The sequence below is a fragment of the Zingiber officinale genome, chromosome 5B (assembly GCF_018446385.1).
Source record: "Zingiber officinale cultivar Zhangliang chromosome 5B, Zo_v1.1, whole genome shotgun sequence".
Classification (NCBI taxonomy): domain Eukaryota; kingdom Viridiplantae; phylum Streptophyta; class Magnoliopsida; order Zingiberales; family Zingiberaceae; genus Zingiber; species Zingiber officinale.
In genome coordinates, this window is record NC_055995.1 from 110,339,535 (window position 1) to 110,411,623 (window position 72,089).

Below are 72,089 nucleotides of genomic sequence, written 5' to 3' on the forward strand. Positions count from 1 at the left end.
AATTACTTGCTTCTGATGGTACTATTCATCAAACTTCTTGTACAAATACTCCTGAACAGAATGTTGTGACTAACGAAAACATAGGCATCTTGTTGAACACCCGTTCATTTGTATTATTTGCTAGTGTTCCTAGTACCTTTTGGGAGGAAGCAATCCTTATCACTTCTCACATGATTAATAGAATTCTAACATCACACAATTTAGGCTTATCACCTTTTGAAAAAAGGTATAGACATACTCCTCTCTATTCATCTTTGCGTGTTTTTGGTTGTACTTGCTTTGTCCTTCGTTCACATGTTGAGCATAATAAATTAGCCTCTCAGTATTCTCTTTGTATCTTTTTGGGTTATGGTGTTACTCAAAAAGGATATCATTGCTTTGATCCCGTTAGTCAAAAATTGTATATCTCTCGTCATATTGTGTTTCTTGAGCATTTCTCATTCTTTTCTATTCTAACTTGTTCGCAAAATATGACAAAGTCAGATCTACTTTGTATTGATCCTTTCAATACCGACACTGAGGAAGTTTTACCCACAGCTCCTACTAGTAGTTCAACTGAATCTAGTACTTTAATTCCTGAGATATTCGCTCCACATGCTCCTCCTTCTACCACTACCCAATCATCTCTTGAGGTTGCGGATGATCCTTCTCTCCACTTGTGTTCATAAGTCTACTAAATTATCAGATTTTGCTTACTCTTATTATTCTCATTCTTTTGCTTCATTTGTTGCATCTATTCATTGTCTTTCTGAGCTTGTATCCTATAAAAAAGCTATTTGTAATCCACTTTGGCAGAGTGCTATGGCTAAGAAACTAACTACTTTACATCAGACTCATACATGAGATTTAGTTCCGCTCCACCAAGAAAACACACTATTGGTTCTCGTTGGATATATAAGATCAAAACTAAATCTGATGGATCTATCAAGCAATACAAAGCTCGTCTTGTTGCTAAAGGTTATTCTCATGAGTATGCCATGGATTATAAGGAAACATTTGCTCCTGTTGTAAAAAATGATGATCGTTCGTACTCTAATTGTTGTTACTTCTATTCGTTGATGAAAAACATCTCAGATGGATGTCAATAATGCATTTTTAAATGGTGATCTTCATGAAGAAGTTTATATGACACCTCCTCCTGGTATTTCACACCAACCTGGTGAAGTTTGCAGGCTTTGTAAAGCGTTTTATGGTCTCAAATAAGCACCTCGTGCTTTGTTTGAGAATGATTACTTCGCTTGGTTTTCATCCTAGTAATCATGATTCAACATTGTTTGTTAGATGTATGAGTGTATATCGTATTCTTTTATCATTATATGTTGACGAAATAATTATTACTGGTGATGATTCTGATAGAATTACTTCCTTGAAGTTTGAGTTGGCTCGTCGTTTTGCTATGAAAGACTTGGGTATACTACGCTACTTTCTGGGCATTGAGGTTGCTTATTCCCCGAAATGTTATCTTTTTTCCCAGTCAAAGTATATATCTGATATGTTTAAGCATGCTTGTCTTATTGATAATAGAGTCGTTGATACTCCTATTGAGACTAATACTCGATATTCTCCATCTGATGGGTCATCTTTGTCGGATCCTAGTTTGTACAGAACTATTGTTGGAAGCTTGGTTTATCTCACTATAATTCATCCAGATATTATGTATGTTGTTCATATGGTTAGTCAGTTTGTCCTGCACCAACTACAGTTCATTGGGCAATTTATTGGGCTGCTGTTCTTCATATTCTCAAGTATCTTTAGGACACTCAATTTCATAGCATTTTATTTTCTTCTACTTCATCTCTTGAACTACGTGCATACTCTGATGTAGATTGGGTTAGTGTTCCTACAAATCATAAATCTACCACTGCTTCTATGTTTTTCTTGGTGATTCTCTCATTTCTTGGAAGAGTAAAAAGTAAGATGTTATTCTAGATTTTCCACAAAAGTTAAGTATCGTGCTATGGCCTCAACTACTTATGAGATTGTTTGGTTGCGTTGGTTATTTGTAGATATGAGTATCTCTCTTCATCAACCTATTCCGTTATATTGTGATAATCAGAGTACTATTCAAATTACACGCAATTCAATTTTTCATGAGCAGATGAAACATATTGAAATTGATCGTCACATTACTTGTCGCCATCTTCAGATTGACACCATCTCATTGTCTTTTGTTCCTTCAAAACTACAGATTGTTGATATGTTTACCAAGTTGCATTCTGCTTCACGCTTTCATTTCTTATCTGACAAACTCTCAATGCTTTTAGCTATAGAATCATGAGTTTGATGGAGGATGTTAAATTATATATATTTAATTATTAATTTTAAATTCAATAATATGACTAATTTTTTTTCTTAATTTTTACATGATATGTTCTCGTAAGGGAATGACACTTGGATTTTTGAAATTCATTAAGAAATTATAGATCTTCGACAAGGATATCAATCTTATTACACCAAGATGAAGGCACTTAGGAATGAACTTGCTTCATGACCAATTCACTTGCACTCATAGAGATCTAAAAGGACTTGTTGAATGAGAAGAAAAAGAACAAGTTACGCAAATTGCTCATGGGATTGAATAATTCCTTTTTATGATTTGTGGGTCTATACTCATGATGAATCCCCCATTTGACACTCAAAAAGTTCATGCCCTCATCTCACAATATAAAAGCCAAATTGTGGTACCTGTGAATTGGGATACCAACGGACTTCATTTTTCAATTCGACCAAGTCAAAAATGTTGAACAAGTCAACCAATAACTCAAACAGATTAACTAGTGGAAAGTCTTTCAAATGCACTCACTATGATATAAATGGCCATAGTGTTGATCATTGCTTTTTTATTTATGGATTTCATCTTGAACATAGATATCATGGAAAAGTTGTCAAACCAAAGGGAAATAAGATTACAAATTCTTCAATTATTTCCAATCAAAATAAAAGAGATCAAACAATTTAGCAACACTATAATATTGATTCCACTTATGCAAATAACATATGAATCTTAGATAGTAGTAATAATTATTACATACCTAAGAATTCACATTTTGAAAACACATCTGTCTCTAAACATACCACTATTTTAAAAATGATAAACTAGGTAACTAAACACACCACTATGCAACTTTCAAATGGAGGCCATGAACTTACACAATAATATAATTATTGATGGTGTGCTCCATGTTTCACTTTGAAATTGAATTTGCTTTCCATTAGTAGACTTACACAAGTCTTAGTTTGTAATATGACATTCTACCATGATTTTTGTGTAGTGTAGGATTTAACTAAGTAGAAGACGATTGAATTGGTACCAAGAATCTGAAACCATATGTGTCCAATGTTATTCATCACATATCCAACCCTTGGCATAAATGTCTCAAACATCTTTCCATTCACCCACTTCAATTACTATCTGAAATTACTTTAGAAATTTCTTTTGATTATAACACTGTTTATGATGTTTATCATTTTGCAAAATAGACTCCTTTACCTTTTCCACTAGCAACATTTATATTCATAAACCTTTTGATTTATTATATTGTAATATCTAAGACCTCATAAAATTTATTCTTACTCTAGAGCTTGTTATTTTTTAACCATTTTTTAAGATTATTTTCATTATACTTGGATTCACCAAATGCGACATAAATCTCTATCATTAGAAATTTCTTTGCTTGAGGATGGTTGCACAATTAAAACTTAAGGTCTTATAATGGACATGAGTTTCTTTCTTTGCAAAGATTTTTCCAAGATAATAGCCCCATCTTATATTTGACCTTAAAGTGCCCTTTTTGATTGCACTTATATCAAATCATTTCTGACCTGGCCTTCGTGGTTTGGTTCGGACTTGACTTCTTGCCTTTTGTTTTGATCACCTTCTTAATTTTGCATTTGGTAAACCCTTTCTTTTTCTTGAACATCTTCCGAACTAGATTAACTACTTCAAAGGCAATCTCTTTGTCGTCTTCTAAATCTAATGCGTCTTCATATTCCAGTATGAATCGGAACATTGGTTTTGACTCCTTGTTCTTGATTTTACCTACAAGCAAAGCGATATCTTTCTTGACCAGACTGGTATTAGTTTGTTCATGTAAGTCAAATTTAAAAAATAATTCATCTAATTTAATTTGTGTAAGGTCTCTTGAAATCTTGTAAGCATCTACTATAGAAGCCCATAATGTGTTTCTTGGAAGTACTTTCAGTGTATACCTACTTACATCGTGGTTCTCCACCTATTGCCCGATTGATGCAACCCATTGAGAAGGTCCTGGATCCGGGTGTGTAGCTAACTCAATGATTCTTCTTCCAACATTTTAATGTTATACAATCTATTCAAATACAAATCACATTTACATACCTTATTGTCGGAGGTCCCTTCTTGGAGTTTGATTAGTTTGTCTCACAAGTCTTTTATGTTGATGAAGGGATTGACTCAATTGAGCTCTTCCTTAGACATGCCGTATTGAAGAGTCTGTGTTACTTTAGCGTTGGCTTCGATCTTCCATTTGATTTTGTTGGACCACTTCTCGCACCCCAGTGGTTCACCGGTTTGGATCACAATACACATTTCCACCTAAGTTTTCAATGGTACCATAGTTTATAGGATCAATTTGTGGTCAAAATTAGATCGGTTATAATCAGATTGTTGAATCATAGGATCCTATCAAAACCCTTAAAAAATTTTAAAATTTTTGATAGGATCATCAAATTATTAACTTGATATTAAATTAAAATTCTTGTTAGAATAAATTAAATTAAATTAAATTAATAATTTAAGACCGGTGTGAGTCCATAGAGGGAGTGAATATCGATCTGTCTTTTTCTTACTTGTTTTATCGTGTTCATTCTATTAAAGTTAGTTGCAATGGAATATATTAAAAATAATAACAAGAATGAAAGACTCGCGAGAGTTATTTGATTCTCAACCTCTCATGGTCAATACGTCCAAGGCCTAAGTACGGTAGACACCCGTCTACTAGTGGTCTCCTTTCTGGATCTTTTTCAGAGAGAAAAACTCATCTTACAATTTTAGGTACAAGCACAAAGAAGATATAAAAGATAATACAACCTTAAATTAAATAAACTAATACTTTGCCGAAGCGATCTAGAAGTCCTAAGTGCAGTATGCCCTACCTGGAGCTTCCCCGGTCGTAGAGCTTCGCAACGTGGTTCCGAGCATAGAGGCGAGAAGTAATCATAGGAGAATTATTGTCTAGAACGTCGTGCTTGGGGTTCTTTTTATAAGCCAAGACAAAACTTGTACAGATAAAAAATGAGAAAATGTATCAAGACTTAGTCTTAGATTAGTAGTATGGGAGAAAAATATAAATGAAAAAAATAAGAAAGAAAAATAAAAAAATTGCTAGATTAATGATTGCGACAATTTAGAGCACCCCTGCTCTAATACTAATTATACGATTAGAGAATCACTAAAGGAGGTGAATAGTGCATTATTTTTTTTGTCATTTAAAACCATTTTTGTCTTTTTCAAAGTAAGCAGCAAAAATAAGAAAACTCGAGCACAAAAGACACTTTTATTTTTACTTGGTTCACAACTTCCGACTGCTACTCTAAGACACACGATCGTGGATCGCTGTCGATGGACAATTCACTAGTAATATCTTCTCTAAAGAGAAAGAGACTTGTCTTTACAAAAGATGAGAAACGGTAAGACCGTTCCTAGAAAATGCAAGAGCTAAAATGATAAAATAAAACATAATTATACCGACAAAGTAAGGATTCGGAGTTGAGCACAATTGTCGGAGCAATAGTATAACATAGCGTTAGTATTTTGGAGCGAGGTGAGAGCCTGAGGACTTGAGGAATATATCATATCCACATATCAATCTACCAATCATTGATATGCTTAGATCATATATATTTTATGCATTATTTGACGCACATTCACTTGTATTTCTTGAGCATGATTTATGTTATTGCACCCTATTTTATTATTTTATCAACATAGTTATTATTTTTATTCGAAGAACTGCTTTTTGTACATTTTCATTGTTAGGACGCATTTTAGAGCAAAAATAGAGTAAAAATACATATTGGAGCAGTTTTAGAGGAAAATCAGCAAAACATGGTCATGCCTCATAAGGCACGACCATGTCTCCTAGGAGTTCTCAAAGCCCAGTTCCAACAGCTCCCATAGGCATGTCATGCCCCAGAGGCACAATCGTGCCTCGCTCTAGACAGAAAAATGTCAGGGTCATGCCATAAGGCATGGTCATGCTTCCTCTCCATATCATTCCATAGTCCGGCCATGCCTCTTTTTCCAGAAAATTCCATGGCACAGTCGTGCCACCTTTGGTTGTATCTCACACAGCCGGGCCATGCCTTGAGGCACAACCATGTCATTTTTTAGTTGTGGCTCCCATGGTCGGGTCATGCTGTGAGGCACGACCGTGTGGTGAATAGGCAGGGGTCATGCCTAGGGATGTAAACGAATCGAATCGAGTTGAATATGAAGAAAAATCTAAGACTCGAATTCGGCTTGAATTAGTTATAGTCGATTCGAGCTCGATTCGAAACTTGAAAATTTTAAAACTTTTTGTTCGAATTCGTCTTGAACCAGAGCTTGGGTTCGAGTTAGACATGAAAGATTTGAACATGTTCGTGAGCTATTCGAAATATTGCTAAAAATAAGTACTTGAAAGACTCAAAATTTATTAATAAAACCTATAAGACATATAGAGAGCTTTCATTGTAAACAAAAATTCCTAAAGGTATCAGATTAAGGAGTCTTGATTGAAAGATCTATATTAATTTTCAAAATTAGTTTTACAAATTATTAAATAATCTTTGAATAATATTCACAAACTGTTTGAAAATTTTGAAAAAAATACATTGAAATATTTTTACAAAATTCCATTAAATATTTTGAAAGATAAATTCCAAAAGGGATATTTCCAAAAATTATCTTATTTCAAACATTATTTTTGAAAACAGATACTTTAACTTACCTTAGTCTAGATGTTTTCAAAATTGTTGATGTTTTACTTTCTACTTATTTTTAAATTTTTATATATGTCAAAGGGGGAGGATAATAGATTGAGTTAAAGAACTCCTAAACACTAATTATCCTAAATCATGCTTCATGTTTATATCTGTATATGTTTTCTTTAACTTTAACTTTAACCTAAGTTGTCATTACATTAAAAAGGGAGAAATTGTTGGTGCAACTAGCACTAATAATCAAACTCAGGTTTTGATGAATAACAAAAGATTAAAGTTAGATGTTGTGTATTTTAATTTATTTACCAAGTGTACAGGACTGACAAACTAAATGGATCTAGTGGACCAGACATCAGACTGAAGTCCAGTCGGGTCAGGGAGGACCAGACAACTAAGAGGAAGTCCAGTTAGGTCAGAGAGGATCATACAGTTGGCAGGAAGTCCAGTCAGATCAGGGAGGACCAGACGATTGGCTGAAGTCCAAATGAAGTATCTGACAAGAAGACCTAGTGAGTCAAGAGATTAGAATCAAGTAAGACTACAAATGGTAAGTGGGGAAAAGTACTTGAGGAGAGAAAGCCAGTGAGGACACGTTCTTCGCTGAGGGAACAATAGGCATCAGTCCAACTTAGGATTTCAGCAAAATCCAAAGTCAAAATCGTACAGTGTATAAGAACTTAAGAGCACAGGAAGTCGAGCAAAAGACGCAGCTAGCAAGAAAGACGGTATGGAAGATAGCCGACGGACTCGGTGCGTTTGAGGGACGAGGTACTGCGAAAGAGTACGCGGGCGGACAAAAAGGAGGCGAGCGACGTTTCCGAAGGACGAGAAGCCGGAGCGGAAGATTGCTCGAAGGCCGGAAGTTGGGTTCGGATGAGCCCTATTCTGGATGGCCAAGATCACCCAAGCGAGCGGAGCTGGAGCAGAAGACCCGGACCAAGACGAGTGGAACCAGAGCAGAAGATCGGAATCGAAAGTCAACAGTTCTTAGTCCGGGCGCCTGGACTCGCCGGACTTCGGGTGCCTGGACTCGCCGGACTTCGGGCGCCCGGACAAGGATTTTTATTCGGATCGCGTCAAACGCGATCCGTTACGATGGGGATAAAGTTATATCCCCTCTAGGCACCTGAAACCCTTCCAAGCGCCCCAACCAGGGTTATAAATACAGCCCTGGTCCCAGAAGCCAAACAACAACTTGTATACGATTTTCTTTAAGTGTTCTACGACTGTGTGCTTCCAATGCTTGTAAGAGGCTTCTCCGCCTACGACGAAATGAGAATTTGAATAGTGTTTCAGAGTCTTGGATTAACAACCTTCTCGGTTGTAACCAAGTAAAAAATTGATAGCCTATTTCTTTTTGCATTTATTAATCCTTTTCTTTTATACAAGTATCCTATTGTTTCAAAAGATTGAGAAAGATTTTGTTTGTTATTATTGTGCAGGCAATTCACCCCCTCTTGTCGGCCGCACCGATCCTAACATTCTCTACAACTTTCATACTTGAGTGTTGCTATGAAAATTGCTCCGAACACAACTGAGTCTTCTACTTAAGTTGTCAGTATATTTATTTACTTGCACTTAAATTTCATATCTTTATAACTTATTCGAACTATTAATGGATTGTCCAACGAAAGCACTTAGAGAGTACATGCCTTGGAATAGAAGTTGAAGGCTTCGAACCAACTAAAAACAAAGTGTTAGCGTTGTTTTTATCTCTTTTTTATTTCTGCCACATACTTGTTAAGCTTTTTTTAATGAAAAGTTGAAAATATAACGCGCGCTATTCACCCCCTAGCACATTTCGATCCTACATATACAACTCCTAACACAACCCGACCATGTTATGTAACACGACCATGTTCGATGCTCAACACGCAATCGTGTTATGCAACATGGTCGTGTTCGGCCGCACAATGTACCACACGACTTGGCTGTGTTCGACCGCACAACGCCCCACACAACCTAGCCGTGTTATGCAAGTTGGCCAACATGGTTGCAGCACACCGAAACCCTATTCACTAATTACGGATCAAACACAACAATTCTCCAAAAATAGCGACGTTTACTACTGTTTTTGTAAAAAATCATGAAAACTCAATAACCTCGCATATCCTAGGTTTTCTTCATGTGTTTTATACTAAAAAAATCCTGATCTAGCACAAAACATCAAAACCAATGAAAACTTAAAACTTAATGTCATAAAATTGATGAAACAACCTTGGCTCTGATACCACATGATGTGAATTAATATTTTGCCTAGCCGGATGAATTCTAGAAATCAAGAACTCGACTAGGAAAACATACAAGAACAAGGATCTAGTAACATCAAATATTACGGTATAAAAAAAATACATAAACTAAAATTAGATGATGAAACCTAAATATAGCAGAATTGTCATCGTCTCTATAAGTTTCGTCCACGGAGTCCAGAGATCCTGCTGAGGAGCAGGAGAAGCGAGGAGGTTGGTCTTCTAAAGGAAATAGGGTAACAACATCGTAATCTCTTCACTAATGGAAAGTGTAAAGATCTATCAGATTCCTAATCCAATGAAGATCAAACCCTATATATGATAAACCTGTATATGTTATCAGCATATCATTAATGATAGTGCGGGCTAACAAATTTTACACGTATAAACCTCACATCTAATAATACAAACGCCAAATAAACATCAGTAAATGTGTTTATTTCTTAACGGCATGAATCCACGTGTGACAAAATAACATGGTTTCCCACCCAATACAGATAATAATCCAACATTTTCTGCATTGAAGATGAAGTTGGCACAAACCCAGGTCCATCAATGTTCTTTTGGATTCATTATAGAATAATATGTCCATATTCATACTAGTTTACGAATAGATTTGAGATAAATACTCTACATTAGTTTTTTTTTTCTCCCACGGACTTTTACCCTTATCTTTGCAAGAAGCTTTTCCATTGTGAGAAGTTTCAGATTGATCATTGACTAGATGTCTTAAAATTTTCACTGAATATTATGTTATACTAATTGCTGAGTAAGAGATCCTACTTGTGCAATTTTCTTTGTTACTTCCACAGCCTACTGATTCCTTTAGCCCACAAGCAATTGCATCCTAAAGCATATTGCTAGACCCCAAGAACCACGACAGGTTTACAAGTTGATCTTATCATGACAATAATCAAACATTATAAACTAGCAAAGAAACTAGTTATTAGGATCCATTGGTCGATGAGAATAGATAAGATGTTTGTAACGGAAATTTATTCAAATACTAATAAAGGGCTATTGCTTTACATATAAATGATACATAAATTCTGCAACTATATCAACCTTATGTCAATAATGGAAGAACTAATAAAGTGAAATGATTCTCTCCTCTTCACATCAGTACTTCACTGTTGCCTTTATCGCATCCAATATCTGGAAATGAAATTACTAATTTAATTGAAAAGTAAGGAAGAAAAGGAGCATTGGCGAAATTGTAAAGTTATTACTTTGTGACCAAAAGGTCACAGGTTCGAATCCTGGAAACAATCTCGTGCAAAAAGAAGGGTAAGACTGCGTACAATAGATCCTTTCCCGGGACTCCACATGATGGGAATTTCATGCACCGGACTACCCTTTTACTTGAAAAGCGAGGAAACCAAGATATGTATTCACTCACCTTGTTCATCGTTGGTAGGTAAAATTGTTCGTAAACAAGAGGGAATGGTGTATCAAGTCCACAAACTCTTGCTATAGGAGCTTCCAACTGTGAAGCACAACAAATAAAGGTGAGAGTAAAAGGTCTGATAACGGAGAAAGACTAAATCAGATCTACATTCCTGAGTTATGTAGAATGAAATGTGACTTCTAGAAACATGTACCCGTAGAAAGCAGCGCTCGACAATTGAAGCAGATATCTCTGCACCAAATCCTCCAGTCACAGGAGCTTCATGACTGATCTATGAAAGGGAAGAGATTTAAAAATTAGTGGAACTAGAATGTGCCAGAAGTATGTTCCATTGTACAAGGCATCTTACAAGAAGCTTTCCAGTCTTTCTAACAGAGCTTTCTACCGTTTCCTTGTCCCAGGGTATTAATGTTTTCAGGTCTATTAGTTCACAAGAAATTCCTTCCTGTATAAGTGCCAAATAGAAATTACTGGAAGTCTGTTGTATCTAAATCCACAGCACAGTTATAGAAATTTTTGCTTATTTCATGTTTAGAATTCTTTTCCAAAGAGAGTGACGAGCCAATGTGCAGAACAGCCTGTTCTTTAAGTACTTTGATATGCCTATTAGATGATAAACAACTAAAAAGTCAAACAAGATTTATTGAATCATCAATCCATGTCATACCTTTGCAGCAGCATCACATGCTTGTTCTAATATTGAAAGCTGGGCTCCCCAGCCAATAAGTGTTATGTCACTCCCTTGACGAATCACCTGGTGGTCTATAGTTAATAGCATAAAGTTCCATGGTAGTCTGTCAGTGTGAAAAAATGGTTTACCTCAGCCTCAGATAAAGGCAACATGTAGTCATCTTCAGGAACCTCTTCTACAGATAATCTATACAACAACTGCATAGTCGCAATAACAAAGTGACAATTTCCTAAATCTAATATTTTCATGACTATGAAATAAGAAAGTATTGGGTGAAACCCAAAATCTTATCAAAGATATCCATACTTTTGGTTCAAAGAATATAACTGGATTTGGATCACGTATGCAGGATAACAGCAATCCCTTTGCTTGTCTGGGACTTCGAGGAATAACTACCTAAGAGAAAACTCATTAGAACAAATTTTGGATCCTATATGCAGGATAACAACAATCTATATTGCACGAATTCAAGTACAAATATTGGATACTGAAGTAAATCGATGTGAATTGTTATTTCCAAAACCCTTTACACATGAGCAGTAGGAATATCAAGCATCCACTGGAATCTGTCTGAGATTTTGTATATCAGAGACAGTAATCACTTTGCGTCTCATGAACTTTGAGAAAAATCACTTAAGATCAAAATTCATGTGACATTCAGTGAAGGGTAAATCAAGGCAAGTTGGAAGATACTAATAGGGAAAAAAAAAATCATCCTAGCATCATATGTCATAAATACATCATGAATATACTAAACTACTTAGAAAATTTAAAATGTACATCACATGAAAGCAAGAAATTAGGAGCTAAAAAACCTTAAGACCAGGCACGTGACAGAAGAAAGACTCTGGTGATTGTGAATGATAATGACCACCATGCCCAACAGCTCCATATGGAGATCTCACTGTTAAACCTGGGAATGCATATACATGAGCTTAAAAACTCATTTAAATAGATGAACTAGGGAAAAGCTACCTCCACAGTTGAACTCATTCCCACTTCGGTATCTGAATTTGGCTGCCTCATTGACAATCTACAAGATAAAACAATCATGCCAGTGAAAGAGGAACATACAATTGGAGGACAAAGAGATGAGAAATTGCAGTCTCCAAAAAATCTAATTGAAAATTGGGATAAACTATATGCGCATCCCTTGTAGTTTACCATATAACCCTACTTTTCTAAAATAAACCAGACCCGTTAGTCAATGGCTCAGTTAACCTAATTGAAATATAAGTTAAAACACATACCATGTTATCTAAATGATTTTTGGAATAGATATGATCCTTAAGGACAGGATATGCAATGAAAATAATTTTTTTAAAAAAACTGACTTTTAACATATGTTAAATAAGACAACTATCATATATTATGGAATATAATGGAAATTTAAGGAAAAGATAAAAGTTCAATGTAAAATGAGTTAGCTACAAGGAATGTACATACAATTTACACTTAAATTTTATGCTATTCTTCTGATTGCCATTTTCAGTGAGAACTTAAAGGGTCTAAAAACTTTTGGACGTCAAATACAACTATTAAGAAAGTGACTGGTCTTCTGGGATACAAAGTAAAAAAAATATCACCTAATGCCAAATAACTGACTTGAACTTTGAGTGTCTAAAAACTTTTAGATGCCAAATGCAACTCTTAAGGAAGTGACTGGTCTCCTGGAATGCAAATAAAAAATATCACCTACTGACAAATAACTGATTGTGATCCAGGGCAATATAATTCCTTTCAAGTTGGAAACTTTAGCAAAAGAATTTGCAACAAAGCGCCTCTACACTATCTTATTTATAACAAATGATACAAAATAACACATTGTTATATTTTACAGCATGTTCTTGTTCTCTTTATATTTAAATACTTAGTCAAAATAATATATATTATATAAATTACATAGCCAACAAAAAATATACAAAAAAAAAATTGGAAATGATATCTTATATTCATTGATAACAAGAATTTTGGGAAACTACAAGACTACTAGACAAGTTTTAAAATCTCGACCTATGCCGAGGTTTTGGTCTAGATCAAAACGACACAGTTTCGATATCGTATCATGGATACGGTTTCGGTATATATATAGTAATTATTAGATAAATATGTTTATGATATATAATCTAAAAATAATTTATATATTGATTTTGTATAAGTTCTATATTGTTAGAAAAAATTAATTAAATATAATTTTCTTTAAAGAAAAATTGATTTCTCAATAATTCGAATTTAAATTGATATTTTAAATAGTAAGAAAAATATTAAAATATCAATTAAACAGTAAACAGTAAAAAAAAAATAATTTTAAAAAATATCTGAATATAAATCTGATTTATTATAATTTTTTTAGAATTTTTAAAAAATTTTAAATGAAATTTAAAACAATACAAAATAATTAAAAAATATTAGAATATAAATCTTATTTATTAATTTTTTTAGAATTTTTAAATGAAATTTAAAACAGTAAAAAACAAACTTTTAGAATATTAATTAAAAAATTTTATTAAAAAATTAATTTTTAATTATTTTTTTTTATATATTTTATTGGTATAATTTAATTAGGCTTTATAAAAGTCTCTTCGAAATATCACATAAGTGAGAATTGTTTAAATTAATTAAATCGAATGAATTTTTAATCGGTAAAATAGTAACATCGCGCGGGTGTCCGGCGGTGCCGAAGGCGTCATGGGATGCTTGGCGACGGAGGTGTCCTGTGACACTTCTAGCGGCGCTAAAGGCATCCTGCGACGGATCTGAGATACCCTGCAACACTTACGACTGAGGCGGTTGCACAACACGTGTTTGATTCCGTCTATCTCACATGACACATGTGATGACGCAAAAAATTATCACGCGTAGGGTGCCGATTTCGCTCCCACAAAGGAACCGTAAAAATTGTCTGTCGCCATGTCACCCGGCACGGAACAATATTCTCTTCCTTGCTACTAGATTCATTAACCATTATTCATCTTAGATGCTTGTGGATTTAAAAAAGGTACTTAAATGGACTTTAAAATAAGGATTAAAATTTGGAGTCATGTCAGAGTTTAGGTTTGACGGAAACAATACATGTGAGGTACTTTTTAAATATAAAATATATTAATTAATTTTTTTTTTATCTATATTGGATTGATGTAGATGCTTTTCCTAATAATTCATCTTCACCATCATTGTTAGAGAGATTGTTTTTCTTTAGTCTATGTAATAATCCTTAGTTTGTGAGTTATTCTGTAAACAGATGGAGGGGAAAAAAACAAATGAAAGAGAAAAAATTGACAAAGAGAAAGGAATTAATTGTAAAAAATTAAAAATGATATCATAAACTCTAAACCTTGTAAATATCCTTAAAAAAATAAAAGAAAAGAACCTAAACCCAAAATGAAAATTAAAAAAAAACACTCAAGCCATGGTTAAGCAAGGTTGCCGCGAGGTCGCTTCTGCCTTGCAGCTCAACAAGTGCCCGTGCCAAAATAATTTCAATACCAGTCAATGGGCGTAATAGTAAATTTTGCCTGTGTCGACCAACATGGCTTGGTATCACAATCATTGCTTGAGAGGTAAATAAAATATTCTTGGCAAGTTAATTGGAATCACATGTAAATTATAATAAGGAACTCTAATATATCATGAATTAAATGCTCAATAGGAGTAATTTATTTTCCTTAAGCATGTAATATCAAAATAAAAAAAATTGCACATGAAGAATTCTATCTGCATTATATTTAGCTGATGAGATATACATTAGTATATTACACCACCATGAAATTTTAATAGATATAATCACAATATGTTTCCTTAAATAGTACAAATACAAAAAAAATGTTTGGCAAGTAAAACATAATGAAATTCAGTCCATAGTCAATGTATGCTTGTGTTTCCTTCTGGGTAGTATGAGACACATTGTTGCATTATATAATTAGGTTTAAAATTAAAAGTTTAAATGGAAGCTTTAGATAGTTTTAGTTTTTTTTAGTTTTCAGAAATTGTAAGCTTTATTTTGATGCTGTCAGTACAATGTAGAATACTAGGCAAAGTTGCTAAGGAATTGATTATTTGTTTACCAAGTTTGTGGAATTAGGAGAGAGTTATAGTTGGGCCTTTAAAAGGAGTCTATGACAGCCTGCTCTTCTTGAATAATCTTATATTTAATTTTGAGTTTTTAAGTTAAAAGATTTATTATCCATGTAAGATTGTTTGATTTTGATGTTGCAACACATATGCACACCTTACAATAACAAGAAGAGTGCGCCAACTACTAAGAAGAGTGCTCCAGCTAATTGGAGTCCATTACATGGATGCTTGATGCATTTTCAATGAGCGTCTTAATTAATGTATAGTAATGTCTAAATGTGTTGTTACTCACTGAAACAAGGTGATGCTTTATTATATTACTATAGAACTTCGTAGAAGAGTAGTAGAATATGTGAGAAAGTGGAAGTCAATTAGAGAATAGGAGGAAAAAGCTTGAAAGATCAAGGGGAAAAGTTGACACCAAAATAAATTGTATTCCAATTAACATAGAACCAAGAAGGATAAACACAACATAGGTTCCTAGACCTTAAAAACATTCAAACAAAGTGCAACATAAATTTTCTATACTTAGGAAGTGTTCAAAGATAGATGCATCTTAGTTCCTAAGACCTTGAAAACAAAAAACAAATGATATATGGCAGAAGCTGGTAAGGGCATGCATGGTCCCAGGGTAACTCAAGTGTAAAAAATAAGGACACATGTGGAAATGCCAGCAAGAACAAAGATGGGATGAGTGGTGGATCATATGGAGGGAAGTTAAAAATAGCAACAATTATCAGCAGTGATGGCAGCAATTTGTGGGGTAGTTAATCAAGTGGCAGTTAATGGTGATAGTCAGTAGTCGTGGTGGTGCCTTGTTTTGAAGTAGTAGTAATTAGTAGTTGTAGTTGCGTCCCATGTGAGGAGTGGATGGGATCAATTATGATTTCATGGGATGTGCACTTTATATATTTGGTGAATGGAATTTCAAGCGTTCTCATTCTAAATTTCTGCTCTTCTTAGAAGATCATGTTCTCTCTTCTCTGAACAAGGCACAACCCATTAGGCTGGCAAAGGAAGCTGTCAGTTGCACAGAATTTCCCCTTTTAGAAGTGTGACAACTGCCTTTCTTTTTTGCCATCAATAGCTCTGGACGCCCCATAACTTGATCCTAGCATCAGATCCCTACCAATTTGGCATTCTAGCTAAGAAATGGAGGATTCACTGCAACTACTTTTGGAATCCTTCACAAGTATAAAGAGGATCTTACTTCACCAGCAACAACTCGAGCTATCAAAGTGGCTAGCCACTTAGGTGGAGGCCTCATTCAAAAATGGGAGACTGGCAGTCAGATCAGTAGCTCATAAGATTGAGATCATCTAGAGCTCAAAGGCACCGCTATGAACTGTTGGGACATGAGGATGTGATGGGTAGAGGGGACTGAATAGCATATGTACCTACAAATACAATTCTGAAACTATTCTTTCTATTTTCTAAGCAAGGTCATAAACAACTAGCAACGAAAACAAATATAAACACAAGCAAGTACTTACAATCACTAATACACTAATTTATGTGGTTCAACAACCCCAAGGCTCCTACTCTACGCCCTATGATGCATTAGTGGATCACTCTTGAAAAACTACAATCTTTATCCTTCTCGGTCAACTATCAGAGGTGAACAAATTTCTTACAAGCACAAGGATTGATAAAGTACAAGAGGAAGGCTAAAGAGATTACAAGAGATTTCTAATAGGTTTAACTAATACGATTTCTATGGTTTAAAATCTCGTGTCGTACATGGTGAAACAGGCAAAAATTATCGTCCGCCCGCCAACCGGCACAACACCAACACAACCCTATGAGGCTCCGCGAGGCCTCCCTCGCGCGAAGGACTCCAACGAGACCCACGGTCGCCATGTGGAGGACTTATGAACCCTGCAGTCGCTGCGTGGAGGACTCGTGAGCCCCCGGCCGCCATGCGAGGCCTCACTGTGAGGTCTCGCGAGGTAATTGTTAATATGAAATTTCTATGCTTCGAATGTTTAAATTAAGAATTTAATATTAATAATAATAATAATAATAATAAAATAAATAAATGTCAGCTCGATGTTACGGTGAGAGTGTAATTGGGTGACTAAGGGAAAACCAGAACTAGTCTATAAGGTCAAGTAATATATGTTTCTTGTAAATGCTATTTAAAGGTTGAAGGTAGGGCATAGGTTTTTAAAGAAAATTTGGGGACCCTAAAAGATAGAAGAACCCTAATTTGGATACATTGTGGCAAAAGACGAATATGCTCGCCCCCAGCGCCCCCGCCAACCCGTCCCAGGGCCAACACGTTGGAGATAAATCACGGACCCTAATTTGGATACATGCTCCTAGTCTTATGGGCCAATTGATGGGTTTTGGACTTACTATCAGAATTGGAGCCTAAATATAAATATTAAAAAAAAAGAGAGAGAAAAAGGGAAAATCTGCCCTAGGGCAAGGGGGATCGGGGACAAGACAAAGGGGGAGGGGCAATGCAATTTGGTGGAGGAAGGGCTCCCGACGACAGACGCGAGCCCTTGGATGAGAGCTCTCGACGACGTTGGTGGATTGAAGGCTCGATCCGTTTCGAAGCCGGGATTGCTCCTCCAATTTGAACGAAAGGCAAGCATTATTCATTTGGTTTTTTTTTCTGGAGTGAGCAATTCTCTGTGAGGATGGGTGGATTTGGATGCTTCGTTCGACGGAATGATTGGGGACCTTAGGTTCGATGGAGGACTTCTTAGGGAGGAAAAGTCTTTTAGATCATACCTAGCTTTCTGCTGAATTCTGGATTTCTTGCCGTGATTTCCTGCTGTGATTTTCTGCGATGAATCCTATGTGTGCGAGCTTAACTCATGTTGGTTTGGTATTTCAGATTTGATTTGGTGATTTTCGGTTGATGAACTCAGTGTGTGCTTGCTTAAATCATGTTGGTATGGTATTACAGATTTGATTTTGCGAATTTCTGCTGTTAAATTCAGTGTGAGCTTGCTTAAATCTGGTTGGCTTGGTATTTCAGATTTGATTTGGGGAGTTTCTGTCGTGAGTTCATTGATGAGTTGTTTAATCATGCTAGTTTCGCATTTCTATGGAAAAATTCTGGTAGCACGTGTTTTGGTTTTAATGTTAATGCCTTTGCTTGGTTCTTGAGTTAGCTGTGTTTAATGCAATTTCAAGTGGTTCATGCTTCTCCGTGGTGTTTTCAAATTTCTGGACAGATTTGGTTGGGTTGGGAGTTGATTCAATATTGTTCTTGATTTCTCTAGCTAGCTGTGGTTTCTGGACAAATGCAGTAGGTTGTTTCCAATGTGTTTTTGCTTCTTGTGATAACTTTGGATTTTATTTATTGGACGGTTTCAGTAGGTGGTAAATTCTTGTTCGATATTGATCTTGCTTCTTCAAGATAGCTTGGATTTATTTCTGGACCGATTCGAAGGATGTGAATCGATTTTGATGTTGTGCTCACTTCTTCATGCTAGCTTGACTCTTTGGGACAGATTTGGTAGAATAGGAATTGGGGTGTTTTTTTTTAGCTGCTCTTCCCTTATTTTTTTCTCAGGTTATTTAGATTGTATATGCACTACTTGAAGCTTTAAGTGGCTTTATTTTTTTTTTAAGGAAGATAGTATAAGAACTATGCATGTTTACTTGCGAGGTAGGATACAAATGAGTTATGTTTTTCTTACATGGATAACTAGATAAATATGTGCATGTGAGGTGACAGTACGGGATGGGTGCCTTGGGATGAGTTTCGAGAAGGGTCCTTCCAATCATAAATGATGATGCTAATGTATGTTGGCTTCAGCTATATGATTATAAGTTCTTCCAAGAGGTACCTCTAAAATTCATGATTATGGACCAAATAAATGGGCTCTAATGATGGTTACAACATTTGTATCATAATCAACTCCTACAAGGTTATGTATATGTTTTCGCTCCATGTGTAAATAAGTTCATGTTCCATGTTGCCTCGTTTTATTAGTTGTTTCATGTACCTTGAATTTGAATATGCTTGTTGGGTCTATAGACTCACTATGTGGATGATGCAGGTGAAGGGTGATGCCTTAGGAGATGTGGAGGTGGAGTAGCTGAGGAGATGAGATGGAAGCATGGCACACTGTCGAGGATCCCTGATAGCATGTCATGAGATATGTCCGTTGCTTGTCATATAATAAGTGGGATGTGGGGTTAGTCTTAGCCTAAACCTTCTATCATTTGATTGCCCATTCTACTACCCACCCAAATAGAATGCTAGCATACCAACTTGTGTCGACTTTGGAGTTTTAGGTTTCTCGACTATGATCATCCTAATGATAAAGTCCACCTAAATTGAGTTCTACCCTCGCCCCATGCATACAGGACAATCAACTCTCACAGTTTGCCATCGGAATGTTACCATCGCCACTTGGCTTTGCCCAAAGGCCATCTCTTATCAAGTTTCTCATCCCCGGATGCACTTGAGCTCTCTGCTCCTCCATATGTCATCTTCACGCTCTACCTACATAGCCTTCTCTGGCTATCGTCCTCACTACTCTTCGATGTTCCTTGTCCTATAGTCCCTAAGTCACCTTTTGTAGCCTTCTCCAATCTCTTCGTACCTAGAGTCACTAAGCCTCCAACTTAGCAACACCAACTCATGCTCCAGAGCTGCTCCAACACCACGTTAGTTCTTCTCATCATGTGATCCTTCGATTGTCTCATTCAACCTTCATAGATTTCCATGGACCTCCAAGTCACTAAGCGGCCACCTTGGCCACGCCAAGTTATCATCCATATCATTACTAGACCTTGTCAAGCACGAACTCTCCAAGTTCTATATGTGTTGCTACAAGTCCCTACACAATCAAACACACATATCAAATCATAGCGCAAGGTCTAACTTAAACTCTGTCTAAACATCAAAACCTAAGATTGTACCCTCGAAGCATGATTGCACTAATATAAACAACTCCACTACTCAGGAATAGCACTAAATTTTTCAAGACTGGATTTCACGAAGTAGAATGGAGGATCCAATCGGCTGAATCAATAGTTGTGAGGACTTTCCTAGGAACCAAAGGACATCAAAGCATGGAAAGGAAGACATTGCCTCACCACTCTAGACAAGCATCACCAATAATAAAAAAAATACGCAATACTAAGCTTACATCATCCTCAAAACAGAAATGGCACCATTAAACATGTAATATCAAAATAATAAAGAAAATCTAACATATACTAATATAAACAACATTATAAAAAAAAAAGATGGATCCGCTACCTTAGCGGCCCCCTAGTGTCGGCCCTATGGATATAGAGGGAGGTAAATGCAGGTACACAGGCCATAAGCGTATAGTAGAGTAAACCCCAGGTCATCAGTTCCTGAGAATCGGCCCCTGGCTATTACGCCAGAGATATCACGCGTCCACTGTTTGCACGATGTCCTGGAGGCAATATAAACAACATTATAGCCCCTAAAAGTGTGGCATGGTGGTAAATCACTCAGGGGAGCAATAAGAGGTCAAATCCCAAATGGGACGAATATCTTGGAGGTCAACTTCTGAGTGAGCATAAGTTGTGCTCTGGATTTACCTAGTACGCGAACCAAGGGAAGGTCATCCACCACCAAAGGAGAAGCCCAAACACTTGGATTTTCAAAAAAATATATATAAAAATAACAATATAAGATAAGCATGTTATACTCAAAATGTATCAATATAATAGTAAAGAATCCAATGAACATTGGACAATATAAACAGACAACAAAAATGTTAAAGGTCCTCCATTAAGTTAGTGCCTCAACTAGAGCACCAGTAACAAAAGTGGTAAAGAATCCATCAAGTTTTGACCAAATGACACATACTACATTGCTAAGGGCTCCCACAACATTTCTCCTTAGGTTTCTGCAACTTCTTATTTTTACAATTCCTGCAGTGGGTACAGTACTTACATCATCCACACTCAACACATGCTCTCCACACGACTTACAACCTTGAACAAGGAAAAGTGGCACACACAACATGGTTACAATACAACTCAAAGGTGAAACTCCAATGATTTTGGTGATACAACACACAAACAATGTTCTCTTGGTCAATCCTTTTACCATGACTCATGTTTTCCTGATTCATCATCTAACTCAAGAGTCTTGCACCTAACAAAGGGGTGAGAATCTTACCTAAAAAGAAGGCTTGGCAATGTCAAAGGATTGATTCAAAGATGACATTTTTTATCCCTTGAAGTTGCTTCACTTAAACAAAAAAGAAGATTTTTTTGGAAAAAATTCAATACATCAAGGGAGCACCGAGATCGGATGGATATGAGTCCAAGTTTTTCAAGCAATGATGGGACACTATAGGGCCGATTTTTGTTGTTACTGTACAGGAGTTCTTTCGTAGTGAGAAATTATTGCGTCAATGGAACCACACCTTGATTGCACTTGTTCTCAAATCCGCACATGCTAGTAGAGTATCAGATTATCAACCCATCTCTTGTTGTATGGTATGCTATAAGGTTATTTCTAAGGTATTGGCGGGCAGGATGTCACAAGCAGCTTTTGTGCAGGGCAGGCTCATTGGCACAGGAGCTTTTTAGGAGGTATAATAGAAAGAGGGCATCACCCGATGCATCATGAAGATTGACCTCTAGAAGGCCTTTGATCCCGTCAATTGAGACTTTCTACGAGAAGCTATGTTGGGACTAAACTTTCTTATGCAGTTTGTATCATGGATCTTGGAATGCATGACCACCACATCCTTTTCTTTGGCTATCAATGGATGAATTTTTGGACACTTCAGAGGGGCTAGAGGTTTGAGCAGGGAGACCCATTAACTCCTTATCTTTTTGGCATTTGTGTTGAGGTTTTTGGGAAACAGCTACAAAGATGCACCATAAGAGCGGACTTTCATTTTCAACCTCAATGTGGTCATCTCTGTTTAGCACACTTGGCCTACGCAGGTGATCTTCTTCTTTTCAGCCAAGGTGATGTAGCATTTGTAGGTACGCTAACTACTTGTTTATTAGATTTTGGTACAGCAGTCAGACTTCACATTAATAGGCTGAAGTCAGATATTTTCTTGGTTGGAGTCGCGGACTCTACACACCAGCAGATTCTTACCATCACTGATATGTTCTTTCGATATCTTGGAATCCCACTAGCAGCGATGCGCCTCCGACTTTCTGATTATAGCCCCCTACTTGACTCTCTGGTCCGTCGGATCAATGTTTGGCCGAAAAAGACTTTGTCATATGCTAGCCAAGCACAACTAATCATGTTTGTTTTACAGGGATTGAGTGCTTCTGCTATCCATCAGGCTTGGAATTCAGAGACTTGCGAGCTTGGAATTTAGCCCTCTTGGCTAAAGTACTTTGGAGGATACAGGCTAAGAGGCACTTTGGATAAAGTGGATCCATCACACTTACCTGAGGCGTGCGGATTTATGGATCTAGGAGCCAGCCAACACAGATTCCTCTTTGGTCAAGTGGTTGCTGTAGATATAAGATCTCATATTATTGGCTGCTGGTCTGGTCACTAGAGGCTGTTGGACAGAAGCTAGCAGAATGATTTTCTCAGGATGGTATGGTGGCTCAGGCATATGATTTCTTTAGGCAACCTAGGCCTAAGAAGCCATGAGCCCGGACAGTGTGGAAGACATGTCCAGCCGAGTCATGCAATTATCCTCTGGATGTTGGCAATGAGGAGGCTACCCACGAGAGACAAACAGGAGTACGTGGAGGACCGACAATGCACCTTCTGTCTAAGGTGCTAGAATCACAGGAGCATATAATCTTCGGGTGTCCCTCTATAGCAGAGTTATGTAGGAGAATGAAAGATTGGATGCAAATGGGATGGAAGATGTCCACATACCGACGGATGATAAGGGTCTTTAGGAGATATTATCATGGGAGTAGAATGCTGACAAAGGCTCCTTATCTTTCCTTATCTTCTATGGTACACCATGTATGGAGGGCTAGAAATAAAAGTTCTTTGGTGAGGTTCAGTTACCGACCCCACCTAGTGGGATAAGACTTGGTTGTTATTGCTGTTGGTGAGGATTAGTTAGATTGTGAGAAGATTTTCAGGTGTGTAAATTCATGTACACTTGTCCTTAGAAGTGTACTCTAATCTAACTCTTTGTCAAACATTAGTCACTCATTATGACCAATTCGTATACTCTTGGTTCGAGCTATAAAATTTACTTATAAAAAAAATTAACTTTTGGCCCCTTGACAACTTACCAAATGATTTCTTAGCTTCGTCGCTTAAGCCCACCACAATCACTTGTCAAACTCAAGTGATGGATCTTGTCCTTATTGTCAAAACCCACACATCTCCACTCACTATTGGAGAAGAAACAAGGGAGTCTGTCGCTCATGTGATCTCGAGCCACAAGATAGTCACGGGCTAAAAGGAAGTGACAAGGGAATTAAGCTCGATGTATCCGACCAACCATACCCAATAATGGCACACGCATTAAGCTTAGGAATGAGATATAAAAAGAGGAAGAACTCAATCGTTAGCTTGATCTATTCCATATCAATGGCAACATGAAATCATACAAAATTCAATGGGGGTTAAACCCCTTCCCAAATCTAATGACGACCTTCTAAATAAGAGAAGGAGAACCTATCATCAGGGAGGATTCCAATTTAAGAGAGAGGAATTCTTTCCATATTTCAGCTACATACAAATCATGAGGGGGATCTAGCAAACAGTTGAGGAAAAGAGGTTCTTAATAAATCCCTCAACTGAACCAAGTCCTTTTTGCTTCAAAAAGACAGGCCACCTGGTTCACCTCAAACTAACTCAGTTGGCCTTGGAAAAGAACTCAATTCGAGCCAAAAATACTTTAGGGAAAACTTACTGCATCGTGAACTTTTTATTATACATTAAAATTTTCAGAATCAAGCCACATTGATATTCAAAAAAGATAATATCATACCTAGTTTAGTTTACATGTAAAACTAAGGTATAACACTTATAAACTCAAGAACCAACCGCTAACCATCCACCATCAAAAACCTAACATGTTTGGAACATCAACTGAAGGGTTTGTGCTTCAATTGTGACAAGCCCTACGCTGCTATAGCCATCATAGAAAAAAACTATTTTGGTTGTATGGCATAGAAGAGGAAGAAGATTCACCACCCAATCTACTCTATAACACTGAAATATCCTTGTACGCCATGTCAGGAGAATGATTCCCCAAATTTCACACTTGACAATAAGCGCAAATCCAAGGGAGAAGCAGTGATATAGCAGAAGCTAATGTGAACACACCCGGTAACATGGTAATCCAAACGTATAAAGGGCATGACAAGTGGTGATGCCGGTAAGGGAAACGAGAGTATTAAGTAGTGGATTGTATGGTGGATGGAAGTGGCTGAAAAATACTATTAGTTATCAGCAATAATAATAGTAATTTGTAGGATAGTTAATTATGTAAGAAGTGACAGTTAGTGATGGTAGTTATGTCTAATTAGTGTGAGTAGTGGTGGTTGTTAGTGGTGGTAATTGTGTCAAAATAGTGAGAGTGGTGGATGGTTTCAATTATGATCACGTGTAATGCATATATATACTGAATGGAATGTCAAAATGTATATTGGGATATTTTGTGAGACTGCGGAAATGTTTTTGACATTGGGATGTTTTGTCCATAAACTTATTAATTCAGTGATTTTACAGAGAAAAGGACTATTCACCTAGAGAGTTAAATATCAAAAACAATTTTGATCTAGCTATCACCCACACTAAAAAGTTACCTATTCATAAGAACTATCACAAACTTCAATCTTTCCACTATATCTTCTAAACTATATATAAAAAACTTCTTAGATCAATAAATATTTAAACAAATAAAGATATGCCTGATCAAACGCTGGATAAATGTAATCTGCAAACTGGATTTCAGCAATAGCTCGATTCCCCTGTCAAACATTGAGAATGAGAGAAATCATGCCAAGTCAAAAAACGGAGAACTATATATACATTGACATCTACGAAAGAAGGAAATAGAAATCAAATCCAAGACTAGTAAAATCTCTAAATGAATATAGCACCCAAGGTTACCATACCATTGCTGCAAGGCCAATTGCAAACCCAATAATACCCTGTGAACATGGAAGCCAAAACAGGGGGAATCAAGCATAAACAAAGAAAGTTTAATATACTTCATGGTATATTTCCAAAAATTTAATCATAAACCATTTTTATCTAACATAAGTCCTATGACATTACTCATGGCATCTAACTATGTTCAAAAAAATATCTCACACAAAATATCATGTAATACCTGCTCACATAGGGGAGTATTAAAAACTCTATCTCGGCCAAACTTATCTGTCAATCCGGTTGTACATCGGAAGACACCGCCAAAGCGAACATCTTCTCCAAAAACATAAGAACTGCAAAGAAGACCGTTTAGCATTAAAAAAAAATCAAAGTTAAATAAATAGTTGCAAAAAGCATAAGGACAAGTATCGACATAGAAGAAATCTTTTCATACAATTTGACCAGTTCATAAGCACATAGGAGAAAGAACTATTTCAAGCAATAGAAAGTTCCTAAGATACAAGAACATTATATGTGAGTAGTAGGACTTTTAGTAGTCAAGTTGTTGGAAATTGAAAATTCTATTTACTCAAAAGATATTTAATACATGGATTGGATACTGACCACTTTTTATACATTGATAACACAACTTATTCTTCATACAAGCACATACTTTTCTAATGCACAAAAAACTAATTATCTCAATAAATTCTTTAAGAGACTTTTCTAAAAACCTATCCAACCTTTTGTGAAAACTAACTACCCTTTTGTAAATATTTTCAACCTAACATATTTAGGAATACATATGGTTACAAAATCAGGTTTTTGCACACTCCCCCTCCCCCTAAAACTGATGAATGATATTTATTATTTTCATCTTGCATACAATACTTTTAACATTGAAATACTTAACTTTTAGTAAATATATTTCCAAGTTGTTCATGATAGATATGTGCAGGGTATAGATCAACTTGCTCTCTAATTTCTCTTTGATGAAGTGTGTGTCAATTTCAATATATTTTGTTCGATCATGTTGTACCGCATTGTGAGCTATGCTACTTTCAAACTTATTATCGCAATAAAGTCTCAACATCCAGTGGTCAACCTACATAATCAGCATTTGTATATGCCTCTATCACCAAACCTCCATTTATTTTAAACAGAAAAGCCATTGCTAGTGTTTCTTTGATATATATTATAATCCTCGGTGAGCCACTTGCTGATTCTTTTGTGTTATACATAAATTGATTAATCACACTAACTACATATATTATGTCTAGCCATGTATGAGATAGATAGATAAATAAGTTTTCCTCCCAAACGTTGATACATTTTCTTATCAACTGCGGCATCTTCCTCAGCTATTTCAACTTTGAGATTTAGTCTATTAGAGTACCTACTTGCTTGGGAAAACTATTAACATATTTATGTTGGGAGAGAAAAATGTCTTTCTTAGAGTAAGCCACCTCAATCCCAACAAAGTATTTCAACCTTATACTTTGGTTTTAAACTCCTTCGCTAAACACTGACTTAGAAATTGTCACTCCTTATCATCATTTTGTCAGAGCATTGAAACTCCCTTGAAAAAAAATGTTTAACAAACAATGTGTGATCCCCTTAGCTTTGTCTATATCACATGACAGTCACAACTCTCATAAATGCCTCGTGGTTGCTTAAGTCCATATACAAGGCTTTCTTCAATTTGCATACAATATAAGCATTAAAATTATTTCCATATATAAATTTATTCCTTTAGTTCTCCGTGAAAAAATGCATTAATGACATCGAACCATGGTTTAAAATTTTTTACCATGTCGGGTGAAATTTGTTGTTCCGCCCGTACACTCGTGAAGACACCTCGATAGGTCGCAGAGGTTGCCGCGGAATCGACGTGGCCCCACAAGCCTGTAGAAGTCGCTACCAGGTTGGAGTCACGTCATCATCCAACATTTTTTTCTTTATTTAAAAAATATTTTTTTTATTTTTAATTTTTTAATATTTAAGTTAAAAATTTTAATTTTTAGTTAATAAATTTTATATTCAAAAAATATTGAAACGACACGACACAATACGGTACCAAAATAGTATTGTTCTCATAAATCAAAACCAATATGGGTTGAAATTTTAAACAATGCATCGAACTCATTCTTAAGATTTGGGTTAGATTCTTCGACATGTATTAGTTTTATGACAATCATCTTCGTCCTCAAGTACGCCTTGTTAAGTCTCACATTCTCAATGACAGAGTTAGAATTTTCATGCACTGGTTCAGATATAAAAGCTGATACAAATTGACACAAGGTTTGGCATAGACTTAGATATTAACTTAGATATTGGAAGAATGATAGGTCGAGCAAAAACTCCATTTCATTATCCAGTAGGCACTTGTTCATTGAAGTAAAGTCACACAGAAATTTTTTTATGGAACACTTGTATCCTTTCTGAGTTAGGGAATAACAAGATGTTTCAAGGCAGCAGAGCCCATCCTGTTCTTTAGCATGTCCAATCATCTTCCCTGAATCCTTGTCTTGAGTACACCAATGAACAAGTATGTGAAGCTTTGTCAAGGCTACTAATAAGAGATCTTTGCCTCTCGACCTTTTGACTATGTTGTAGTTGTAGTTTTGCAACTTTTGACATTTTAATAAGCCAACACTTGCCAAAAAAAAAAGTCAATCAATGATGACAGCCCAGCAACATGAAAAATCAAGCTATAAAGGTTGGTAAAAGGAATCCCAGTATGAAGGTTGGTATATGGAAACAGAAAAAAAAAACAACAAGAAAGGCAGAGCAACAAGAAAAAAATCAATTATAAAGGTTGATAAAAGGAATCCAACTATGAAGGCCAATGAAAGGAAGTAGGAACAAATCAGCAATGAAGGTCAAGTAACAAACATAAACTGCCAACAATGAATACTAGAGAAAGGAATCCAACTATAAAAGTTAGTGAAAGGAATATGACAAATATTCTAATTTTTTAGAAAACAGAGAAGAAAAAAAAAAACAGTGAAGGCTGGAAGAAGTAAACTCAAAACGGTGAGGGGTTAGGATCCAAGAATGGATGAGAATAAGGAATTAATAATGGTGGTGGAACAAAACATATGATATTAAATGTGCAAAGGATGTGATGGAGGAAACAATGTGTAATAATGGGAGAAAAGGAGACCATAATAAAACTAAAAAGGATGTAAGAAAAAGTGATGACTAAAAAAGATGCAAGGAACCAAACCAAGTTTTGGAGTGGGAATGATTCGTAGATGAGGGCGATACTAAAGCTTAAGAATGATGGAAAATGAAAACGAGGGTAAGTTGGAAAAGAAGATCATAGGCAAATTAATTAATATATCTAAAGAATAAATAGGGGTTGAGTTTTTGCATCCTGAGATTCAAAACGATGCCAAGAATCAACTAGTATAGGAAAAATGATCTATTTTATCAGCGGAAGGAGAAGCAATACAACAAAGGAATCTAAACCTAATATAGCAGAAATCCACATTCACATCAAAAATTCTGAAAAATGATTTTGATACTAAGCAGGCTATCTTTTTATGTGATGAAATAGATACCCTAGGAGAGGAGGTCTACCAAATAATGGAATTTATGGGAACATTGCAAATACACAGGTGGGTTATAATAAAATTCATCGCACTGATACTACATTGAAAATTAAAAATTATATTAACTCAAAACTTATCCACTACATAGAATCTTAACCCTTTTTATAAATTGATACCATAACTTATGCACAGTATTTTAAATAGTGGCCAAGGCAACCACTTAGGTGGAAGGCGGGCATCAACCGCACCGCCTTTACCTTAGGCGGTGCTTTAGGCGATCAAAGATGAGGTGAGGCTTATGAGGTGGGTGAGGTGATGGGCGAGGCAGTGGGTGAGGTGGTTGAGGCAGTAGGTGAGACAATCAAAGTCAACAAAATTTAAAAAATGCTAGATATATTAATACACTCTCTCTCTTTCAAAACATAAATAACTTCACCAACCCTCATAAGTCACCCACAACCCACCTCCTTCTACTTGGGACCGTCCCCACCATTGCCGCACCACTGTCGCCTACTACTGCCACCAACACACAAGGTTAGCTTTTATGTATTCTAGTAAGTTCTTGTATTTTTGATCTTTGATTTAATTATTGAATATTAATGGCCTAAAATGAGATGGAGGTGGAATTGAAACGAAAGTCTAGTGATATTATTTAGGATTATAAAATGTTGTATTGTAAAGAAGAAAAAGATTAGATCACACGCAAATTGTGTAAGAGACTTATTAAGGAAGGAGTTTATCGGATGAAGCATCATATTGCAGGTATTGTAGGACAAGTTAAAGCATGTCCTAAAACATCCGATGAAAATAAAAAATTAAAGTAAAAGCTTATCTTGAAAATAATAGCAATCAGAAGCGAGAAAGGGTGGAAGAACTAGAAGAGGAGAGCTCAGAAGTACATATAGATGTTGATGTAGAGGAAGGAAGATTCTTCTAAAAAGAAGTTAAAGCACCTCAGGCCTATTGATAAGTAGACATCCGCAATCGATCCAACAAAAACAAGACAACAAAACATAAATGATACATTGAAGTTAAAGTTTACAAACGATGTGCATAAGTACTTTACACGATGAATTTATGTGACAGGGATTCTTTTTCATGCAATTGACAATCAATGTTTTAAATAATTTGTAGAGGCCAATTCGGTCTGGGCTACAAACTTCCAAGTCAATATCTTCTAAGAGAGTCACTTTTGAAGCAAAAAGTTGAGAGGATTAAATTATCTCTAAAAATGCATGAAGAGTGGGTGAAAAATGGATGTTCAATTATGACCGATGCATGGGCAGATCGCAAGAGGAGAAACATTATGAATTTATATGTTAATTGCAAACTAGGTACTTTATTCCTTGGTTATATTGAAGAATCTATGGAGGCACACACCGATGCTTTACATCTTCAAGTTTATGGAAAAAAACATTAATGAAATTGACCCTCAATATGTTGTTCAAGTAGTAACGGACAATGCGACAAACAATACAGCGACAATGGAATTGTTGAAGGTTACACAACCTCAAAATTTTGGACCTCTTATGAGACTAATACAATCAACCTCATTCTTGAAGCAATTGAAAAACTACCCAAGTTTAGCGGAATGTTTGAGAAAGTAAAGACCCTAACAATATTCATCTATGCACATCATAGAATTTTAGTTATTATAAGAAAATATACCAAGAGAGATATTGTGAGTCCTGGGATGACTAGATTTGCTACTTCGTTTTTGACCTTGGAAAGTCACAAAGGCAAGAAAGATCAATTGAGACCATCCGAGGAGTGGAGCAAAAGAAAATTAAGTAGCGTGAAGGGGAAAGCGGCGAAATTGATAACAAGTATCTCTTTTTGGAATGATGTTTCTTTGGCTTTCAATGTTTTCACCCCTTTAGTGAAAATTTTACGCAATGACAAATAAACCTTTTGATTGGGTGCACTTAAACAATCCAAGGAAGAGATTAGAACGACTTTCAAAAGAAAAGAAAATCTCACCCTATTTTGAAGATTATTGATGGAAAGTCTGAGAGTAGACTTGATAGTCCTTTGCATTATGTCACTTATTGAATCTGGTTTCATACTTTAAAAATCCAAGCATACAAAATGATACCAATGTTATCAATGAGTTCTTGAATTGTGTTAAAAGAATTGTTTCCATCGAAAGGACATGCAATCCACCATTTCTAATGATGAATTGTTGAAGTATAAGAGTAAATATGGAAACTTTGGAAGAAAATTACGGCCACGACATATGAGAAGGTGGATGCATATCATACTTTCCTTTATTTTTATTCACTAACATGAATGTCACTTTTACCTATTTTTTGATTTGCCCCTACTTTTTTAAGTTGGATGGTGGTCTAATTATGGTGGTAACACTCCAAACTTATAAAAAAATGACAATGAGATTTCTCTCTTTAAGAGGTAGTTCATCGAGGTGTGAAAGAAATTGGAACCAATTTAAAAGGATAAATAATAATTCATAAATTATGTTATCTATCTTTTTTTTATTAGTTTTTAATAATTTTCTAATTGTTTAGATATATACTAAGAAGAAAATAAGCTCGAGGTATCAAGATTGAATGATCTTTCAACATCAATCTTATGATGAAGAGTAAAAGAGAGATGGAGATTTGCTTCTATCCTCTCAAACTAGTGAAGCTTGGTTTGTTGATTGTGGTGATAAAGATGAGATCGAGTTGGGTTAGGAACTTACTTGGAGAATGGTGGTGAACCTTAGGAGTGGATGAAGTGCTACAACCAAGGAGGATTGCAAGGAACATCCCCATTGGAGAACTTGATGAGGATTTAGATATACCGAAGGAGAATGAAGGCAATGTTGATTTTAAGTCCAATGATTAGAGGATTATAAATGCAGTTGATGGTGCATGTGTAGATTTAGAGCATCCAAGCGAATATTTCTCCTAAATATTTGTGGTTCTCACATCCACATCATCAATCAAATATCCCACTTTTCAAATATATTAAATTCCACAATCAAATATTCCATCAGCCAAATATTTATGGTCCCACCATTAAAGATCTCACTTCCCATATCTCAAATTTCACAATCAAATATCTTAAATTTCATAATCAAATGTTTCAATATTTATGGATCAAACTGTTATTTTATAAATTTATATTTAATTTTACATTTAAATAAAATTAATTATATTTTTCAATTGAATTTAAATGCATTGAATTAAAAAAAAAAAAAAAATATTAAAGATAAAGCTGCAACAGTGTTGCATGCACGCACGGACTGTAGAGCTCTTTTTTATTATTATTTTTTAAAAAAACTAGAAATCAGTTGGCTAAATGCCCGGTGATTTCTAATATCCCTAATCTCCACCTTTTCCAACGGCAGAGATTTGGGATTTGGAGAAACATCCTCTTCAAATATCCCCTATTATGGATGCCCTTAGACTTTTGATAAAAGTAATAATATTGCTTTTCTAGTATTAATATGGTGATGAATCATTATTATCTTGTTAGTTATATTTATATATTTATTTGTACCTTATATAAATTGAATTGTATGTAAGGTTTAAAATCTCGACCCGTGTAGTGATTTCGGTCACAAATCGAAACGATACGGTTTCGGTATCATATCGTGTCGTGCTGATATGGTTTCGATATTTTTTTATTTATATATAGTAATTATTAGATAAATATATTTATTGTTTATAATTTAAAAATAAATTGTATATTGATTTTATATAAGTTCTCTATTATTAAACAACTTAATATTGTTAGAAAAATAATTAAATATAATTTTTTTTTAAGAAGATTAATCTATCAATAATTCGAATTAAATAATCATAATTATATAAATTAATACAAAATACTATATTATATATAATAATTATATAAATTGAATATTTATTTATTTAATAATTTAAATAATATATTTAAAATAATAAGAAAAAAATAGAATATCAATTAAACATTAAAATAGTAAAAATAAAATACAATAATTAAAAAATCAGAATATAGATTTAATTTATTACAATTTTTATAAATTTTTTTTTTAAAAATCAGAATTTTTTAATTTTTAAATAAAATTTAAAACATTATAAACGATTTCAAAATATTATTTAATGAAATTAATTAAATTTTTTTAAAAATAAATATTTTTTTATATTTTATTGGGATAATTTAATTAGGATTATTGAAAGTTTCTTTTAAATATCACACTTCCTTAAGAATTGTTTAATTTATTTAATTAGAATATGAATTTTGTACAGTAAACCTAGCGACGTCGCCTCTAACGCCCACGCCCGCGTCCGACGCGACGCACGCGGACACCACTGACGGCACCAGAGGAGTCTAGCGACGCCTCCGGTGACACAAGAAGTAGATCTCTTCTTTGAGTTTGGCATGCAGTCGAGTGTTTCCCCTTCTTCAAGTCAGAGGTTGCTGAGTTGGTTCCAAAGTAGATCTCTTCTTACTAGCTTAGCCTCCGAGGTTCCTTCGTGCAACTCCAAGAACTTCTCTCAGAGTTCTTTGGCTGACTTGTAGGCTCCGCTCTGGTTGACTTCTTGGGGGCGGCAAAACGCTGAGCAGATGAAACTATACTTCGTCCACTTGCTCCTTCTTGGTCCAGTAGTGTTCTTCCTTTTCAGCTCTGTGCTGATCTATGGGTGTTACAAAACCATACTTGATAGTTAATAAAATATCAAAGTCAGTTTTAAAAAATACCGCAATTTTTCATTTCAAGTTGGCGAAGTCCCCCTCGAACTTTGGTAGATGAATGCTCACTCTGACCATTTGTGTTTTAGACGGTGATTAATCCTTATGAAGCATCCTCGCTATGATACCAATTGTTGGTCGCTGAGACCGACTAGAGGGGAGGGATGAATAACCTGCAAGTTAGAATTTAAAAATTCTATTGCTTTTCAGCTTAGCAATGATCACATGTTGTTAATTAGAGATAATAAACATAAGCATAAAAGTAAGAGACAAGGAGTTTTTACTTTGTTACAATCAGGATGGTTGTTAATCCAAGACAATAAAAAAAGCTCCACTAACATTCTCATTGAAAGTAGACAGAGTAACCTCTTACAGTCGTTGAAAGCACAAAAACAAAGAAAGAATTCGAATACAGTGTGTTTTGCTAAACTCCTTGGATCAGGGCTCTATTTATAGCCTCCTGATCGAATTTTTCTGTTGACTGACATAGCAGCTCCGGGCAACTGGAGCAAGTCCGAGCACCCAGCAGTGCATCATATCTGCTTGCAATGGCTCTTCAACGATTCCACAATAACATTTTTCTGGTACCCGAGCGCCTGGACCGGTCGAAGCGCCTAGACTGTTGCTAACGTGGACTCAAACTTTATCCCCATTGCAACACCTCCGAAAGGGAGCCTATGCTTGCCCAAGGCGGTCCAGGCGCCCAGACCTGGTCCAAGCGCCTAGAGTCCGAGTGCCTGGACTTGGTCTAGGCGCCTAGACAAGTGTGTTGACTTGTCCAGCTTCTGCTCTGGTCGCTTGGATGATTTCTCTGGCCATCCAAAGTTAAGCTGACCCGAACCCAACTCTGGCCTTTCCTCGAACAGTCTTCCTCTCCGGCTTCTTGTCTCTCGAAAGCGCTACGCATGTCCTTCTTGTCCGTCAGTACTCTTTCGCATCTTCTTATCCCTCGAATGCATCAAGCCCATCGACTCGCTTCCCGTGTCATCTTTCTCGTCCACTACGTCTTCTACTTGACTTCTTGTGCTCTTAAGTTCCTGCACACTTAAACACAAGGATCAAATATAACAGAACCTAACTTAACCAAGTTGATTACGTCAAAACTCACCCGGGGTATTTACAGCATTGACTTGACTAGGAAGAGTCGCTTGATTTTTTGTAGCCTATTGTTGTGAGAAAATCTAGCTTCATATCATACTCATTGTAAAAGCTTATTGTATTACCTCATCTAAAGTTTAGAGGATTTGAGGGTGACACATCAACTGTGTTGTAAGTTATGGACATATAAGCATGGTCTCTAAACCACATTATATCTTCTTGTTAGTGTGGGTCTTACTTTTTTTTGCTCTAAACCGTTATGGACATATAAGCATGGTCTCTAAACCACATTATATCTTCTTGTTAGCGTGGGTCTTATTTTTTTTTTTTTTGCTCTAAACCACATTATATCTTCTTGTTAGCGTGGGTCTTATTTTTTTTTTTTTTGCTCTAAACCACATTATATCTTCTTGTTAGCGTGGGTCTTATTTTTTTTTTTTTTTTTTTTGCTCTAAACCACATTATATCTTCTTGTTTGCATGGGTCTTATTATTTTTCACACTTGATCATGCATGTACACAATTGTATTTAAGTATTGTTTTTAAGCTTTATGTTTTGCAAGAATTAAAAGAATTTGCATATCATCTATTCAATCTCTCCAATTAGACCATCATTGATTAACACATGACTCCCTTTTTATAGGCCTCAAAGTTGACGCCTAAGTAGTAACACAATGTTGTTGGGACAGTAAGGATGAGATGGTCGGATGCTAGAGGGGGATGAATTGCAATTATACGTACAATTTATGATTCTAGTACTCTTGCTACAACTTAGCAAAGAAACAAAAGTTACCACAGCAAAAATGAAATATATATATATATATATATATATATATATATATATAAAAGCAAGCTTACCACAATCACCAACACAAACCTTTTACAAATTCAATAGTCCCTGGACTCCTACTACTCCATGATCTATGATTCATTTGAGAATCACTCCCAAAAAGTCATTTAACTTTTCTCCTTCTTGGTTGACTATCGAAGGTAAAGAAACCTGTAAAATACCGGAAATAGGCGAATATGATTAAGGGAATTTTTCCGGAATTTTTGGAAATTTTTCGGGAATTTTTCGGAGCTCGTACGGATAAGTTCACGGGGATAAAAAAAACGGGGTCCGGGAAAGCCTATTTGGGCTACCCCGATTTAAGTGAGGAAATGTTGATTTTTATTTTACTTTCTTTTCTTTTTCTATTTGTTTTTTTTTTTCCTTTCCTCCATTCCCCCCCCCCCCCCCGCGTGCCGTGCCCGAACTGCACAAGGCAGTTCCTTCTCCCGATCACTTTCTCCTCTCTTCTTCTCCACACCGTCCCTGTGCCCTAGTCTTCTCTTCATCGCGTTGCCGCACTCCTCTTCTCCGAGCCGATCCATCTTCGCCAGCCGACGAGCCAAGGGAAGCCGATTTCTTCTTCTCCAACGCGGCATCGCTACTGCCCGACACCGCCGGCCCCTCCTTTATGCCCTAGCCTCATCGCCGACCACCACAGTGCCATGGCCTTTTTCCCTCTTCCCATCTTCGCCAGTGCGTTTCTGCTTGGATTACAGTTGTGGGTCGATACTGTGGTGTTGGAATTTTGATCGTGAGATGAAGTAGGACTTGTTGTGGGATTGCTTTTGGTTTCCAGCAGCTACTTCATCCTGTAGCAATCAGCTTTGACTGTGAATTGAGGTAAGATTTAGGGATTTGATGCATGATGTAGAGGATGGTTAGATAGGTAAATACATTGAATTAGGTTGGAATTGGATTATTATGATGATGGATACGAAATAGGTTTATGGGTTGATATCGGAATTAAGGATGAACTTATTATTTAATTGGATTAGAATTTAGTTCGGCTAATTGTTGTATGATAGAATTAGCTAAACTAGACATTATGTCGGATACAGGACTTCGACACGAGACGAGTATCTCGACGCCGTGTTCGGACCGGATCGACCATTTCATTTGAGTATGTACTTTCGACTTACGTCATTCGATACGCTTAGTAATTAAATTCAATACGTCATTAATCAGTTTCTTATCTGTTTTGCTAATCACTACCCAAATCTTACATACGCCGATCGATTGATCGGTTTCAGATCTCGTATATTTTACCCGCTTATACACGCCATAGGGTAGTGATACGCCACGCTCGACCATGCTCAGACCTAGGTTTTATACCTTCCAGATACCTTCGATTGTTTCGATTCGACCATGCATTTTTATATATACGGATTAGTCGAATATTCTCAGTTAGTCACGCACCATTCAGACGATCGCACGCGCGATAGTCCGCCCATTATCTGCTGAGCACATCGCCATTATACGGATTCCGCACACCACCACCATGGGTTGGGTCGATTCAGCCGCTGCAGCAGGACTCGTTAGCACCGCTGGTCCGCCATGGTAGTGTGACACAACGTGTTATCCTACAGGATTCCTCCCCGCCTCGAGTACCGGAGTCGAGAGCATCAAGGCCCCCATCTACGATCTGGGGCAGGAGGATGTGTATCTGACAAGATCCCGCCCACCGGTCACCATCGTGAGTAGTGACGACAGAGCACGGCTGTCACAAACCCCACCCACCGGCCTCACTTTTGTACGAGATGACGATCGACCGCGCCGTCACCAGACGATCATCGCATCATACGCACGATGCATTTATTTCTGGTTTCAGGTTTCACGATTTATACGCCGCATATTGTTCGATACCCATGTCGATACGCATACAGATTCCCTATACCACCTTGACCGCTCGACCTTATACTCAGACCGTTAAGACAAGATTCTCCGCTTATTTCATTTATTCTTATCTTCTTATCGTGAGACCGTACGCACGATTGCTAGGTGTTATTTCTTTACTGATATCAACTGCATCGCCGAGTGTCGACTCCACCCCGCCCATCGTGGATATTTTCAGTCGACGCAGAGGGAGTTCCACCGCCACCCTCATCGACATAAGGTCGGTCCCGCACTCCGTGATATGTTCGTTTTCGTTTCTTTCTCTCGCTCAACTCGTTATGTTCGGATTTATTCGCATGGACATTATATAGATTTTATTATATCACGGATTCGATTTTTTGTTTACTACTTGCCCGCCTGATGGCGTAAGAGGTGAGTTCGCTTTTTGAGCTTTACGGTGTAGTCGAGTAGGTGGATTTTGTTGCAGTACTTTTGTTGTTTACTATTATATATCATGGTCGTGATGTGAGGTCAATATATATATAAACCGCGCGTGATTGTTTTATTTCGTTATTATTCCACTACCGTCACGATACGATGTGAAAGTTTCAGATTGTCACCGACAGGGAGACGTCAAAAATTTTCTTGACGGTCTCCTCCGGGGCGACAATTTAGGGTATCGAGCCAAGTTTTACGATCTTTGTTTCGGATTGATTTTCGGATTTATCCGATACCAATTTATTCGCATCGAGCGGTTATGACACCGCTGGTTTTCCGGAAATTTATCTGACATCTCATTGGGTATTCGTGATATTTGAGTTAGCCAGTTCATGAGTCAAACCGGCATTTTCGATTTCGATACGGTTATGTTTCGGATTTCCGCTTGATTTATTCGATTTCCGATATACGACGCTCGGAATTTCGAGGTCAAATTGGGACTGGACAACGAAATAACATCTCCGAAGGCAAATAGGTACGTTGTTATTTTACGGTGGTATATACGGGTAGTAATATCCGTAATTTAATTTAATGATACGAGACGATCTACACGATCACGCGAGACGCGGTGCCGGACGACCACGCTGGAGGACCACGGATCTCGGATACGCCAGACGCCCATCGCTAGCGAGCCCGCCGCCAGGGATGACTCAGACGCAGGAGCATCGGCCTCAAACCCGATAGCCCCGTAGAGATACCTACTTGGGCCACACCGACCTGTGATCCACGCCCACCCGCTTACAAGACCACTGTGGGTACCATCGTGTACCCGACATCCGCCCAACAAGACTACTGTGATTCAGACCACCGCCACTGACCTACAAGATACCCGACACCAGGCACCAAAGGCCCCAAAGGCTCTGTATAGCAATGCACCATATCCCAGACCTTTTCACTGCACTCCAGCCACCACTTTGCTCCCTGTGCAAGACACCGCTTTACGCTCCCAGATATACAAGAAGATTGGGAGTTCCTCCTGCATTCCCTCGCCGCGCTGCAGCATGGAGCCGAGGGCCTCGCAGTTGGTCCAGATATCGCGTCACTGATATTGTCACCGCACGAGCTAGGATTCCAAAGATGGCCGAGTCGACGAAGACTCGCTTCACTCTTTTCCGCGGAGATCTCGATCCGAGTACGGCTCACATGGATAGACTATGGAATGACTTTCTTCTATACGGCTTCGCCCGAGTGGGAGAAAGCAGAGTTGGCCGCTTCCCTGAAATGAACCTTAATCCTGCATCATTTATGATCGTGAGGCCCAACGTCATACGGACTAGTGTTCGAGAGGCTTGAGAGCCGCTTTTCCACCGCCCCATCGACGGCTCACGGCAGTGATTTTACGAGTCCGAGGCGTAATAATCGCCAATGACCGAGTATAATAATCAATTCCTCCTGGCAGCTTTGTCCGAGTTAGTCATGGAGGATGAACTCACGATGCAGCTTTTATACAGGATCGACTGCCACCGCATACCACGGATTAGGATTACATCTTACTCGATGCATCAATCGAGCCACGATGAGAGTTACAGACAACATATCCTGACAGTGAAAAGAAAGCATACGGGTCGACTGTGGTGTCCAGCAGACACAGCGATGTGATGCCTCGCAGCAGCCAGGTCGTGGTACTCGGGCGCCTCGTAGCCTCGTAAATCGTGGCTTCTTCAGACGCTCCTGCTTTCAATGTAACCCAACCACCTTCCGATGATACTCATTGTTTCAGATGTGGATCCAGATCACCTCACCCTGCTCTCCGGGACAGCCAGTTTGCTTTTATTGCAATCTGCCGGGCACCAGAGCCGAGATTGTCACCAAGGCTCAACACACGGCCGAGGGTCAGTGGAGGACAGTCTGGTACTATCGAGGAGGGCGTAAAGCCCAATCTTCACAACACAAGAGGAGCAGCCCTCCGCAAAGAACATTTGGTACGCTGACAGAGTACTCTGCTTCAGAAGACCCCGTAGTTTTGCTCCGTGACCTTATTATCCGACTCAAGGGCGATCAGACTCACCCCACCGACAAGATCACCACCATCCTCTCGCCTTATCCGCACATAGTCCAAGAATACCAGTGGCAAGTCGCCACCGCAGAAATACCGGCAGCAGTTACCACCTCCTCCTCCGCCAGAGCGGGTGTTCACGCGATTACCAGAGAGGATGCTCACGGGCCGATTTGATCCGCTTTCCGCAGACGATTTCTATTTATGCATTTATCGCTGATATTTCACTGACACCGTAGTTCGGATTCTTTATATCCTGCACTTTACGCGAGATCGGTAGATTACCCACCGTTAGGTCATGCGACGACCCTCCCTACCGTCCGGTGATACTTTAGACGCCACCCAGAGATCGAGGTCGCCTGCTAGACTTGGGCAACATGATACTTACGGCAGATCTTCTAGTATCGAGACGATCGAGTTCACGTCATTCTCGCACGGATCGCTATCGATATCGTGCTACCGCTGATCGCTGACGAGGGTGGTCACCTTCCGACCTCCGAACCAACCTCGTGGAGTTTCACCGCATCGAGACGACGAGATCTCGATTATTTCGGCGATCAAGCAGGTCCGCCTCACTATTGTCATGGTCGTTATCGCTGATCAAGATCGAGGATGAGTAGTTCGCAGCCTCCGATGTTCCCGTAGTCCGGAGTACCTGCATGTATTTCCAGAGAGCCGCTGTTCGCTTCCCAAGGCCCGGAGTTCGCTATCGAGCCGATTCGGGAACCGGCCGACATCGAAAGCTCCGATCGATGGCACCAAAAGAGTCGAACGAGTCAAGGTTCAACCTGTGAGCTTTTAGGCGAGGTATTTCACTGATCCTCAAGATCGAGGTCAGCACGGCCGGAGCACCAAGCCGCCTCAGAGATCCGCAGCTCGATCGCTTGATATTACCGACGCTTGTCGAGGGTTTCTCGCAGACACATGCCACCGACACGCCTTACCGTGAAAGGCGAAGTTCATGACGAGGATCACGAGACCACCTTCGTGAGTCAAGCGAGATTAGTGTCGGCCCAGCTTTGGTTTTACCTTCCGAGAGGACGGATTCAGACTTTATACCGATGCATCTCTTCGTGGTCGCCTCACGCAAGACGACAGAGTAGTCTCATGCTTCGCCACCAAGGAGTACGAGAAGAACTACCCGCCCACGACCGAGTTACCGCCATCATCTTCGCTCAAGCTACGGCGACATCATTTATACTGATCACATTGAGATTCTCACCGATCATAAGAGTCTCAAATACATTTTCACTCGTATGAGCTTAATCTCCGGCTGAGGAGACGGATGGAGTTCCCAAGGACTACGATTGTACTATTAGCTACCACCCGAAAAGCTAATGGGTCGCAGATGACTCAGCAGAAGTCCAGAGGGACTTTGGCTCACCACCGACTTTCAGTGATTCAGAGTTTCTCTGAGTTAGATCTCGAGGAGATGGACCGAGCAAGGTATTCTTGTTACCACGGTTGCTCACCGTCGATCGTGACGAGGATCCGAGAGGCACAGCCGTTGATCAAGATTCCTTGTTAGCAAGATAGCTTCCGGCAACAGACCGAGTTTACACGAGACGAGGAGGGTATCATATACTTCCGAGGCAGACATGTGTACCGCCTCATCCGGTCTTACAGAGCTACTTCTGGAGGCACACCGTTTCGATTCATGATCCATCCAAAGCTGACTTATGTATCGAGACTGAATTGGAACGGACAAGAAAGACATATAATTAGCCGGTTCAGGATAGGAACTTTTCTTTGAGAAGCTAGAACCGCCCTGGACTGAAAGCTCTATCTTCATCGGTCGGGAAAAGAGGGGATATCTAACTCAACAGCTCACACTGCATTGGCAACGACTACCGAACCAAATCAGACTTATTCGGAGGACCGATCCCCGGATCGATCGCGATCTGTATTGTCGGAGATTATCGACTACATGGTGTTCCGCTGAGTATTATTTCGGATAGAGATCCACGGTTCACGCCTCGCTTCGCGTAGTCCGCAGCAGCCTCGGGCACACAAATTGCTTCAAGATGCCTTCCATCCACGCATGTACGGACAATCGAGCGACCATTCTGACTTGGAGGACCCGCCGAGGTCGTGTTATGGATTTTGAGGCACTGGAGGACCATCCGCCGTAGAGTTTCGCTTACAACAGCCTTCCATCCGCTATCCAGACGGCACCGCTGAGGCGCCAGATGGTAGACTCTTTGACACCCGCCCTTCGACGAGGCCGAGAGGCCCACTGGGACCTCATGAGTTCAGCAGATGCAGAGTTGGTCCGTATTATCGACGGAGGATGTCAGAGGCGCGCCGTAAGAGTTATGCCGACGGAGACGCAACCCACTAGAGTTCTCTCCGGCCACCATGATTGCGAGTTTCACCCACGAGGGGTGAAGAGATTCGCCTCGAGGTGCTAGCCCGCAGACATCGGGTCCTTTCGAGATCTCGAGGATCGGAGCAGAGCTATCGATTGGTACTACCGTCCCCCCGCGCTCACGACGATTTCACGATCGACGCCGAGGAGATACGTGCCGATCCGGCTACACCGACAGATGTTCCAGCCCAGCCAGACATTACTTATGAGGAGGTTCCAGACGGATTCTCGACCAAGGAGCGCCACTGCAGAACAAGACTATCCTACCGGGTTAAAGTCGACGGCAAGATCACTCGGACGAGGAGGCTACTTGGGAGCTCGAGGACACTATCCGAGCTCGATATCCCCATCTTTTCACTCGAGGTATGTGAGTTTATTTACCGCTCAGCATTTATTATTATTATCTGTTGTTAGTACTTGCTGATGGTAGATAACGAAATTTGGGGACCAAATTTTTATAAGTGGGGAGAATGTAAAATACCGAAATAGCTAATATGATTAAGGGAATTTTTTGAAATTTTTCGAGAATTTTTCTGAGCTCGTACGGATAAGTTCACGGGGATAAAAACGGAGTCCGGAAAAGCCTGTTTTGGCTACCCCAATTAAGTGAGGAAAAGTTGAATTTTTCTTAATTCTTTTCCTTTATTTATTTATTTTCTTTTTCCTGCATTTTTTTCGCCGTTTCCTCATTTCTTCTCCCCGACGCCGATCGCGCGCCGTCTCCTTGCCCTAACCGCCGGCGGCGGTTTCTCCTCGCCAAAGCTTTAAAACCCTCGGCCCAAGCTCGCTTTCTTCTTCTTCTCCTCTGCCCGAGCCTCACCCGACGCCACCACAGCGCTCGACACCTCTGCCCTAGATCGGAGTTGAAGCCCTAGCCGCCGGCGACGCAATCGGCCACTTTCTCTTCCTTTCTTCCCTCCACCCGAAGCTGTTGCCGATTGTCTTCTTCTCCAAGCGTCGGCGACTCTGCCACCGCCGATTTTCCCTTGTGCCCTAGCACTATCGCCGACAAGTGGGTGCATCCCACCACCAAGACTCAGATTCCTACCACTGTGTTCGCCGAGCCCTAGTCCCGGCTCTTCGATATGTTCGATTTCAGCATGAGGGTTTATTCAACAGATCATGGCCGTGGGTCGACATCTGTGTTGGAATTTCGATCGTGAGTCAAGTAGGACTCTGTGGATCGCTTGCTCAAAGAATTTCATCCCGTGAGAATCACTTTGATCGCGAATCGAGGTAAGATTTGTGGATTCACGTACGTAGAGGATGGTTAGATAGGTAAATACATCGAATTAGGTTGGAATCGGATTATGATGATGGATATTAAATAGGTTTACGGGTCGATATCGAATTAAGGATTAACTTATTATTTAATCGATTAGAATTTAGTTCGCTAATCGTATTTATGTAATTAGCTAAACTAGACATTACGTCGATACAGACTTCGACACGAGACGAGTATCTCGACGTGTTCGGACCTGGATCGACCATTTCATTTGAGTATGTACTTTCGACTTACGTCATTTGATACGCTTAGTAATTAAATTAACATGTTGCATTAATCGTTTCTTATCCTGTTTTGCTAATCACTACCCAAATCCATACGCTGATCGATTGATTGGTTTCAGATCTCGTATATTTTACCCGCTTATACACGCCATAGGGTAGTGATACGCCACGCCGACCATGCTCAGACCTAGGTTTTATACCTTCAGAGTACCTTTGATTTCGTTGGCCTATGATGCATTTTTATATATATGGATTAGGTCGATATTCTCAGTGGGTCACGCACCATCAGATGATCACGCGCGATAGTCCGCCCATTATCGTCGAGCACATCGCCAGCCATACGGATCTGCACACACCACCACCATGGGTTGGGTCGATTCAGCCGCAGGTGTGCAGTTAGGACTCGTAGCACCGCTGGTCCGCCACGGGTAGTGTGACACAACGTGTTATCCGAGGATTCCTCCCCGCCTCGAGTACCGGAGTCGAGAGCATCAAGGCCCCCATCTGATCTGGGGTAGGAGGATAGTGTACTCGACAAAGATCCCGTCCACCTGGTCACCATCGTGAGTAGTGACGACAGAGCGCATTGGCTGTCACCCCACCCACCGGCCTCACTTTGTATGAGACGATCGACGCGCCGACCAGACGATCATCGCATCATACGCACGATGCATTTATTTCTCAGGTTTCAGGTTTCACGATTTATACGCCGCATATTGTTCGATACCCATGCTCGATACGATACAGATTCCCTATACCACTTTGGACCGCTCGACCTTATACTCAGACTGGTTAAGACAAGATTCTCCGCTTATTTCGTACGATTCTTATCTTCTTATCGTGAGACCGTACGCACGATTGCTAGGTGTTATTTCTTTACTTCAGATATCAACTGCACTCACGAGTGTCGACTCACCCCGCCCATCAGGATATTTTCAGTCGACGCCGTCGAGGGAGTTCCACGCTAGTCCTCATCGACATAGTCGGTCCCGCACTCCGTGATATGTTTGTTTTCGTTTCTCACGTTTCTGCTCGAACTCATATGTTCTGGATTTATTTGCTTATGGACATGATATAGATTTTATTATATTGATGGATTTGGATTTGGTTTTGTTCTACTACTTGCCTGCCTGGATGGCAGAAGAGGTGAGTTCGTCGGTTTTGAGCTTTACGAGTGTAGTTGAGTAGGGTGGATTTCGAGTCAGAGTACTTTTGTTGTTTACTATTATATACTGCGTGGTTGTGACAGCCAGAGGCTGAATATATATATAAACTGCATGGTGTTTGTTTTATTTCTTGTTATTATTCCAGCCGCCTGTGGCTGATGTATATGAGATGTAGAAAAGTTTCAGATTGTCCACCGTACAGGGGAGATGCTGCCGAAATTTTCTCGGACAGGGTCTCCTCTGGGGGCGTGACAAAACCTTTTACAAACATAAGGATTACAGTGAAGCACCAAAAAACTAAAACACAAGGTCGAAGACTTCTAATAGGTTTAACCAACTATATTTTACCCCTATCTTGAAGCATCCACCAAGCTCCCCTTTTATAGCTTTTGAAACCTCTTCATGTAATTTAATCTATCAGTCAATCAATTGACTAGTTTAAGCCCAACAGTCAACTACTATGCAATAGCCATTAAATATTTGATTGTGCGGCAGCCTTTTCCATCAATGCCCTTTTTCTTCCTTCCATTCGTAGCATCGCTCGACTAAATCTCAACATCTACCATTTGCCCAATTGACTACTCTCCCGGGCAAAATTATTTTGTCTAATCAACTCGGCCATTAGTCGACTAGATTCCACACCAGTACACTGGACTAAACCACAAGTTGATCCAAACCATAAACCCCGAACAATGTTTAGGTTTTGTTAGTTACCTCATACTCATTTGCAAATCAACTAGTTTCCTAACTTAATCATTCTAACGATTAAATTCACCTAAATTAAGTTTTACACTCACCCCATGCATATAGGTTACTCAACTCTCATAAGCCACTACATCTCCTCCATATATCATCTTTCACATCTTCACCTACACAGTGCACCTCCATCAATTGTAATCCTTGCTGCCTTGGTACACCTCGTCCTACTGTTCCTCAGATGCTCTAAATCATACTTCTCCGATCTCTACGAACCTTCAGTCGTCGAGTGATGTGTGTGTTTCATGCATATAATTTCGGTATTGTTTTGCATGCATTTGTTACATTACATCAACATATTATGCATACTTTCATCTCTTTTGCATTGATTTCATCCTTATAGTCCAGAGATATGCTCTTTGTACGTCCTTGTTGATAGGACGTGAATTTGGAACTCAACCGGGGTTAAAGAAGCCTTGGAGCGTGCATTTCCAGTATGGTACATGGTTTGGTCGTGTCCTCCAACATGGTCGTGCACCATTTGAGGAGTTAGACGAGATTTGGAGCAACATATGGACTTCCAGCACCCTACACAAGCAAGTTGTATCCCTTAACACCCTACACAAGCAGGTTGTATCCATTAACACAGTCGTACCACTTGATGCCACTTCACAAGAGATTCCAGCACTAGACACAGTCTGGTTGTGCTTCCAAGCACGATCGTGTCCGACCAGTTTTTGCCCACCAGCATGCCACACGGCCAAGCCATGCTTCCAAGCATGCCTGTCTGGCCAATTTCTGCCCACCAACATGTCACACGGCCAAGTCGTACTACCCAACATAACCGTGGTCTAGTGGCGGCACCCCGACTTTTTGGGAAAGTTATAATAGATTTGGATGATTTTAGAGGCTTTAAAAGGCATCAAGGAGCTCATGTTTGAGGTATCATGGGTTTTCTTATGACAAGGAATCCTAGGAGAGAACCGCTTCTAAGAAGTCGTCAAGATTCCATCCTCCTAAGAGCTTGGAGTTCCTTTGAAAACATCGACGCACACAACAACTAAACTTTCTCTCTCTGTTTTCCTTGATTTGAGTTGTAGAATGTTATTCTTCATGTTATAACTCCATCTCCCCATAGAGTAGTTCTTTTTATTCTAGGATGAGGGAGTAGCCCGATACATTGGTGACCTTCGTTTTAATTAGTTCATCTTTTTATCGCATGATGTATTGATTCATGATCTGAATATATTATGCATACATGACCGTGACACTAATGTGTGTTTTCATACCACAGGGATGCGGAGAAGGACCGAGAAGTGAACTAAATTCTTAGGCTCATAAAGCTCAGGACTTGAGGATTTGTTCATAAAAGTAATCCAAAACATCTTGAGGGCTATCACGAAGCTTAATGGATTTCCCAATTCAATGTCACTAAGTAGAGGATAACACCTAGAGGATCGTGAAGCATCATAACAGGAGCGAAAGCCATCGCTTTAGTAAAGTTATCTTGAAAGTAGGAGTCATGTTTGGATAGATATACCAATATTATTCAAGATAAATATGGTACCTCGGGATATACCACCTTCATGCATAACAACACTAAAGCAAAAAAGTAAATTATATTTAGGGTGTCAACGATCATCGCAGTAAAATCGAAGTCCTAGAATTGCTTCCTCAAATCGGTTTTTCCACAAACTCTTCTTGTTTTCCTAATTCGTTTTCTTTCTCACACGAATTTCTCAATTTTGATTCGGATTAGTACTTGATTTACAGTTCCAATGGGCGGTATTTTATTACTTGGCTACAACAGTGCCCTTGCGATTTGCACACATATCGAGCTACCAACTTAACAATGCCAAGTCATTACTCTAGAGTTGCTTCCACACTACCTTAGTGCTTACATCATGTAGTCTCTCCAGTGTCTCATATCATCCTTCTCTGATCTCTACAGACCTGCAAGCATTGAGCATGTCACCTTAGCCACATCAAGTTATCATCCATATCATCACTCACCCTCATTGAGCACGAGCTCGCTTAGGTCCATGTGTATTCTGGCAAGTTTTTGTACACTTAAACACACATATTAAATAACACAAAACCTAATTTAAACTTTTTGCCCAAACATTAAAACCCAAGATCGCACTAGACCACCTGAGGCGCCCAAAAATGCTACATGGATAAGCGTCCAAACCATGGATAACTTGCCCTTAAAATAGCCCATCCCTGTATTAACCACATGCTATCTCCCTATTATCTAGGCCTAAAGCACATGGATTGTGTATTTTTCACACAACATGTGCCCTTTAATTGACCATGTCTACATTGAAAATTGCTTGCTCATGGCTATCACCATTAAGGGGAATTTAGTTAAATAATTTTAGCGAATTCTCTTTCTAGTATAAACAAGTAGAGTTCTATTTCCTATATTTGTATTTATAATCAAAGATAAGAGCTAAATCTAACGTTTCTCATTTATCTATTCTGAGGCTGCAAAGAGGAAGGAATGTAATTCCCTCTGATGCCTTCAGTTATTTTCCATTTATATTAGGTGAAAACATAGGGTGAAGAAGTTTAAACCTCTAGAAAACATAAATATGTTCAATCAAAGTATACAAGGTGAAGGGAAAGTGTGGACGTGAGATAAATTCCTTTTAGTCCTTTTCCTTCACTACAATTACTTTATTTCCCTCTTACTTCCTTCCTCCAAGTAAATACAGCAGAGGCAACTTGACTAGATTATATCAAGCCTAAAGTCTCTTAGAAGAAATTACTAAACCAAATTACCAGATTGAAATCATTGAATAGATGAAACACATGACAGGTTATTAGCACAAGCACTAAGAAGCATTTCATTCCAAAATCCTTCTCAAATCTCAAATCATCCATAAACAGTAGTGTGCTTCATGATTTTATGAAAAATAAGGATGTAACTTCTAAGGATTATGAGCATTTTGACTTCAAAATTAGAAATTTAGCAGCTAGATTATTATAATCATTATCTAAATGAATAACCAGGGATCAACTGCATGCATCTAATAAGAAACTGTACCACAAAGACATTTAAGCTTATTAAAACATTTTGCAAGTCGAATCAAATTAAGTAATCAAGAGAAATGAATATGAAGCCACACCGGAAGGACCAGTAAAAAAATAAGAAAACTTTGTTAACCCAGAGAACCACGACATCCACAATGCTACAATAAATTCTCAATGACCAAATGCACTTTCTCCCGGGAGTGATATCGCCATGACAAGGAAAATCATTCAAAATACCTCTAAACAAACAATACGAACACAAAACATCATTAATGGATTTATTTTCAAAGAGAACGATAAATTGGTTCTTAAAAATCTGCTTTCCAGAGACAAAAAAAAACATTGATTATTACGGAAAGCCAAGGCAATCTAGATCACGCAAAAGAAATGAAAGTGAAGAGTCCAGGTAGAAGAATCTAGGACGAACCGTGGATCGGTGTCGAGGGCGATGTGGAGGGCCTGGTTAATGGCGGTAAAGAGATTGATGAGCTTCCCGTCGCTGGGAGGCTTCGCAGCCTCAGACAAACTCGAAAAGAACCTATCCGAATGCGAAATCCTCCTTCCTAATGCCCGCAACGCCATGGCCATCTGCAGACTGCTCGATCTCCGCTCGGACGGCGAATTGGACGGATCCACGAGGATGCAGAAAGGATCACTTATGAGTGTTCCGTTCCGGGACCCGTAACTTTAATATTTTTCTCAAGGCCCAAGCTTTGTCCCCGCAGCTTTCGCTAATTCCCCTACGGCGCGAGGATTACTTGTGGGTCCAAACACCAGGGTGCGCCACGTTGAGGAGAGTGAATCTGTGGGTACCTTTATCCTGGTGAAACTATTGTGTAGGATTTGGATGGATAAACGCTGAGTTGGATTATCTGTCAGATCATCTGGATTTTTATCTTTAGTGTTAAAAAAACGTGCACGGTGAGCGTCTACTCTGATACCGTTTCTTTAACGTATCCATAGTTCTTATTAAAATGGATAATTTAAGATAAAAAAATATTTTATTAAATTTAAATATTATTAATTATTTTTTTATAATGATTAAGAAATAAAATTTATTTTTTTATTTAGATACATACTATTTATAAATATAAAATTTAAAAAATAAATAAAATAACTGTAAAATTTTTTTAGTTATTCTATTTAAAATTTAGGATAAATTTTTTAGATAAAATATCTCACATGGATGTTTATAAAATAAAAAATAAAATTAAGTAAATAGCTTTCCTTTATTTTAGCAAGCAGAAGGAAACGATAGGACATAAACAGGGTCAGAGTAGAAGCATAAAGATTTTTATTTAACCTTTCACGCCTTTCCAATTAAGGGGGGGAAATCCTCAAAACCTTGACTGGAAATTAATGAATGATGTGGCCTAATTAATTATTGGCATATATATTTTTAAAAAATTTGAATTGTTGTCTTCCTTTAAAAATATATAATGTGTTATACATGTTATCCTTGTATCCAGAAATGATTCGCCTTATTAATTTTGATCTTCTTCCTCTGCTAATGAAATGTAACTTCTGAGATTTTTTTTTTTTTTTTTTTTTTTTTTGATGTTTGGCAATTGACAGTAGAATTTATTTTGATTTCTCAAATGGGTTTTAAAATATATTATATAGAAACTATTTAGATTGTTTGCTTAGTTATTGCTTGAATATTTGTGGATGAGTTGTTGATTGGTTATTGCTTGAATATTTGTTGATGCCCATTGATTTTTTTTAATTCAAATATTCAACTTTTCAAACCACTAATTCTAAAAGTTATCCACCTAATCTAAAAATAAAATCCATCGACCGATGGATGCCTAGTTCACTAGAAGTGTTTTACCATTACACCGTAGCTGGGGTGGTGAGCTTTTGATTTTTTAATCTTGATTATTTGTTGGTGAGTCATTAATTGACTACTACTTGCTTATTTGTTTGATTGTTATTTTATTATTTGATTAGGGATATAATTCAAACTATTTTAAAATGAAATATTAATCTAAAGTAAAGAAAGGATTGACATTAATATCTTTCATCTTTAAGAAAAGATATTGTCAAACTAGTGAAAGCACTTCAATTCCTATAGTTCCTACAATGCAATACCAATCTAGTGAAAATCTTTTAATTCCTAATGTCCAAATTCCTTTAATTTTTTCTCCTGACAATGATCATCAATCATCCTCTACTTGTATCGAACAAGATCATAGAAAAAGCAAATGGATATGTGAATATAATGTTAAATTACAAGACGAAATAAGACGTTCACATCTAAAAGTGGAGTTTTATCAACCAGATATATTAGAGTATCTGAGTATAAAATTTGGAAGTCAGAATCGTTAGTTTCAGAAAAAAATAGTTCCAAAGATTTTTAATCTTGTTAAGGCACCTACGCATTTAACAAAGTAATCAGATCCTAAAGGACTTAATTTTAAGCTTTTGTCAATATCAAAATATATATTTGATTATCTGATATTTCCTGCACTAACATACAGTCATCGTCAAGTAATAAAAATATTATCCTCTGGAATTGTGTTGTTGAGTATTAGTTATGCACAAAGTAGATTATCGAGATGAAATCAAAATGAGTAAAGAGTTGTAATAAGGAACTAGATTAAACTAAAAGAATTGAATGAAAAGCGATGGAAAATCAAATCTTAAGATAACCCTAGGATTTCGATTTCACCACGATAATTGTTTACAACTTAACAGTGACTCTCTCTCTTACCTCAATATTAGATTATGATTGAAGATGATTTGTCCTAAGGTAATCAATATTTCCTCTTGAAATACACTGATGTATATATATATCTTGATGCAACTCATATTCTTATGATAATTGAATCAAGGTAGACCCTTTATGCTTTGTGACAACCAATGTTATCCTTAGGGGTGTCAATTCGGGTGGGTCAGGTCGGGTTGGGTCGGGTTGAGTTTTTTTTTTTAACCCAACTCGAACCCGACCCGAACCCGAGTTCAACCCAAAACACCTCAACCCAAACCTGAACCCGACCAACCCGATCAACCCGAACCCGACCCATATAACCCGAAAATCCGATTCAAAACGACTTTGTTGAGTTATTTTCCCTATAATTCTTCACTTTTATCTCAATATTCCATCATTATCATACAAATATGATATTAATATACATAAAAACATCTAAATTTTTTAAATAAAATTTGATTTAACCCCAAAAAAACCCATAAAACCCTATATTTAAGTCAATCCGGGTCAACCCGAACCCGACCCGACCCAACCCGAAATTTTTTTACTCTCCAACCCTCCAACCCGAACCCGAAAATGCCCAACCCGAACCCGATTTTTTTTTTGTCGACTCGGGTTGGGTCGTCGGGTCAGGTTCATTTTTGACACCCCTAGTTATCCTTGAAAGAGACGAAACTACTTTCGTGATCAAACACTCATGTCCAGTTCTATAGATTTGAGATTAGAGTTCACCTCTTAGTTCATCCCCTAATCTCTAATATATGCAAACGTATGCTAATACATCCACAATTAAGCATGCTAAAACTGAATCAAAAATTGAACATATCATTAATAAAATAAGGAAATCACAAACACAATCGTTAACTTAACATCAGGCTACTTCTTAATCTTAGAATTAAGGGGACTATTCTATCATGATGGAGATACAAGCCATAGAGATCAAGGAAAATATTCTAGAATAAAAAAAATTGGGATTAAAGTGCGGAAAGAATGTAGTTGTAGATATCATTAAGGTCTCCAGAAGATCTTCATGTGCTCTTCGATGAACAAAATCTCTAGGCTCCTTGGATCTATTAGAAGACGACTCTCTCTTAGGGTCTCTCATCATGAGAATCCTTGATGATTGTAGCTGGCACCCCTTGGTTTTTTTTATAGCCACCAAACTGTAATAGAATTTCCTGAAATATAAGGGGCGCTATTAGTAAAATCCTAACGATACATGGCCATGGTGGTTACCATGGAGGTCATGGATTGTGATGAAGGTTTTCTCGTCAATGCTCAGAATGAACCATGACCATGGTGGCTACCACAGATTGGTTGTGGTTCTTACTACTTCCTCTGGTTAATGCTTAACAAGCAATATAACTTCCTGGATGACCCATGCCCATGGTGGTTACCACGGTCTAGCCATGGATCATGCTACAATGTTGTCCCTTTAACTTTACACCTCCAAACACGCTCCAACGCCAAGATCTTTACGTCAGCACACAAAGAGCAATCATCCAAACTAAATAGATAAAATGAATGCAAAAGTCAAAAGTTTATTCAAAATATATTCATATAATGTCGTAAATGTATGCTAAATAAGATTGAAAGTATATGTATGATTCACACACATCAAAATATTGTTTATTCATTAATGATGACTATTCTAGATTTATTTGGGTTGATTTTATGAATTATAAAAATGAAACCCTAGGAATACTAGTTAGTTTTTGTAACATAGTAGAGAATGAGAAGGGTTTCAAAGTCAATTGAGTCCAAAGTGATCATGGTGGAACCTTAACTTCTTGAAAATTTGCAAGAAATAAGGGTATAAGTATGAGTTTTCTTAACCTAGAACACAACAATAGAATGGTATAGCAAAGAAGAAAAACTATGTCCTTTAAGAGGTTACTAGGATAATGTTAAATAAGTATTATCTATCTAACCACCTTTGGACTGAGGCAATCAGTGTTAGATGTAGTGCCCTAAAAAGTAGATTAATATAATATTTTATCGAATAAATAGAGGATTTAAATATTTGAACTATGAATATTTTATGCATTTATAAAGACTTTATATTCATATGAAATTGTTTTATACTTGAAATGCATAAAAGTAAACATTTATTGAAAACTCAACTATAATTCTAGTATGTAAAATGTTATGCATAAGAGGATTAGAATTATATTTTCAATATACTAAAATGTTTGTGATTAAATCAAAGTGTTGGTGCAGCGGGGCCGACGAGAAGGAGATGAATTACCTGCACAATAAAAATACCCTCCTCGTTTCTTTCAACTCAAAAAATGTAATAATAATAAAGAAATAAATAAACAGAAATAAAGAGGAGATAGAGAATTTAACTTGGTTATAACTCAGGGGGTTGTTAATTCAAGGCGATGAAAAAGCTCAGAAAGATCTCCTTCTCTGAAGGCGGAAAAACCTTTTACACACTGAAAGCTCTAAACTATTGCTAGGAATTGAATACTTAGTTGATTGATTAATTTCCTAGCTCCAGGGGACTTTATATAGCTCCTGAAAATCTTATCCCGAGTGTTGAAGGCGCCTCCAAGAGGGTTAAGGGCACCTCCAAGCAATTTGACTGGATAAAGCTCTATCTAGTTGCAAACGATCATGAAAACTGGGTCTGAGGCGCCTCCAATGCCCTTGAAGGCGCCTCGGACTGGTCTGAGGCGCCTTCAATGTTGAGGCCGCCCTTAATGATGTTGAGGGCACCTTCAACCTGCATGGTATAAATAGCTTCCAGCTTCTCTTTTTCCTCTTCTTTCGAAACTCCAATCGCTTGGGTGATTTCAGCCAACCAAAATATGGCTCACATGAACCCAATTTCTGGCATTCTCCTCGAGCAGGCTTCCGACCCGGCTTCTTATCCCTCGAACGCCGCACACGTTCTTCCCGTTTACCGGTGTACTCTTCCGCAACTCTTTTGTCCTTCGAATGCACCGAGCCCGTCAGCTCCCTTCCCGTGCCGTCCTTCTCGCTAACTGCGTCTTCTGCTCGACTTCCTACGCTCCTAAGTTCCTGCACACATAGACACAGAGATCAAATAACAAGCAAGACCTAACCTAACTTGGTTGATCATATCAAAACACCCACGGGGTCCAACAATCTCCCCCTTTTTGATATGCATCAACTCAAGTTCAAGTTAGGGAAACAAAATAGACAAATAGTAATTTATAGAAATTACTAAACTAATAGTTCAAGCATAAGGATTGCAATAGAATTTGCAACACAAGTTAAAAATAAATTTTAAGTAAAAAACATTAAAAATTCCCCCTAAACTTGTGCATATCTTTCTCCCCCTTTGATCACAGCAAAAAGAATGGGATAGTAATTATCAAGTAAAAAAAATCCACATAAAAAAATGATTTTTAAAATCCAAGTGCAGCATTTTTTAAATGATTTCTAAGAAAAAAAATCTTTTTTTAAAAAAATTCTAAGTAAGACAATTTTTTGAGAAAAAGATAAATACACATTTCTAACTTCAGAAGGAATTTTAACTTAAAAAAAATGTTATTTGAGATTTTTTTTAAGTAACAAATATTTTTCTTAAGAGAAAAAAATATTTCTGAATAATTTTAAAAAAAGATATTTGAAAAACTTTTTAAAATATTATTTAGTTTTAATTTTAATGTTTTTACCAAAAAGTTAATTAAACATTTTATTTCGATATTTTGGCTTCCAGGTCGTGGCGAGACACTAGGTCTTCTTGGTTATTGGAGCAACAACCACTTCCTTAGACAAAGCCTCATAAAGAAATTTTAACATTTAATTTTCTCGCTGTAAGCTATAACTTAAAAAAAATTAAACTAGCAAAGATTTTAGAACCCAATATAGGTTCCTTCCTACTGAATTTTTTAAGAACTTAGGGGGTACATAACTTTTGGGAACTTTTCTAAGTTGACCCTGGTGTTTTCTAATATACCAATTCAATTTTTCATAAATTTTAATTTTTGATTTTGGAAATTTATTTAGGCATGCATGATCATTTTTCAAATTTTCAATTTCAATTTTCAATTTTTCATATTCTAATTTCAAATTATCATACATTTCTAGAGGACATGCTTTTGCTAAGTTTAATTTTAATTCACCATTTTTTTTTTCTAATTTTGCTAGATCTTTCATAAGCACTTTGATAAATTGAAAGGATTGAGTAGGGGTTAGAGCACGTACCTTACTTATCTCACTTGGTGATGCTCCCCCTTCATCGTAGCTTTCTTCTTCTGATGATCCTCCCCCTTCATCTATGCTCATCTCTGAGCTGGTTTCTTCAAAAAGATGGTTGGCCATCAGTGCTAATCCCAAGAAGGCTTCGACTTCAGATTCCGAGTATGAAGATTCATCCCATGTAGCCTTCAGACTCTTGCGTTTGGAGAGCGTCGGTCTTTGAGACTTCTCTTTGTCCCTTTTCTTTAATTTGGGGCAATCATCCTTGATGTGCCCTTCTTCGTTGTAGTTCTAGCATCAGACCGTCCTTTTGTTGCGTTGATGCTTCTTCGACTGCGATCTAAATTTATTAGTTTTAACAAATTTATTCAACTTCCTTACCAATAATGCCACTTCAGTTTCGTCGATTTACGCTTCATAGTCGGGATCGTCCATCTCGGCTTGTAAGGCAACATTGAGACTTGACTTCTCTTTAGGTTCTGTAATTCTTGATTCGTGAAGTTCAAATTTAGAGAATAAACTTTCTAAAGTACTTACCTCAAAATCCTTAGAGATCTAGTAAACATCTACTAAGGAAGTCCACTCTAGAGTTCTTGGGAATGCGTTGAGCGCATACCAGATAGAATCTCAGTTCGTTACCGGTTCTCTGAGATTGGTCAGTTGAATAATCAACTCATTAATTCTCGCTTGGAGTTGCGCTACCTTCTCGCCGTTGTTCATCCGAAGATTTGTTACCTGAGTCCGGAGGATGTTGCACCTTGCTAACTTTACTTCTGAGGTGCCTTCGTGGAGCTCCAGGAATTTTTCCCAGAGGTCTTTAGCGGAGTCGTAGCTTCCGATCTGACTTACCTCCTCGGCCTGCAAGACGCTGAGCAGGTAGAACTCCGCCTTTCCGTTGGCCACGAAATCGGCTTGCTCCTTCTTGGTCCAGTTGTATTCTTCCTTGTCTTTGGGGGCTGCAAAATCATATTTCATAATAAGAAGAATATCAAACTCAGTCTTAAAAAATACCTCCATTCTTCGCTTCCATGTAGTGAAGTCTCCGTCAAATTTCAGAGGATGAATGCTTGTTCCGGCCATTGCCTTGATCTTCATGCTTCAGTCGGCGGTTAGTCCTTCTGAGGTTGTCGGGCTCTGATACCACTTGTTGGTGCAACGGGGCCGACAAGAGGGGGGTGAATTGCCTGCACAATAAAAATACCCTCCTCATTTCTTTCAACTCAAAAAATGTAATAATAATAAAGAAATAAACTAACAGAAATAAAGAGGAGACAGAGAATTTAACTTGGTTACAACTCAGGGGGTTGTTAATCTAAGGTGATGAAAAAGCTCAGAAAGATCTCCTTCTCTGAAGGTGGAGAAGCCTTTTACACACTGAAAGCTCTAAACTATTGTTAGGAATTGAATACTGAGTTGATTGATTAATTTCCTAGCTCCAGGGGCCTTTATATAGCTCATGGAAATCTTATCCCAAGTGTTGAAGGCACCTCCAAGAGGGTTGAGGGCACCTCCAAGCAGTTTGACCGGATAAAGCTCTATCCGGTTGCAAACGATCATGATAACTAGGTCTGAGGCACCTCCAATGCCCTTGAAGGCGCCTCGGACTGGTCGGAGGCGCCTTCAAGGTGATCGAGGCACCTTCAATGTTGAGGGCGCCTTCAACCTGCATGGTATAAATATTGCCTTCAACCTGCATGGTATAAATAGCTTCCAGCTTCTCTTTTTCCTCTTCTTCCAAAGCTCCGATCGCTTGGGTGATTTCGGCCAACTGAAATCGGGCTCACCCGAACCTAATTTCCGGCCTTCTCCTCGAGCAGGCTTCTGACCCGGCTTCTCGTCCCTCAAACGCCGCATACGTTCTTCTCGTCCACCAGTGTACTCTTCCGCAGCTCTTTCGTCCTTCGGATGCACCGAGCCCGTCGGCTCTCTTCCCGTGTCGTCCTTCTCACTAGCTGTGTCTTCCGCTCCACTTCCTGCGCTCCTAAGTTCCTGCACACTTAGACACAGGGATCAAATAACAAGCAGGACCTAACCTAACTTGATTGATCACATCAAAATACCCACGGGGTCCAACACAAAGTAATGGGTCTTTGATTGGGAAATCACTAACACGACCCATAAGCATTATGAATATGACAACCTTATCCGAATAATCATGTATTGTACATTAAGTTATGGGTGTTATGTATAATTAGACTATATAGGACTAGACTGACATGATTCTAGAGACTTTGTGTAAGAATTGTAATGAAGACTTGAATTAACGTCAAGTAGATGACCAATATGAAGTCAATCTGAATCTTGAGTGATCATAAACTCTGCTTATGGATCACTAGTGTTTTGACTTATCGGACTTTGCTTGCATTGATGTAAGCTCATGACTGTCATCTTGGAGACTTAGCGAGACATTTGTGTTGGGAATATAAATCATAGATATGAAGTCTATAGCGTCTTAGTTCCCATAGAGTGTTGGTTCTAGAATTGAATGATTTGAGGCCTCTTATTTATTATCGGATCATGAATTAATTGTTCACTAGTGAATCAGCATTACTTAAGGAGAATAAAATGTAATCAAAAGGGTAACGTAGGATCGAGAGAAGCGTTAGAGGGGGATGAATAGCGCACGTCGCTTACTCATTTAAAACTCATTTTTCCTTTTTAAATATAAGCAGTGAAAACACAACACAACATTATTTTTACTTGATTCACAACCTCAAGCTACTAGTCCAAATCCCATGATCATTGATCGTTTCGATTTGGTAATCCATTATTAATCTCTTTCTCCAAAGAGAAAGAGATTCATCTCTTTACAAAAATTGGGTGTGGTAACATGCTTATCACCCCTTAGAATTTAAAGCATGAAGAAACATAAAACGACTAAAACAAAGATATTGACAATAAGAGTTGCTCAAGGTGAAGTTCATTGTCAACAAAGTTGTAGTGTTGAAGCTTTTGCATAGAGAAAGAGTAAGAAAGTGTATGGAACTGATGTCTAAAGCCTCTGGTTGAGCCTTCTTTTATAACTTAGCTTCAATCTACCGATCACCTAGAAAATTGGATCCAAATCTGATTTATCGATCAATTGATCTACATGATCAATCTATCAATCCAACCTTTGACTAGTGTTTTTCCACCATGTCAACACCTTAACGTTGATCATTTGCCATGTCAGCTCTACAACCCTTATCCTTGACCGCGATTTATGCCACATTAGCAAGTCAACTCTTATCCTTGTGCCACGTCAGATAGATAGTCCCTATCCTATGCCACATCTTCCATCTGAGACTTATCTCGTCCACCTCTTATATCACATCATCACACATGATAGCTCAACTAACACCTCAATATTTGGTCGACCGAACATTACTATTCGATCTATCGGACCGTTCAATCTACCAATCATCCCAATCAGTCTGCCGAACCCTACAAAATAAGATTATCATAGAATATGATAATTTAAGCAAAATGTAGTTAGATAGTTACTTAATTGTTCGATCTCAACTTCAAAATTAGGGTGGAACTCTTAGTCAAATAATTGCCCAGGTTTTATTTTTAACACAAACAATATCTAATTTTCTTTCAAAATAGGAACCCCCCTGCTTGATTGGTGGTTTCACCAAATCAAAGCAGCCTAGCTCTGATACCAATTGTTGGATCGAGAAGCGTTAGAGGGGGGGTGGATAGCGCTCGTGGCTTTCACTTAACGTATTCGGAAAACAGATCGAGTAATGCACCGGAATAAGAAAACAAATACACAGAAAGACCCAAGTATTTTTACTTGGTTCGGAGCATTGGGCGACTCCTACTCCAAGGCTCACGCTCCTTGAGCGTTTACTTTGGGCAACAACTAATATAGCGCAAAAGAATACAATTGAATATTACAATTAGTGCAGAAAAAGCTATACCGACAACACTAAATGGAAATCTCGCAACTTCGAATCGTCGGGGACTTCTTGTAGCTTAGCTGGGTCGTCTCTTGAGCAGCACACAAAGGATGAATCACTTAGAATTTGATGAATAAAGCTGCTAGTCGAATACCCCTTATAAAGCCCACTGAGGGCGCCTTCAACCTCCTTGAAGGTGCCCTCATCCGCGCTGATTTCACTACGTGGATGAGCTCTGAAGATGCCGTCACTGATCCACTTGAAGGCGCCTCCATACCTCTTAAAGGCGCCTTCAAGGCTGTCCGAGGTGCCTCAAGCTTCCATGAGGGTGCCTCCAGCCTTGCCGCACGCACATCTTCTCCTTTGCACCTAGTCACCTCCAAGCTCCATGAGGGTGCCTCGGGTGCTGTTCATCTGATGCATACTTTGCTTTTTCGTCCCTGCAAACCATGTTAGTTCATAAAATATCAACATATCCTGCAGCACAAAGTTAGCACATAATAAACATAGAAACAGAAATGTTTTGACAGTCTCCGGACTGTCCGGTTTTGATTTCGAATTTTCCATTGAAAATCCTAGGTCGAACCGACGCCTACTGTTCCCTCTTCCGGGGAATGCGTCCTCACCTACTCCACTCAGGAGAGCATACCTGATGCCAGTCCGGTCCTCCAGACCGACTGAACTTTTCGCCTAGGGTTATTACCCCCTAAGATTTTTCGCTACCTAGGGTTACCTCCCCCTAGGACCTAATGTTACCCCCTTTAGGATTTTTCTCAACCTAGGGTTACCACCCCCTAGGACCTAAGGTTGTCACCCCTTAGGATTTTCCTCCACCTAGGGTTACCACCCCCTAGGACCTAAGATTACCGCCCCTTAGGGTGCGTTTGGTTCGAGGTTATTCTTGATAACCTTGGTTATCCATCCAAGGTTATCAACAAAAACCTTGTTTGGCTTAGGTATTCGATGATTCCCGAGTAATGTTCCATGTCCGACACGTCAGCAAAAGGGTCATGCAGCCCGGAATCGGAAAACCTCAGAAAACTAAGGTTTTTCTTGATTCCGGGGTTAACGAATTTTTTATACCAAAAATACCCTCCGATAAGAAAAAACATGGGAAAAAGAGAAAAAATGTAAAAAAAAATATTAAAAAATGTAAAAAAAAATATAAAAAAATGTTTAAAAAATTTTAAAATTTTTAAAAATATTTTTTTAAAAAAATATAAATTTTAAAAATTAAAATTTTAAATTTAAAAAAAAATTAAAAAATTTAAATTTGAATTTGAATTTTTTTTAAAATTTTTAAATTTTAAAAATAAAAAATTTATAAAAATTAAAAAATAAAATAAATAAATTAAAATTTTAAAAATGTAAAAATATATATATATATATAAATATGAATAATATAAAAATATAAAAACATTAAAAAAATAAAAAAACACACATAAAAAAGTAAAAAAAAATATACAAGAAAAAGAAAAAGTAAAAAAAACATAAAAAATAAATAATAATATTATGTATAGTTGATTTTGTAACTGAGGGTAATACGGTAAAATATTAAACTAAGGTATTCATTAAAACCTTCAAACAAATAAGTTTTTGTTGCATTACCTAGGTTGAACCAAACAACATTTGGTTATATTTTATTCCCCATAACCTTGGTTATGTGATTACTAGGTAATCACATAACCAAGGTTATACATAATAACTTGAACCAAATGCACCCTTAAGGTTTTCCACTACCTAGGACCCCTAAGACATAGGGTTACCACCCCCTAGGATTTTTCACCTACCTAACCGCAGCTAGAACTTTTGCCTAAGAACACTTAAGACTTTCCTACAAAGCTCATTCAAGCACATTAAATAAAAAAACAACTTAACTTGAACCCTTTGACATAATCAAAACATAGGTTCAATCGTCGAATGCTTCCTGCACCAACACATTCTTAATATTTTGCCCTTCATCTTCCCTAATATCCTCCTCCGGCTATTTCATTTCTTTGCAGCACTCCGCATCTCTTTACTTTTTCACACTTCCCTTTACAGCTTCTTCTTTTTAGGATTCTAGTAAGTGATCCATCTCTTTCTTATTCTTGCGTTTTCTCATGGCAGGAGAATCATTTTCCCCTAGTACACTCATACTTGCTCGAATTTTAACAACTCTGATATAGCAGCCCTTCGCCTTCAGTATGAAATCCCTAAGGATTATTGTATCATCATTTCTAAGCTCAACTCTTACCCTTATCTCCCTCCTCCTAATCATGTTATCTTCTTTAAGGATCAACTAATGGCTGATCTTCGTTTTCCTATTCCTTCCTTCATGTCAGAGGTCGGCCAATACTTCAGTATTCCCCTGCAACAGTTCGCCCCTAATGTTTTTTGTTATATATGTGGGTTATACATGTTGTTTCATCTTTTTGACATTCCCTTTACCCCCAGTAACCTTTTTCTATTTACTTATCCTAAGAAATCAGAATATGAGGTGTTTCTTTTTCAATCCCGTCCAAAGATGGTCTTCTTCAAAAAAATGTCTTCCTCCAATAAAGATTAGAAATCTCACTTTGTCTTTATGAGACTGCTTGAGCCTACCCCTTGGTCTACCAAATGACAATCCTATTTTCCCCTCTTCCTGATCTGAATATGCTAAAATAGGATCATACTTTTCTTACTTATTCCAATAAATTGATCGGTCATTACTTTTTCATTCACAAATGGCTATGTGAAGATCTCCTATATTTGTTTGACTTAAGCCTCATTCAAAAGAGGTTGTCTAGTTCCTTAAGTTATGACCCCTTAGCCATTATCTTATTACTAACTAAAGTTTTTTTTTATTTTATACAATGGATGTTGTTTTTGAGGCCCTAGTCGACAAGGTGATTATTCTGGAGGACGAAGACCTTCTTGCTAAAGAGCAATAACTTTTAGCAGAATAGGGCTTGCCACAAAGTGTTCCATCTGACGAAGCTTCTGGCAGTCAGGCATCCCACTCTAGCGCAACAGCTACTTTTGGGGAACCACCTTCTGATTTACCTCCCTTACTCGAGAATATTCCCTTGGAGGAGGAGATAACTACTAAGAAGAAATGAAAAAGGTGAAAACTTACCTTGGCCCCTCTCCCAAGAGGAAAACACCTTCCGTGCAAGAAGATCCTACCCAAGGGGACATGGAAAGGTAATCTCCTGAACCAACTCTGTCCGCCCTTTATCTGACCCTTTCCACTCCATAACCTACTCAAATTTAGGAGACTATTTCTATACCAGGCGACACCTCCGACACCAGTTTCCTTATGTCTTTCTAGGGAGAATGCCCCTTGCCTACACATGACTCACCCTTTTACATTTTCTCCTTACCCTCTGTTCGAGCTTCATTATCTTCGACATCCACTCCTTCCCATACTCTCTCCATATTATTAAGAGGTCAATTAATGATTGCTTGGGAAGAGGCAAGAAAATAACTTAGTGAGCTTACACCCACAGAATTAGCAGACAAATATTCATATGAACAAACTAAGGTAATGTAACTTTTAATTAACCATTTCTCCTCCATTTTAGATACTATTAACAACATCCATTTTTCAGCGTTGGGTGATGAGTATGAGTGTAGCTCAACAGTTGTATGATTTGGCTCAGGTAAACAAGTCATTAAAGTAGCAAATTCGGGAGGCATCTTCTACCTATGCTTCTGAGCGAATACAAGAATTGTCTGCTCAACTCTAAGCAGCTCAAAAATTAACACAAGTCGAGCTTGATAAAGCAATTTAGTGGCAAACAACCATAAATAGTCTAGAATCTCAACTTCAAATAGAGACTCTTCTCCATTAGACTTGAAAACAAAGTTAGATGAACAGATTGCAGAGAGTCAGCAATTCTCCACTCAGTTGCAAACACTAAAAGCTACGCATGCTTCTGAGTTATCCATCAAAGTTTTTGAGCTAGCAGCTAAAGACACCGAACAAGATTCTTTACATTCTAGCTGTTGGATCGAAAGCGCTAGAGGGGGGGGGGTGAATAGTGCTCATGGCTTTCACTCTTTTCGAATTCGTAAAACTATCGAGTTATAAAGCAACGGAAATAGTAAGATGCACAAACACACAGAAGACACGAGAAGTTACTTCGTTCGGAGCCTATCTCGACTCCTACTCGAAAGCCCACGCTCATTGAGCGTTTACGTTGGGCAACAACTATAATCACGAAAAAGTATTACACTTTAAGTACAATTATGAACTGAAATAAACGTATACCGACAACAACTAGAATGAAACTAAAGCTCCGGGTCGTCGGGTTGTCGTTGCAGCACTTCGGGATCGTCTCGTAGACAGCTTGTAGCAGAAAGTTCGCTTGGAAGAAGAATAATCAAGCTGCTGGTCGAGGTCCCCCTTTCAAACAGTGATGGAGGCACCTCCAAGCCTGTCCGAGGCGCCTCCAGGTCGCTGAGTCACACGCATGGATCAGCTCTGATCTGGTCGCATCTTATCCCACTGAAGGCGCCTCCAAGCTGCTCCAAGGCGCCTCCAACGCCTGGTCCAAGGCGCCTCCACTGGACTCTGAGGCACCTCCAGCGTCTCTGGACAGCTGGCTTCGGCTAGCACCCGAGGCGCCTCCAAGCCCCATGGAGGTGCCTCGGACACTGTTCATCCGAGGTTAAAGATGCTCCTTTGTTCCAGTAAATTGTGTTAGTCCCAAACACAAACTCTACAAAATAAAGTTTAGCACAAAAATGATATGATAGATAAACTTTGACAATCGTCGGACTGTCCGGGTCTGACTTCGGATTTCCAACCGGAAACCCTAGGTCGACCCGACGCCTACTGTTCCCTCTGCGGGGAACGCGTCCTCACCTACTCCACTCAGGAGATTTACCTGTTGCTAGTACAATCCTCCAGATCGACTGGGCTTTTGCTTAGCGTTCGGAGCTTCTGGACTTTCTGCTGGACTTCCGCTTCCCGGCTGGTCCAGTCTTTCACCTGGTTAGCGACACCAGGACTTTCCACCTAGGGTTACCCCCTCCTAGGACTTTTGCCTGAAGCTCTCGACTCGCCAAGACTTTCCGCATAGGGTTACCACCCCCTATGGCCTAGGGTTACCACCCCCTAGGGTTTTCAACCTACCTAACCGCAGCTAGGACTTTCCTGAAACACTCAATCAAGTGCATTAGATCACAAGACAACTTAACTTTGGATTCCTTTGCCATTATCAAAACAACGGTCGATCGTCGGATGCTTCCCCCACCAACACTAGCTTGGTAAAAATCTAGACTATGCTATCTTCCAAAGAGACTAAGCTGACAAACACTAAGGTGGAATTGAAAGCCTACAAGGCAGGAGAAGATGAACTATTTGAGGAAAGGAAGAAGCTGCTCCTTAAATCTCCTGAATTTAATAATTCTATCATATATCCATCACTAAAGCATTCAAGCATGGAGCTGAAGGGGCCATAGAACAGTTAAAAGGAGGCTACTTAACATCCCAACCCCTGCTAATTTTCTTAATCACAAGAGATTACTAAAAAATTGTCCCTCCAATCTTTTTCCCAAACTAGTGCAATTTGTTATGTTTCTATGTTCTGACTATGCTTTTTAAAGAACATTTTAACAATCTAAGTATTAATATTTCTATATTTGCTGATAATTTATGTTTATATAAACAAGTTGGCATATAGGCGAGAGAGTAAGACTTAATCAAATTTTGCTTAGATTCTATTTATCCTAACACTCATTCAACGCTCGGCAATTAGCTAGGTTTACATCTGTCCGAGTTTTCCTTCGTTCAGGACTAAATGCATTCAACATCCATCTCGTCGCTAATCGACTGGCCAAGTTTGCTTCCGTCCGAGCTTGTTCTCACCTAGACTTAAACTTATTCAATTCTCATGACAAGCTGGATTGCAACTTATGTTGCTTGCCCAAATAGAAACTTCATGACTCCCTTTCTTCTAATTTTAACTTGACCTTGAATTTTATGCTCATTCTCGGTATCAACGCTGATGCTTCAGGATGATGGCCTATTACCTTGATTATTGATATAGGCCTCTCATTGGTGACACGTGTGAGCCTGATGTCATAAGTGCACCCATTTTTCTATGCCCACTACCACATCCAATCATCAAACGGTCTTCAATTAATCCCGCCTTTTGTACTGCTAGGATCCAACGGTATCCCTCAATTAATTTTTTTAAAGAATCCTTATAAACATTCGGCCAAAACCCTGAGACTTCATCATTTCTCCTTCAACTCTCTGTTCTTCTCCTCTTTGACCTTAGTGATCCTTTCTCTCAAAGATGTCAGAGCATAATGAGTGATATAGTTAGTGTTCTTCCAGTTTAACCCTCAACAAGCCTTACAACCTCCATCTAAACTATGATATTCCTTCCTATATAGTCATTCTAATCCCAGAAGACCATCCTCACCGTCCTCCACCAAAAGCATTATTGTCTTCAGGGAACAAGTCATATCGGGTCTCCGGTTTCCTCTATATCCTTTCTTTATTAATGTTAGTCGATATTTCAACATTCCCCTACACCAATTTATTCCCCAATCCCTCAATATCCTAAGTGGTGTTGTTATTATTTTTCGCTTACTTAATATCCCCTTATCCCCTCATCTATTCTATCATTTTTTTTGTCCCCGTCAAATAGAAAATGGTCTGTTCAAATCCCAGATGTGTCCTAAGGTGATTTTATTCAATAGAGTTCTACCACAGGGGAAATAAAGAGATAAATATTTCATCATATGTCTTCCCTTTCCTCTACCTTATCCTATAATCTGAAAACAAAGTCTTCCTTCTATCCTCAACTTGGGTAATATCCCCGCAGATCCAACCTTTCGTGCCTCTATGGAGAAACTAATGTTAGTTAGAGCCCTAGAGCCAATCATATGATGATTGTTGTATGAACTCGATGTATCATATTCCTATATATTTATAAAGGCATTTCTTTATGGTTATTATACTTACTTGTATTAGTGCCAAATAACTAAGTATAATAGCGTCCTTGAGTAGAAGGTTCTTATCTATATCAATCGATTGGTTGAATTGATAGTGAGATGATATAGAGAACACTACTCTTAATCATTCCTAGTCAAGTATTAATATTCAGGGACAATGTTAATGCGATGAGACTAGCATATAGGTCAACTCGATGACTTGATCTCACAAGTCATAGATATAGAGATATCAAGTTGACATATGGGTATGCATTGGAGAATGTATACTGAATGACCCGCCATGAGAAAGTATCATGGATCGTTATATGAGTGTCATATACTTTCTCATGTGACTATTAGTATGACTATCAGTCCTTGGACCTGAAGTCACCATGGTTCCCTACATAAGGAGTTGCATACTTTGGCTTCGTCAAACGTCACCCGTAATTGGGTGGACTATAAAGGCGATTACTGGGTATGTAACAAATTATGTAGAGGGATGTGAGTGATGTAGATGAGATCTATCCCTCCTACATGACGGGAGAGACATCATGATTCTTGATAGAGTGAGACCACTAAGTGCATGGTCATGCCCAAATGAGTCAATATGAGATATTGAGCTCATTTGATTAGAGTGAGTCTACTTGGAGTTCAAGATATAAATTGATTAGAGGATGACATGGTCTATGCCTCATTTGAACACTTAGACACAGGGATTAAATACCAACAGAACCTAATCTGATTTGATTGATCACATCAAAACTACCTTAGGATACTAACACCCTCACGCTTTCAAGATTTCATTTGGGAAGTATCCAGCCTTAGAATTGTTAGAACTTCATTGCCAACTTTTTTTCTTCATCCCAAGTTACAAGTTCACTCACCTGGGACTTTACCGTTACCTGCTAAGAGGTTCTTTATAGCTATAGGATTTCATTTTTTCAAAGAGATTCCTTGAGCATCTAGGTCTTTATTTTTCTAAGAAGCTTCCTTGTGCTTTCGAGAGTTTATTTGGAAAGTATCCATTCTTAAACTTGTTAGGACTTCATTGCCAAGTACTTTTTTGGACTTTCGTTATTGCACCTGCAATCTATGTCAAGATTATTTGCACCTACACGCTTGACATTCACATAAGATCATATGATTGCTTAATTTAAACATTGTTCAAATATCAAAACCATATATGCTTAGGTCATGATTACACTAATAGAAGTCCCCTCGGATGGGTCTAGTGGCTAGCGCATGAGGTGTTGCCACCATGAGGTCTGGGTTCGAATCTCGGTAAAGTCGAGGTAAATGCCTCCCTTATGTGCTAGTCACTATTCCAAAGGCTAGTAGTCGCCCGTGATTTACCTCCTGCGTGTTGGCCCTGAGACGGGTTGGCGGGGGCGCTGGGAACGAGCGTATTCATCTTTTGCCACCATGATTACACTAATAGAAACCTCTTACACTTTTCTTATAAGATATGATAATTAGTACAGGTACAAGAGTAGGAAGAAGAAAAAGATCAATAGAGCATACGTACACTGAGCTAATGAATACAATGCCAAGTACTTTTAGTAGTTTCCCCATTGCTCCCCTTGGCCATATATATAGACAAACTCTTTAGCTTGCTTTCAACCTTCAATTTATTTCCCAACATTTGATTAGTTGATTGATCCATGCATTTAGTCTATTGTAATTGACTTAATTTTGTTTACCTTCGATGAAATAATGGTTTATTCAATCGACTCTAAGGTTGTAAATGAGCTAAGCCAAACCAAGCTTTGCATTGTACTAGCTTGTTTGATAAGACAACTAAGTCAAATCAAGTCAAGCCTAAAATTAATCAAGCTGCTAAACTAGTTATTCAAACTTGGCTTGGTTTCATTTTTTTAGTTTGAGTTGAGTTCATTTAGATATTATTAAACTCTTATTTGAGCTTGTTTAATTGTTTGGAATTTTTCTATTTTAAAGCTTTTTTAGTTGGTTGTGAAGTTGATATTACAAGCCTATTTGTTTTTTTTTATAAATTTTTTATTTATTATAAGTTTGACAAGAGACTTGTTGATAAACATGATTTATAAGTTTTGTTTATGGCTATTATTCATTTACATTGTATATGAATAGACAAACTTTATTCATGAATATTAACAATTTGAATATATATGCGTTCAATTTATTCATTTAATTTAATGAATTGTTCAAATTTATTCATCTAATTAACGTTTTACATGTTGAATGAACATTAACAAGTTCTTACCGAGTTGAATACTAAGTATGCACATGAATGTTTACTTTTTTATAGCCTTAGTTGACTCAACCTTACCATCAATTGACTAAAGCTTTATAGCATCTAAATCATTTGATAGTTATAGTCTGTTAGATCAATGACTCTCTTCTAGACTTTAGTTACTTAATTAGTTAACTAAATTGGACCATTAGTCGATTGACTATGCATCACCTGACTAGTTAGTTAATTAATCTTTGAGCAAAAATATTCTATGATATTTTGTTTGAGCTTGAGTCAATTAATTAGTTAACTCAAATTCTAATTAACTAAAAGACATTCTAGTTGACTGAACCTTTAACTTCGACCACTTCTAAGATCGAGTTCATTGCGAAGCTAGTCCCGCTCATAACCCATTATATATGTGTGCTTGACTCTTCCTCACAAGAATTACTTACCTACTAATAGGTTCCACATCTAGGACTTGACGTGTCAAGACACTTTCTGTAACGCCCGCCCTCCCTGCTACTAAAGGGACGGGGCTACTTACTTACTTAACTATTTCAGGATATACATGCATATTTAAAATTTCTTTCTAGTAACATAAAGCAGCGGAAATGTCATGAAGTTATACTGGAATGTAACACAATACACTTGGTTCATGTCAGACATAACAAAAATAACATAGCAGGTCTTTATTTGTCTTAGCCGAGCCACTGCCACACACATCTCCTTGCCTCTCCTGCAGCTCCCTTAGATCATTCATTCCTTGCCTTTATCTGTGGTACAAGGAAAGTAAGCTATGAGCACACAGGCTCAGTAAGATCCTTTCCTACTCACAAAAAAAATCGTATTTCATAGCATGGTCATATAAGCATATAACAATGGAGACATAATCATCTAACATTATATCTTGTGAACATAGCCTCCTATCATATCATATCATTAAAAAAAAAACATCATACTCTAACATATCATAAATGAAGGCATTATGTGATGTAAATCATGGTAGCATAACATATCGTCAGGTCATACGAATCATAAACAAAGCATCTCGTAACATCATGTCCTATAAGTCATAAGAGCATAGCATAACATCATGTCATATAATTCATAAAAAAAACATATCATATCATGAATGGGTGCATTATGCAAAATGTCTTTTTAAAACATATGTCATGTCAAGTGCAAGATGCCTTTAAACATATCATTTTTAATACTTAAACATAATATCATCATCATGAGGGCCCGGCTTGTACCACATACATACATAAATGCGCGCAATCCCTAGGACAGGGTAGCTAGCCCCGAACCTACTAGGGATCTAGACCCGTTCATAGTTCGTCGGCCTAGGGGTGTACTAAGGAGCCCATCCCTTTTTACTAGACCCGTTCATAGTCCGTCGGCCTAGGGGCGCTTATGGAGCCCACCCTTGGTACAAGTCATATAAAGTAAAGTACATGTCGTGCATATCATATCATCATAACTGTCATATCATATCATCATAATGTCATGCTCTTGTCTTAACATGTAGAGTGCTCTTAATCCCAACTTAAGGGAAGCAACTCTTAGCCATTTTCTTATCATATCATAAGCCATACATACTTGGGCACATAGCCATCATAAAAATCATTTTCATGTCTGGTTCATAAGCTTACATAAATGAGCATGCAACATATTTGAAATCATACATGCTTGAGTACATAGTCATCATAGGAATCATTTCATGCATAGTTCATACATAAATAGGCATGTTACTTGTCTTATCATAAAGCATGCATACTTAAGCATGAAACACATCATAAGAGTCATCATCATACATAGTTTATAAGCATACTTAAATAAGCATATAAAGCATCATAGGAAAACATAATCATACATGGAAAACATTTACTAGCATCTCCTAATTCATATCCTAGTATGTGAGACACCTAGGAAAATCATAATTAGGTCTCTAACCCTAATTCCATATAGTGGCCGAAAGTTACCATGCTTAGTTTTAGGTTACAACAACATATAAGCATGTGAACCTTAAATTAATTTCATATCATAAACTATAAAGAATATCATGAGCATAGGTAGTAGGTTCTAAGCTTCCTAGGCCCTTTTAACTTGGTTGTGGCCGAACCTTTAAGAGCATGAAACTAAGTTCTATACAAGCATAAGAATACCAAGCTAACTTCATATTATATCATAAGGGAAATCCATGAGCTTGTTAAGTTTAAATTTAACCTTCATTGAACCCTAGAATATAGTCATGGCCGAAAGTTCATGAAAGGAAAAATAAACTTCTAAGCAACATACAAACATGAATACCTAGCCAAGTTCATGTCATATCATAAAGAAGTCTATGAGCATGTTAAATTAGGTTTTAAGCTTCATGAAACCCTAAACTCTATCATGGCCGAAACTTCATAAAAAAGAAATAAACTTCTAAGCAACATACAAACATGAATACCTAGCCAAGTTCATATCATCTCATAAAGAAGTCTATGAGCATGTTAAATTAGGTTCTAAGCTTCATGAAACCCTAAAATCTATCATGGCCGAAACTTCATAAAAAAATAAACTTCTAAGCAACATACAAACATGAATACCTAGCCAAGTTCATATCATATCATAAAGAAGTCAATGAGCATGTTAAATTTGGTTTTAAGCTTCATGAAACCCTAAAGTCTATCATGGCCGAAACTTTACATAGAGGAAAAATAAAATTTCCAAGCAACATATAGACATGGATATTTAGTCAAGTTCATATCCTATCAATAAGGAATCTATAAGCAAGTTAAATTAGGTTTTGAGCTTTTTTGAAACCCTAGATCCATCATGGCCGAACCTTCACATAAAGGAAAATAAAATTCCTAAGCAATATACAAACATGAATACCTAACCAAGTTCTTATCATATCATGAAGGAGTCTTTAAGCATGTTAGATTAGGTTCTAAGCTTCTTGAAACCCTAAACCCATCATGGCCGAACCTTTACTATAAAGGAATTAAAATTTCCAAGCAACATACAAACATGGATATTTAGTCAAATTCATATCATATCATAAAGGCATCTATAAGCAAGTTAAATTTAGGTTTTGAGCTTCTTGAAGCCCTAGAATCTATCATGGCCGAAACTTTACATAAAGGAAAATAAAATCTCCAAGCAACATATAGACATGGATATTTAGTCAAGTTCATATCATATCATAAAGACATCTATAAACATGTTCGATTAGATTTTTACGCTTCTTAAAGCCCTAAAACCTTCATGGCCGAAACATATCAAGAAGAAGATCATGCTTTACTCAACATCCAACATAAATCTTTAACTAAGTTCATGTCATAACATCATGAAATCCATGAGCATAGGTTTCTTCCTTTTATTTTTATTTTTAATTTTTAAGCATTCTAACCTCACGAAAATTTCGTAAGCGACTTGTACCACAGGTGAGAGGATACTTACATCCTTGTGGTTGATTTCCTTAGAGAGTAATCTTGTTTGTGGAGCCTTCCTAAAGAGGAGTCCTCCTTTGTTTTTTTGGATTTCGGCAATGGAGG

The 72,089-nt window shown here is 38.0% G+C and overlaps 1 protein-coding gene across 1 annotated transcript; it reads right to left on the reverse strand.

The window, feature by feature from the left end:
- Positions 1–10,107: 10,107 nt before the first annotated feature.
- On the reverse strand, positions 10,108–49,297 carry LOC121985341 (2-oxoisovalerate dehydrogenase subunit beta 1, mitochondrial-like). The gene is made up of 13 exons (XM_042538728.1): positions 49,078–49,297; positions 25,627–25,738; positions 25,409–25,444; positions 25,202–25,261; positions 12,284–12,341; positions 12,124–12,221; positions 11,615–11,704; positions 11,437–11,505; positions 11,285–11,371; positions 10,967–11,062; positions 10,811–10,888; positions 10,609–10,695; positions 10,108–10,364 (listed from the first exon to the last, which is right to left on the reverse strand). Exons 1-13 carry the CDS (start codon positions 49,236–49,238, stop codon positions 10,329–10,331), a joined length of 1,068 nt encoding a protein of 355 aa, XP_042394662.1. The 5' UTR covers positions 49,239–49,297; the 3' UTR covers positions 10,108–10,328.
- Positions 49,298–72,089: the final 22,792 nt, after the last annotated feature.

Bases quoted from the DNA above. Each gene is read 5' to 3' on its own strand.
- LOC121985341 (XM_042538728.1), bottom strand. From the start codon at position 49,238: ATGGCCATGGCGTTGCGGGCATTAGGAAGGAGGATTTCGCATTCGGAT. The intron at 11,063-11,284 runs GTATGACATGGA...GCACTTATACAG, and splicing joins CATGTGATGCTGCTGCAAAG to GAAGGAATTTCTTGTGAACT. The intron at 10,696-10,810 runs GTACATGTTTCT...TGTGCTTCACAG, and splicing joins TCGAGCGCTGCTTTCTACGG to TTGGAAGCTCCTATAGCAAG.